The sequence below is a fragment of the Crassostrea angulata genome, chromosome 8 (assembly GCF_025612915.1).
Source record: "Crassostrea angulata isolate pt1a10 chromosome 8, ASM2561291v2, whole genome shotgun sequence".
In the NCBI taxonomy this organism is placed as follows: Eukaryota; Metazoa; Mollusca; class Bivalvia; order Ostreida; family Ostreidae; genus Magallana; species Magallana angulata.
In genome coordinates, this window is record NC_069118.1 from 15,445,251 (window position 1) to 15,517,339 (window position 72,089).

General features: G+C 33.5%; 4 protein-coding genes across 21 annotated transcripts; 2 read left to right on the plus strand and 2 right to left on the minus strand.

Moving 5' to 3' along the window:
* Nucleotides 1–5,568: 5,568 nt before the first annotated feature.
* LOC128157947 (uncharacterized) lies at nt 5,569–7,542 on the minus strand. Its single transcript, XM_052820624.1, has one exon. The coding sequence runs from the start codon at nt 7,540–7,542 to the stop codon at nt 5,569–5,571; it is 1,974 nt and encodes a 657-aa protein (XP_052676584.1).
* Nucleotides 7,543–12,134: 4,592 nt separating this feature from the next.
* Nucleotides 12,135–16,625, minus strand: LOC128159620 (uncharacterized). The gene is made up of 2 exons (XM_052822768.1): nt 16,301–16,625; nt 12,135–14,757 (listed from the first exon to the last, which is right to left on the minus strand). Exons 1-2 carry the CDS (start codon nt 16,312–16,314, stop codon nt 12,783–12,785), a joined length of 1,989 nt encoding a protein of 662 aa, XP_052678728.1. The 5' UTR covers nt 16,315–16,625; the 3' UTR covers nt 12,135–12,782.
* A 1,414-nt stretch (nt 16,626–18,039) lies between these two features.
* Nucleotides 18,040–22,287, plus strand: LOC128161411 (heme-binding protein 2-like). Of its 2 annotated transcripts, none has more exons than XM_052824693.1 (4): nt 18,040–18,248; nt 18,563–18,751; nt 19,247–19,376; nt 20,936–22,287. In XM_052824693.1, exons 2-4 carry the CDS (start codon nt 18,665–18,667, stop codon nt 21,289–21,291), a joined length of 573 nt encoding a protein of 190 aa, XP_052680653.1. In that variant the 5' UTR covers nt 18,040–18,248; nt 18,563–18,664; the 3' UTR covers nt 21,292–22,287. The 2 variants fall into 2 exon arrangements, with proteins under 2 accessions (XP_052680653.1, XP_052680652.1); XM_052824692.1 differs by lacking the exon at nt 19,247–19,376 and adding an exon at nt 19,066–19,195 and having other exon boundaries at nt 18,043–18,248.
* A 1,205-nt stretch (nt 22,288–23,492) lies between these two features.
* LOC128158574 (uncharacterized) lies at nt 23,493–59,013 on the plus strand. 17 transcript variants are annotated; one of them, XM_052821453.1, is made up of 43 exons: nt 23,493–23,613; nt 24,466–24,947; nt 25,170–25,265; nt 25,450–25,559; nt 25,891–26,010; nt 26,399–26,475; nt 26,696–26,833; nt 27,122–27,201; nt 27,418–27,583; nt 27,964–28,170; nt 28,667–28,828; nt 29,195–29,299; nt 29,610–29,796; nt 30,251–30,325; nt 30,720–30,872; nt 31,085–31,175; nt 31,385–31,490; nt 31,863–32,140; nt 32,476–32,523; nt 33,084–33,166; nt 33,308–33,388; nt 33,688–33,856; nt 34,697–34,786; nt 39,902–40,098; nt 40,517–40,580; nt 40,847–41,194; nt 42,232–42,438; nt 43,259–43,503; nt 43,702–43,887; nt 44,576–44,917; nt 46,138–46,186; nt 46,730–46,960; nt 47,682–47,891; nt 48,184–48,201; nt 48,420–48,452; nt 48,913–48,965; nt 49,276–49,311; nt 51,932–51,984; nt 52,164–52,250; nt 53,898–54,025; nt 54,368–54,569; nt 57,452–57,604; nt 58,054–59,013. In XM_052821453.1, exons 2-43 carry the CDS (start codon nt 24,482–24,484, stop codon nt 58,247–58,249), a joined length of 6,126 nt encoding a protein of 2,041 aa, XP_052677413.1. In that variant the 5' UTR covers nt 23,493–23,613; nt 24,466–24,481; the 3' UTR covers nt 58,250–59,013. The 17 variants fall into 17 exon arrangements, with proteins under 17 accessions (XP_052677413.1, XP_052677414.1, XP_052677415.1 ...); XM_052821454.1 differs by lacking the exon at nt 49,276–49,311 and adding an exon at nt 51,244–51,279; XM_052821455.1 differs by having other exon boundaries at nt 34,697–34,777.
* Nucleotides 59,014–72,089: the final 13,076 nt, after the last annotated feature.

The following is a 72,089-nucleotide window of genomic DNA, read 5'->3' on the forward strand; positions in this document are numbered from 1 at the left end:
TTTGCAAAAATGCACAAAATCTTCCGACCTAAACATGATTTGATTTCTGTGAAAGTGTTTTCAACGATCTACCTATCAAATCGGAAATAGACATCCGCAAACTCTTATTTCTAAGCCGACTCTGTCTCACGGATCACCAGTCTCTTTCATAGAAGATATTCTCAACAAACTTATTTTCATTCCTGGAGTACATTTCCAATAAACAGCGAGGATTTATTCAGGATGTAATCAATATTTTGTCCACTTATAGTCTTACTGCATACCTTATATATATAAGGATATATTCTTCTTCCTTCTAGGTGGGAAATATTTCACATGGTTGTCAGAAAAACACCTACGTGCAGTTCGTATATTTAACTTTCGTTACATCTGCAACACTGCTGCACGCTACAATCGGACCCTTAAAGCTAAACCTAACCAAATGTTAGCAGCATAACCTCTGTATGTGTTTGCCCCTCCCCCATTAAGGACCCCTCCCTTTTTTTGTATATATGTAAATGCTTACTGTTATCAATACGTACTAATACGTACTGTTATCAATTATGTATAGAGCACCCGAACACTTGTAATTGTTTTATAAGTTCATAGTTTTTAGTTTTAACAAGCACAATTGCACATCGAATTAATTGAGAACGGGTATAAATATCACATAGAATCAACCAGAAGGAACTTCATTCAGTAGACATGATCATGTAAAATTACGATGGAATGAAGAGTTAGTTAATGAATATAGTCATTACAAAAACAATGGTTTTAACCTAGAGGAATGTTTACTTTTTAATTTTGAAAGGGGGTCCATGTCATAGGCAGAGAGAAATGATATTATAATAGATGAACAGCTCGGGTTTGGATCATATTCGTAGTACTGTAGGTGACATTTTTACAAACAATTGTGAACAAATATCTTATGGAATTAGAGGTTAACCTCTGAAGATTTTACGATTACTTTTTAATGTTTAAGTCTTGTGTAGTATTATAGGGTAAATTATCAGATTTATTGGTAAATAATCTTGGAGTTGTACAAAAAGAGATAGTTTCCCCTCTATGGCAATGATTGCAAAACGGAATTTTTAAATAATGGAGATAAACCAACTGAATTACAAGAGCTCTCCTTATATTTTAACTGATGTTCGCAGACATGTTTTTTTTAAATCTCAATCTGCTTCTGACTTACAGTCATTTGAATACTTTAGAAAATTATACATAGAAATGGTTGTTAACAGTTATCGTGAAAAAAACCCATCAAAAATACTGGTTTCAAGAAATGTAGGAAATTTAAAAAAAAAACAGACGATGTGTGATTTTATAACTGTGAACAAATTGAAGAAGTGAACAGTTATTGTTATCTTGGACTTCTGTTGAATTTCAATGGCAAATTTCATGTTACACAAAAACAATTTTCATTATATTCTCCCTCATTACGATCGTCAGAATATATAACAATAAGTGCTCAATGAATAAAAAAATACATGTACATGCATTTCACAAGAACGCTGCTCGCTAGCGTTTATTTTGTATAAAAACACATATTTTCAAGCAAATGTCAGCCTAAAATCACCAAATTTCATTTCATCTGCCATTTTACCTTACATGTAAACGTGAAACACATTAAACCATAGCGAGCGAGCTTAGGTTGCCACGCCACCGCATGGTCCTACTATTTATATAACCTGATCACGTGACCCGAAACTTATTCAAGTACCTTTAAAAACCCATCACGCACATAATTTTAATTACAATGTATGTAAGTACTTTTTATACTGAGAAGGAAATGTTTTAATATTAGTCTTAACAATGCTTAATGTTACTATGCCCTTGTCCCTTTTTGATACTTATGTAGGATGCACCGTTTACTACGGTTCTCAGGTCTTGGCTTTCATTCAGCCCCTGATAAAGAAAAAAAATAATTTTAGTTCCTGTGAAAACGTACTGAATGTAAAAGGTCCACAGCAAAGCAATGTGTTAGAAAACTGCGAAACTGAATAAAACTTTTATCATGAAATGTATTTTGAACACTGTGCCAGATAACTATGCCAGTGCCAAGGTGACATTTTAGCACCCGCTTAAGCTGCATGCATCGAAAAATTTGAATATGCCATATGATTGATCATTCCTAAACGAGTTGATAACTTTTTTGTCATTAATGTATTTCACATGTCAGGTAAGATATTAAGCTTTAGAATTTAATTTCAACAGGAAAACAAATTTTCCCACAGGAAAAACAGCTTTCCGACAGGATGTTTGGAATTTTCTACCGGAATAAAATAAGTTGATATGGGATTTTAAATTCCGATAGGATTTGATCAACACTCCAATAGGATTTAAAAATCCAATAGGAAATCTTAATTTTCTATAGGAAAACTACCTGGCTGAATCAAATTCTTGCAGGAAATACTTTTTTTCTTACAAGGAGTATACAAGGAGTATACATGTAATTCCTGTAGAATTTTTAGAAAATACTATAGGAATTTCAATATTTCTTGCATTACATGTATTTCTACAATGGGATTAATTTTTACCTTTATTATTTTCCTTTTGGATATTAATTTTGAAAGATAAATGTCTCACCTGACAGGTGAGTCACACTAAAAGAAAAGTATTGATATACTCTCTAGTCAATGGTCTATCGTGTGGTATATAAGGAATATTACAAAACAGCAAGTGAAGCAGGTGCAAAAATGTCACCTTGGCACTGGCATAATTTTCCGGCACAGAGTTTTTGAATTCATTTACATGTGTATCGATTTGTTTCTTTAATGAATCTTTCAGATTCATAAAAAATCTGACAACTAAAAACATCTCCCATTATAAATCTCCGAAAGAAATTTGTTTTCGTTCCTGTGAACTTTTATGAGTGAAAATGATAATTGTTCAATGAAGATATCTTAAATATATTTCCTTTTATTGATTTCAACTGTATTTCTTTCACAGGTATGTGTATTTTTATTAAAAATCATCAAAAAGCGATGAAAGCAATAAATTGTGACAGACTATAGTATCTGCTTTTGAATTTAAAACATGTACCTGGTAAAAGTACAGAATAGTTAATTAAGTGTCATGAAAATCTTCAACTTTATGCATTTAAATGTTCATATATCTTTATGCACAATCAAACACTTTCATATGCAGACATACATAACATGAGGTAATCCTACTTAATCATAATTTTCCTGTGATTCTTCCGTATCAACTTTGAACCTTAATCCTGTCTGTCATGTCTTATGTCAGTGTTTTATCCAAACCATCGAAAGGTAGAATATTTATCTAAAACTAGTATTCCTTTTCACACTTCATTAAACAAATATTGAGATACTTATGAAAAGATTTTTTTTTAAAAATGTTAAGTGTATACTTTATTTCTTAAAACTACATTATTCATTTCCAATGCAGAAAATAAGAATTGTCTGTTTGAACTTATTATATCCTCTCACTAATCAAACACATGTATATATTGTACCACAATCAAGGTTTACAGATCTTATTCAGCTTTGGAGAAAAGCTTTGTTAATGAAATCTGATCCAATAAAAGATTGATAAAGGCATGTTGGTATAGGAAACGATCACTATTAAACATACATGGCTGCACACGAAGGATCATCGGCGAGGGTGCATACTGAAAATAGATGAATAGTCTTGTTTCCTTTATAGAACAAAGATCTTGCAGAATAAGTGACAACACGGTATATGATAGTCGAGACTTATTAATAAACTGGTTGGTTAAGTGACCACAGCAATTTTTTTTATGTTTGAAAAAGTGCATTGCTTTCTAATGGTTAAAGCAAAACACAAGGGTCGTATTGGCTTTGAACTTCCCCAAACGTCGATTGAAGACAATAGGTGTGCATGAAATACCGTATAACGGGTATTTTTTACGTGCTGCTAATTTTTACGAGTTTTATAAATCCGTAAAAATTATACGCGTAAATGTTTACAGAAGTAAAAAAAACACCGCACATAAATTATCTAAATTGTACGTATGAGAGTCATGTCCATGACCTTCAGCTCAGACCCTGACGGCTGTACATGTAGGTATATTTGAGCATTTTTGGTAACTATGGCAGGGATACGAAGCTAGTTTAAACCAGTATCTACAATGCCAAATCCAAATGGATCGCTAAGTGAAATGAATCCAAAGGAAGTTATAAATGCTTTAAATAAATCGGTTGCCACAACTAATTCTCCATCAAGAACACCGAAAAGGCGAAAATATACGAAATACACCGATTGCGATCGTGCCGCTAGTGGCAGATATCCAAGTGAAAACGGGACCCCAAAATGGAGTTGTCTTTCTTTTTTCCCCGGGTAAATCGAACTGATACGAGCACATGGTGTACATCAATGATGATACCCAGATTAATAGGAATAAGAAAAGTGTATATCACATATGAAATAAAGGTAAATGAATAAACACAATCAGAATAATTAAGATTAATAACTCGTTTACAGAAAAACAATTTTCTGATTTGTATGTGTGTTAACTGTAACAAAGTCACGGTGAAATGTCCCCCCTTTTACCACAGATGATTTTAATTTTTACGGTCATTTCCAATTCGTAAAAAATTACGCGTAAAAATTCAAATCGCCTTATTTTAAGACAAATTCGTAAAAAATCACAGCAGTAAAAATTACCCGTTATACGGTATATAATCAAACAGTGTAAGTCAAGGCAGTCTAAATAGACTGGTATGATAAATAATGATTTATTATGTACCCGTCGAAGAAGCCGAACATGATTTCCCTAGAGCAAGATACATTCTTTTGCTTCAGCTCTTCCCATTGCCTAAAGAAACAGAGTTCTATGATTAACTGTTTTTTGTTTATTTTTGAATGCTTTATTTCTTCCACACATATGTAATGGCATTTTGGTTGTATTCATAGTCCAAGTACAACATAATACATATCTAAAGGTAAAATGAAAAAAGTCCTTTTTAGTCATCATGAAAGGTTTTCTCTAAATTTAACTTCTTACAAAGTTAGAAAATGTATATTCAAACACATCCTTTGATCACAAATAACGTAAATCATGAATTAAATTACACGTAAACAATTCCTTTTTTTAACATATTTAAATGTAAACTAAATAAAACAAACCCCATAAAATTGGATATACGTTTTTACAACCCCGATCAGCAACCTTTTCCACTTATATATTAATGTTTAAAAAGGTGGACAAAGCTTTGTGATACATACAATGCAACAATTCAGTGTAAACCGACATCTAAATTGAAACATTTTTTTATTCCTTAATCTTTATCACCAACGACCCATGGTTCATAAGTTTAACTTTAATACATGATTAATTTGCATATATTTGATACATTTGAATATATTTTTAAAATTTTAGAAAACTCCTTTAATTTCACACCATTATTGAGGTTTTCTAAATTGTAAAAATATTACAAATAATTAAACTCCATTAAAAAGATATACAGTTTATGATTAGCAGTGGCACAATATGTATACAAAGCATTCATTTTCAACAACAATTTTTAACCATGATTTTCTGCCATCGAGCTGGTAAACATGTTACAGTTTTTCACGAAAGTTATCCAATTTACATACATGAAGTCATGATTTACAGAAGCAAAATTTCCTCAGGTTGTAGTCATCAACACAATCAGACTGGTGGCCATATTCGTTGATTCTACTAATATCGCTGACCATCTTGTACGAGTCGTCACTCTCATCAAATTGCATGGTAGCCTCAAACAGCGCGTTACCGGGAACAGTGCTAAACGTCAGCTGATAATTCACCTGTGCGTTGACGCGGTCTCCATATTTTACAAATCTGTTGATGACGTCATTCTCACTTTCTTCAAACCTTAGAACCTTTTCAGATGGAAGAAGTTTAATGGCATTTTTAATTTTTCCTAATCTTAGAAACGCGCATCTTTTAAACACTTTATTGAGTTGGATGTTGATTTCCTTTATCATGTTGTTGGCTACGTTTTGTACAATTTCGTTAGTCGGTGACAGCGTTTGAAATTCGGCGCATGTGCACCAGTGCGGAAGTATTCCTGCTTCCTCGCATCCTCTGTCCTCCGGAATTTCTCGGAAAAGACTGATGCCTCTGTTTTTAAACCCCATCCTTATTGGTACTGATTTGTTAAAATAAAGAATATCAGAAAGAGTTTCATAAATATCAAATGGTGTTGTTAACCGATGAGTATTCGTTTTCAGATTATTTGCATAATCCTTGTATTTCGAGAGAAACCATTGTGGAAAAACAATAAAGAAAAAAGGTAAGCGTTCCTCCATTTTCCCAACGTATGATTCACGTATTTCTCCAAAGCGCACTCCATGATCACTGTACAAGATCAACACTGTATTATTGAGTTGTCTGTTTTCCTGTAGTTTCTTCAGAAATTCTAAATATGGAACATCTGCATATTTAGCATCGTTAAGGTCATCATGAGTTAAACCAGATATAAAAGAAAAAGCAAAATATGGAGTGTATCTGTACATGTTCATGAAGTGGTAAGTGTAGCTTAGAATAATGTCGGTTTCTAGTCTATCTGTTACGCAATTATGGTTGTCATACCAAACACTCTTGTCCACCGTCATAGCCAATAAAAAGTGTCGGTTAAAGTAATCCGCTGGAGACCGGTGAAATCCAGATTTCGAATAATCAAACATAGCAATTCCCGGAGCGTCCTCTGCGTAAAGAGTCCGATATCCTTTTGAAGCAAATTGTTTCCAAATGAAATCGTAATCATCAAATGGAATTTTACTCATGCTTTCATTCCACGGCACTTCCTCCAAGAATTTTCCCATGGTCATAGGAACAATATTCACAAAGGTATTATCCGCTACTTTGTTATAACCGGTCATCTCAAATGCACCTAGTTCTTTCAATAGATAATTACGCATGCGTTTCATGTACCTTTGCGAATTCAGTCTTGACACGGAATCCACCCCAATCATGACAACACTGAGAGTCTCCTCAATGTTAGAACTGGTTCTATGCTCATTAAAAGCAAGTGAACACCTATCGTCGACATCGGATTTCGGTAAAATAAATTGATGGAAATTTTTGTGAATTTTCCTATGATTGCGGTCAAAACATATTACTCTGGCGAATTCATGCCTCATTTCAATGGTAGCGTTAAATTTTTCACTCGGCAAGTATGTAAAATAGTTGTGGTCATGGTTATTCGGCGGTCTATATATAGGTTGGATTTTACAGTAACCAAACTGGCCATTCCATTTTATTTGATTAACTGCTGTCCAATTAATGTGCAACTTGGTCCCGTTTTCATATGTTAGTGACGGTCGTCGGTTACACAAAAGTGGTTCGCGTTGAGATTTGATGAATTTGGCAATTGACGGGTCAAAAGGGTCAATTTTTGGAATTTTACAAGCAGAGGTGTCAACCAGATACGGAGATTTTTCGGTCCATTGTCTGACTGGTTGTTTACTACTTTTCGGACGTTTGTAAAAGTCTGTGTTGAAAAAATCTTTTAGAAAAAAAAGAACAATGATAAAGAAAACGATCGCTCCCAATTTAAGGTAAAACAGAAAGAACCGGTATCGACGGTACATTTTAGAAAAAGTTTGTTACTTAAAGCCGTAATATCTCACATACTGTACGATACAGCATCGACCAGAGTAAGTCACGGAACTGAATATGTTTTATAGATTGCTATTAATAACCAAATCATGATTATGAATTCTGAACATCTTTCCTAAGGCGTTTGGACGGATGCAATGCACTCTATCGCTTAAGCGCCATCCATCAACTAAAGAAAATACTGTGGGTAATAGATTGATAATATAGAGTGTCTAGTTGGTCGACCAAGTTCACAGATGATATAGGTTACATTATTTATAATAAACTGTTCTTATGGCGTAATACAGGGTGGTCCATAAAATCTGATATTGTTTTAAATGCTCATTACAGTTTCAAAGAGCAAATTAAAAGTCAGTGAGACATATCATATATTACATGGAATTCAGTTTTATATACAATGTAGATTACGTGCCGTTTGAATGTCTTACATACCAGAGCAGAGAAACTAGTAGATACTGAGTGTTAAATGATTAATATGGATGTGACAGGGTGCACGATCGAATCTTTGAGTTTATAACACCTACTTTTAATTACACAGAGGACAATATATTAAGTGACCGTGTGTGTCCATACAAAGCAGTGAATTCCTACGGGCTAATGTTATTTCAAATGTGTCTTGAAACAGATTAACAAATTTTAAATGACAGAGACGGAGAATATATAGCTAACGATTTGACATATTGTGGTGCAACGGACGTACTGTTATCGATTATGTATAGAGCACCCCGAACACTTGTAATTGTTTTAAAAGTTCATAGTTTGTAGTTTTAACACGCACAATTGCACATCGAATTAATTGAGAATGGGTATAAATATCACATTGAATCAATCAGAAAGAACTTCATTCAGTAGACATGATCATGTGAAATATCGATGGAATAAAGAGTTAGTAAATGGATATAGTCATTGCCAAAAAAAATGGTTTTAACCTAGAGGAATGTTTACTTTTTACTTCAGTTTTGAATAAGAGGTGCATGTCATAGGCCGAGAGAATTGTTATTATCATAGATGTACAGCTCGGGTTTGGATCATATTCGTAGTACTGTCGGTGCATTTTTTCTCTTACAAACAATTGTGAACAAATATCTTTTGGAATTAGAGGTTAACCTCTGAAGATTTTACGTTTACTTTATAATGTTTAAGTCTTGTGTAGAATTACATGTACAGGGTAAATTATCAGATTTTTGGTAAATAATCTTGGAGTTGTACAAGAGGAGATAGTTTCCCCCTCTATGGCAATGATTGCAAAACGGAATTTTTCAATAATGGAGATAAACCAATTGAATTACAAGAGCTCTCCTTATATTTTAACTGATGTACACAGACAACATGGTTTTTTTTTTAAATCTCCATCTGCTTCTGACTTACAGTCATTTAAATACTTTAGAAAATTATACATAGAAATGATTGTTAACAGTTATCGTGAAAAAAACAACATGAAAAATAATGGTTTCCAGAAATGGGGGAAATTAAAAGAACAGAGGATTTATAACTGTGAACAAATCGAAGAAGTGAACAGTTATTGTTAATTTGGACTTCTGTTGATTTTCAATGGCAAATTTCATGTTACACAAAAACAATTGTCATTATATTCTCCCTCATTACGATCGTCAGAATATATAACAATATATAACAATAAGTGCTCAATGAATAACAAAAGTACATGTACATGTATTTCACAAGAACGCTGCTCGCTAGCGTTTATTTGGTATAAAAACACACATTTTCAACCAAATGTCAGCCCAAAATCACCAGGTTTCATTTCATCTGCCATTTTACCTTACATGTAATACGTGAAACACATTCAACTATAGCGAGCGATCTTAGGGTGCCACGCCATCGCATGGTCCTACTAATTATATAACCTGATCACGTGACCCGAAACTTATTCAAGTACCTTTGAAAACCCATCACGCACATAATTTTAATTACAATGTACTTTTTGCACTGAGAAGGAAATGTTTTAATATTAGTCTTAACAATGCTTAATGCTACTATGCCCTTGTCCCTTTTTGATACTTATGTAGGATGCATCGTTTACTACGGTTCTCAAGTCTTGGCTTTCATTCAGCCCCAGATAAAAAAAATAATTTTAGTTCCTGTGAAAACGTACTGAATGTTAAAGGTCCACAGCAGAGCAATGTGTTAGAAAACTGCGATACTGAATAAAACTTTTATCATTTAATGTATTTTAAACACTGTGCCACATAACTATGCCAGTACCAAGGTGACATTTTAGCACCCGCTTAAGCTGCATGCATCGAAAAATTTGATTATGCCATATGATTGATCATTTCTAAAAGAGTTGATAACTTCTTTTGTCATTAATGTATTTCACATGTCAGGTAAGATATTAACCTTTAAAATTTAATTCCAACAGGAAAACAAATTTTCCCATAGGAAGAACAGTTTTCCGACAGCATGTTTGGAATTTTCTACCGGAATAAAAGAAGTTCATATGGGAGTTTTAATTCCGATAGGATTTGATCAAAACACCAATAGGATTTAAAAATCCAATAGGAAATCTTAATTTCCTATAGGAAAACTACCTGGCTGAATCAAATTCTTGCAGGAAATAGTTTTCTCTTACAAGGAGTATAATTCCTATAGGATTTTTAGAAAATCCCATAGGAATTTCAATATTTCTTGCATTATTTCTCAAATGCGAATTATTATTTTCCTTTTGGATATTAATTTTTAAAGATAAATATCTTACCTGACAAGTGAGTCACACTAAAAACAAAAGTGGTGATATACTCTCTAGTCAATGGTCTATTGTGTTGTATATAAGGAATATTACAAAACAGGAATTGAAGGAGGTGCAAAAATGTCACCTTGGCACTGGCATAATTTTCCGGCACAGTGTTTTTTTAATTCATTTACATGTATATTGATATATTTCTTTAATGAATCTTTCAGATTCATAAAAAACAGACAACTAAAATTTCACATATTTGGAAGAATTTGGTTGTTCATTTTATGTGACGTTCTGATCGACAGTAGTGTCAATTCACTCACTCTAAATAATAATGAGAGAGGGAGAGAGAGAGAGAGAGAGAGAGAGAGAGAGAGAGAGAGAGAGAGAGAGAGAGAGAGAGAGAGAACAATTATTTATATTAATATGAAATAAACCATTCGCTTCGGTGTTTTAATTAAACATAAACAAATTTCGTTACAAGTTGAAACCATGTGTAATATAAGAAATTGGAGATATTGTGCAAAACTCAAATGTAGCCAATGCATGAAAAAAGTATATTATTTATTTTTGACTACTCGATATTTTCATTAGATGTCGAATGGTTTTAGTATAAATATCCGAATAATTATTAACAAATGACTAAAGATGATAATATTTCTGTTGTGAATTCATAAGAAATACCACATCGCTCACCCTACCAGACATACATTTATATCTCAATGTGTGACTCAGCAGTTACTGTGGAATCATTTTTTTTTTTCGAACCATTGTATACTGCTTATATCGCCATGCACAAAGTTGTTCACATACTCGTCTATCGGGCACGTAGCATCAGGCAGCTCCCCCCCCCCCCACTTTTTCTTGCAGCAACTTATTTTTTTAAATTTACATATAATAAATTGAATTATCATGGAGTCCCCCCCCCCACTATTTTTTGGAGGATGTAAAAAATTAATATGAAAATAAGGAAATAAAGATTGAAATTGAAATTATATACTACGCCAGCCCCTCCCCCCTCCCCCCATGGATTATGATTTTGAAGATTTTGGGGAAGTCTTAATTTCCGTTTCTTTCTTTTTTTTTTTTTTTTGCTTGTCAAGATATTTTGGATGAGTCTGCCCCCCCCCCCCCCCCATCCCCCACTTTCAAAAACGATGTTACGTGCCTGTCTATGTACATGAGAGTTGCGTACCCATAAATAGTTTTCCTACCAAAATGTTTTCCATATAAAATCATATACACATAAGATTTGCAATCACTGTGAACAAAATGTAATGTTGACTTTATTGGACTTACATTTTATATTGTAAAATTTTATTCTATTTTACATATTTATATTATATTATACTATATTATTGTATGAATTGTACTTGTTGTAATTCTTGCCAAGTGCATTACTAGTGATGTGCATTTGGGTATACGTCTAGGTCACTTATACACGAAAATGTGTTTAATACTTAAAATGTAACAAACCTCCTTACACATTGATAACAGTTGAAAACAAATTGACTACGAGTTTATATAAAAAGTAAAAGTTGGGAAGGGGTAAAATCAACCGACTAAAGACTCCTCTCTATTATATAAGGAATAAGGAATCATTCTTGGAGTATTATGAGGTGATAATTTCGGTCGGGGCGTGATCAAATCCAATAAAGCCCGAAGGGCTTTATGTAGATTTGATCACGCCCCGACCGAAATCATCACCTCATAATATTCAAAGATTGATTCCTTATTACTTATATTTATATAATTTTAAACCATCTTACGATTTAATATTTAAATATAAATGAGCAAACCCGCTGGCGCCTCATGTATATAGATAAAAATCTCACAAAGAAAATGTAATATGTCTATTTTATTCTTACCTCTTTTCTCTAGCGAAGCCAGTACAGCATTAGATTTTAAACAGAATGACATTCATCCTACTATATTGCAATAAGTTGTGGTATTGATAACTAATTTCTTGATTTATGTTGTTGAGCGGATCCATGAAATCGAATGTTCATCAAAGATATAATGGCAAATTATTGCCTACGAATACATGCATACGTTTTCAAAAACTCTGCTTTACAAAATATATAAAATTTGTAAATGTTTGCCAACAATCTATAATCAAGCAATACAGAGATTCCTTCCATTTTTTATTAATTAGGAGTAGGTCAAATATAAAGATATAAAAAATAAAATTCGGTCAAAAAGTGAAAATTGGTTGTGTACCAGTCAGTATTGTTGAACGTTTGCCACGTTCCCTCTTCCTATACTTTTTATTGGATATTGATGTAGAAATCAATGGCATATAAACAAAAATGCATACTCTTTTCACATCTCTCTACAACAAAGTTTTGTTTGGTCAATCAACATAATTTTGCCTTTTAATCCGTTTCAATTTCGTCCACTGATCTTGAATCGAACTCATCACAAACCAAGAGAGGCAACTGTTAACATACCAATTAAATGTACGTCTTCAAAATGGGAGAAAAATAAATGTGTTTACATTTATTCAATATCAGCACATCACGATTTACAGTAGCAGAATTTTCTCAGTTTGTGGACGTCTATGCAATCACCCTGATGGCCATATTCGTTGATTCTACTAATATCGCTGACCATCTTGTACGAGTCGTCTCTCTCATCAAATTGCATGGTAGCCTCAAACAGCGCGTTACCGGGAACAGTGCTCAACGTCAGCTGATAATTCACCTGTGCTTTGGAGCGGTCTCCATATTTTACAAATCTGTTGATGACGTCATTCTTACTTTCTTCAAATCTTAAAACCTTTTCAGATGGAAGAAGTTTAATGGCATTTTTAATTTTTCCTAATCTTAGAAATGCGCATCTTTTAGACACTTCATTTAGTTGGATGTTGATTTCCTTTATCATGTTGTTGGCTACTTTTTGTACGATTTCGTTAGTCGGTGACAGCGTTTGAAATTCGGCGCATGTGCACCAGTGCGGAAGTATTCCAGCTTCCTCGCATCCTCTGTCCTCAGGAATTTCTCGGAAAAGACTGATGCCTCTGTTTTTAAGCCCCCTTCTAACTGGTATGAATTCGTTAAAATAAAGAATATCGGAAAGAGTTTCATAAATGTCAAAAGGTGTCGTTAGCCTCCGAGTATTCGTTTGAAGATTTTCTGCATAATCCGGGTATTTAGCAAGAAACCATTGCGGAAAAACAAAGAAAAGAAAAGGTAAGCGCTCCTCCATCTTACCAATGTAGGATTCGCGCATTTTGCCAAAACGCATTCCGTGGTCACTATACAAGATCAACACTGTATTATTTAGCTGTTCGTTTTCTCTTAATTTCTTCAGAAATTCTAAATATGGAACATCTGCATATCCAGCACTGCTCAGAAAATCATGTGTTAAACCTGTGATAAATGAGAATGCGAAATATGGAGAGTATTTGTACATGTCAATGAAGTTGTAAATGTAGCTGAGAATAATGTCGGTTTCCAGTCTGTCTGTTACGCAGTTATGATTGTCATACCAAACACTCTTGTCCGTCGTCATAGCCAATGAAAAATGTCGGTTAAAGTAATCCGCTGGGGGCCGGTGAAATCCGGATTTTAAATAATCAAAGATGGCGATTTCTGGCGCGTCCTCTGCGTAAAGAGTCCGATATCCTTTTGAAGCAAATTGTTTCCAAATGAAATCGTAATCGTCAAATGGAATTTTACTCATGCTTTCATTCCAGGGCACTTCCTCCAAGAATTTTCCCATGGTCATAGGTACAATGTTCACAAAAGTATTGTCTGCTACTTTGTTGTATCCGGTCATCTCAAATGCACCTAGTTCTTTCAATAGATAATTACGCATGTGTTTCAGGTACCTTTGCGAATTCAGTCTTGAAATGGAATCCACCCCAATCATGACAACATTTAGAGTTTCTCTAACGTTAGGGCTGTCTTTGTGTTTCACAAATGCGAGTGAACACCTTTCGTCTACATCGGGTTTTGGTAAAATAAACTGATGAAAGTTTGTGTGAATTTTCCCATGATTACTGTTGTAACATAAAACTCTGACGAACTCGTGTTTCATTTCAATGGTATCATTGAACTCATCACTGATCTCCAAATATGTAAAATAATTGTTGTCATGGTTATTCGGCGGTCTATAAATAGGTTGAATTTTACAGTAACCAAACTGACCGTTCCATTTTGATTGGCTGACTGCTGTCCAGTTAATTTGCAACTTGGTCCCGTTTTCAAATGTAAATGGCGGTCTTTTATTGCACATGACAGGTTTGCGTTGAGGTTTGATGAAGTGTGCGATGGACGGGTCGAATGGGTCGATGTTTGGAATCTTACAAGCAGACGTGTCCACAAGATACGGGGTCCTGGCGTGCCACGACCTGGCTATTACAGAACTTATCGAACGCTGGCGGAACGTCGTGTTGATGAAATCTATGGTGGATATAAGCACAATTGTGGAGAGAGCAATCACCGCAAACTTCAGGTAGCATACGAAGGACCCATGGCGGGGGCACATTCTGCAAAAGGAAGGGTTTATTAATGCAATGCAATCCTACTAACCACACTAAATACAACAATTCAATTCATTTTTTTTCTTTTGCCAAGTACAAGTGTCCTCAAGGGGCAATAAGATGATCGTACTATTATGTTGGTAAGAAATATGCACAATATACATGTATACATATCATTTTAATTTTTTTTCGTGTCTTTCTCTGTGATAGCACTAGGAATCAATTTTGTAAGTGAACGTTTAATTCAATACAATTCATTAATGACGCACTGTTGGGGCGCAAGCAGGGTCACGAAACAAAAATATGTAAAAATTTAGTATTTTAAATATTCATATAAATTGTATAAATAGAAGTAATAAGGAATCATTCTTTGAATTATTATTCCTTTTTTTTCAGAAAGATCAATATTTATATAATAAAAGGAGACATACATAATCATTTAAATTGCACATGATGCATACATGTTCCATTATCTGTAATTATGCATATAAACATGCATTCATATATATAACAATTTTTTACGATTTATCCCAATGGTGGGAAACTGTAGTGTTTGAGTCTCAAAGATACAAATTAAGACAACGTCATTTGTAAAAATTTACCACGATAATTTTATTAACATATCTAATTCTAAGTACAAAATCGGACAGTAGAAGTAAATTCGGCCACAGTGATGCATATTTATAAACTCATAGGACTCATTACTCAAGTCCAAGCCAAGGTCATAATGATTAAGGCCATATGGCCATTTATAATCCAATTACTAACGATTTATGAAACGAAGATGGCGTTGTTTCACACGTCCCGTCTCTGAACAAACCGTCTATACATGTACAAGTACATAACACTATGACACCCTGATGATATTCAGTGTTCTTACCATACTTATAATGGATTAACTTTTGTACATCTATTGAACAAACTATAAAATGTACAAAATATGATAGATCTGTTACTGAATCTGTAAGGAAAAAGAAAAAAAAATTCCTTCGATACATAGATTATGCATACCCTGCATGCATGCATGGATTCAGAGTTGTGTCTGGGATTACTACCCCCCTCCCCCACCCGCTGGGGATTTACGGTCTGTCGGGGTAACCCTTACAGGAAGCAGAAATATGAGATGCCTTTATCTTTAACATGTCTAACGAATGTATGTTATTTTTCTGAAACTAAACATATAGCTGAAGAGAGTACATGTAATTTACTAAGTCTGACCATTCGGATTTTAAATGCATATTAATTATACTTCACCATCAAGTATTATTAATATGATATTCAAAAATGATACTCTTCCGGCACTTGTTTATATTGTTCACTCAAATTAAGAAGTCAGATTGAACATGCTGGGTCGATATTGCTTAACTTGAGGTGAATTTTTAAAACTTTTCGAATAACTATATGTTGTTATTGTTTACATCTCGCATGACGTAAAACGCTCTGATTGAGTGACCAGCTATACGTTGACTATAGATACAAAACTATATAAAGTAGTTCCATATTTTGTATGGATGATAATGTAACTATCGATATTTTCTGAAATTCTTACCTTTTGCAGGGCATGGAATTGAAATATGTTGAGCAACTTTTAACGATGGCAAACTTAAGGAATCTGTTTCTGATACAAAGTTTTTGATTGGTTCCGTTCTTATCTACAGGCTCAGTTCCTGTGTAGCATCTGGCTGACTCAGCGGGGGCGGATCTAAATCTTCTTTGCGCTGTCTAATGGGGGAATCTGCATCATTTTGTATCTGATTAAATTGTCAAGTGTGCACGTTTTTTCTTCTTCTTCTTTCTTTTGTTCTTGGACAGCTTCCGCGTATATAGTATACTTATGTTGAGCATGGATCTAAGAGTTGTATTATAGTGAAGTGGGAAGCCAAAGCCTGAAAGTTCCGGATCACCTTCCTCATGCTTTTGTTGTCAAACGTTTTTGCTTAAGTGAAATAAAGAGGATACTTGTTAAGACGGGGTAGGGAAGATATATTAAGACGTCACATTCTCAATGTGCTTTTAAGAAAAATGTTGGTTTCCAGAAGAATGATATCGATGGAGTGTAACCCTCCCCTCCCCCTTTTGCTAGTATGTATGTATATATCAATCAAAATCAATTTTAAGAGGCTGCGTATATTGAAGAGATCTAGATATATTATTTGCATATTATAGACATATTCATATATGTATCAAAGGCACTGGCGGACATGGAGTCTCCTACTTCTTTTGGGATCAAATTTCTTATAACAATGCAGACAAATAAGAAAATCATCAAATCAAATTTCATTCAAATAGGGCCAATAAAAGTTCCTAAAAATCCTCATTTAACTCAGGAGGTGGCTCCCGACCAGCACTTTGCCTTGGACCCACTGAGGGCCTCAAGCCGCCCCATACCCCCAAGCACGAAGCATCAGGGGGGGGGGGCAGGGGGTCCTGCCCCCCCCCCCCCACTTTTTCTCGCAGCAACTAATTTTTTTAAATTTACATATATAACATTGAATTATTATGGAGTCCCCCCCCCCCACTTTTATGGGAGCATGTAAAATTTTGATATGAAAGAAAAGGAAATTAAGAGTGAAATTGAAGTTATAGATATACTAACCTCACTAAGAGTGAAACTGAAGCCGCCCCATACCCCCCAGGCACGTAGCAACGGGGGGGGGGGGGGCAGGGGGGTTCTGCCGCCCCCCCCCCCCACTTTTTCTCACAGCAACTAATTTTTTTAAATTTACATATAAAAAATTGAATTATTATGGAGTTGCCCCCCCCCCCCACTTTTATGGGAGCATGTAAAAAATTTATATGAAAGAAAAGGAAATATGAGAGGCCTGACAAAAATTGGAAGGGCAAATTGGCGCGCGTACACGATTATGTTGCCATCCAGATAAAATGGGTATATTTGTTTAACAGTATAGAAGAGTCAGCCCCAAAACCCCAGACCAGCAATACCCCAACCACTTACTTATTGCTGCGTTAAATAAAGCAACGTTATAGATATACTAACCTCACTAAGAGCGAAACTGAAGCCGCCCCATACCCCCCAGGCACGTAGCATCAGGGGGGGGGGGGGCAGGACTTTTATGGGAGCATGTAAAATTTTGATATGAAAGAAAAGGAAATTAAGAGTGAAATTGAAGTTAAAGATATACTAACAGCTGATAAGAATAATCCCCCCTTCCATCTGCAATAAACCCGGTACAATTAGGTGAACTATTTATGTCGTCTATGCAGAGTTGTTGTTCGTGAGTTCTCTGGTACAAGATACGTCAAGAGAGGTTCCGATGTTTATGTTTACAATCTGAAACACGTGTCAGGAGTTGTGACCGGAATTTACCTTTCATAACTCGGCCTATTTGGGACATTGCATCAAATATTGACTCTATGCTACGAGTCACAAGTTATAGTTGTGTAACCGATGATTTTTAATATATAAATGCACAGAATTTTCTGCTATTAAAGTCAAATTCTCTGGACGTGCTTGCACCTCGTCTAAGAAACCTCACGTAAGTATTGTCACGAATCTTACATAGTTATATCACAGGCACCTGAATTTTTATCAATCAGTCGCTTAATAAGTCATATATCGAAAATTCTACCCCTACTATATATAAATTCAATATATGACTTATTAAGCGACTGATTGATAAAAATTCAGTTGCCTGTGGTAATATATGATTTTTTTAATGTATTAAATTATCTGATTATACTGTATAGTTTAATTACTGATCAATTATATAGACTTATTTTGAATGTGTTTATATAATATGTTGTTTTAACTGTTACCGTTGGGTACATCGATCTCTGTGTTAATTTTCAGATCCATTAAGAATATTAACAACCTCTACATTTGATACCTATACAATCAACAACCATTTTCCGTGAACATAGACTCCTGTTAACTCCATCACCTTCATTAAGGATGACCAGTATACTGAAAACCATTGGCTCTGTTGTGTCTTCCAAGGGTCTGGACAAGCCTGCATATGAAGTGCTTAGCTCAGAAAAGGTATGGTGTCATCTCGTCAAAATCACAAAAATGAGCAAAACTTACTGATTATGTTGATAAACTGTAGGTGTTTTTTATTGTACATGTAAATGACAGTGAATTTTTTATAGAAAAGATATTTTCTTATAAACAGCTAAAAAAGAAAGTTTCAAATTAATATATTTCCTACTACCTTAATCATTCCTAATACTATTATAGATGAGAAATACAGAGCTTTTTGATGATCAGCAAAGTATGTTTTACAAACATTTGTGTGTATACATGCAAATAAATTGATATTACGTCTTCATGCACATGAAAATGAATTATTTTAGAACTATGAAACTCGCAAATACCACCCAGCTAAATGGGTCAGTACTGCGGTACAGAGTATGGAACATGAGAAAGCCCGGAGCGCAGGCTTCCAGAGGTTGTTCCAGTATATCACAGGAGAGAACAAGTCAGGTATGCTTCATGGGAAACGCCCACTATTGTGCAATCTTCTTTTTTCTTCAGAATTATGAACTGAGACGATATAGTCCAGCTAAGTGGGTTAGTTACACTGTCAAATCGATGAAGAAGAAGGAAGCCCAGACTGAAGGCTTCTGGAAATTGTTTAATTATATTCAAGGGGAAAATGAGAAAGGTGACCTCATTATGTCTTCAGCATGCATGGTACTTATGTAGACTGGTTGGGGATAGCACATTTACTGTACTAACAACATGTATACAAACCCGTGTTACATGTAAAATTGAACAGATGGAGGTAACAGGGTTTTTACTAACTTACTAACCTATTAGTGGACATTTTACCCCAAAGTTTGTTATAACCAGTGTACAAAAAGTGCAATCATATTTGAATGTAGAAACAAGAGCTTGTGATTTAAATATTAATATTGCTACAGTTCAGTTATATGTAAATATTTGCCTATCAATGACCCTTTCAATGTTCATGTACAGTAATGTTCATGTGCCAGTAATCATGTACTACACATTTAGATAGCTTTAAGTTTATCAATGAGACGTTTGAAAAATTAAAATTTCATCCAATCAATTCGAATAAGAAGTCATGAGACGCAGAATTGCAAACGCAACTTTCATATCATGTTTTAAAATCAGTCTTAGGTCATTTTAACATAGTGCTAAAGGACTAAGTGCGGTTTTATGCAATGTTTGCCCCCCAAAATCAAAGTTTTAGAAATAGCTTTATAATAAGGTGAAAGATAGTTAAAATCATATTGAAAATAAAGGTGTAAAAGGTTATCACCACAGTGACGTCATAATGTAGAAATGACGTCATGAATATTGCATTATTTTGATAAATTGATGTTTTGTAGTAAAATATGGGTGTTTTCCGATGGTTTTTCGACTGGGAAACATCGAGCGCAGGCTTGCTCAAGTACCATTTTTTAGTATAATATGTATAACTATCTGAAGAAAAACATATGTTAAAATCGCACTTGAGCAGACCTGCGCTCTATACTTCCGAATGCAAAATATAGAGCAAAAATGAGAATATCTTCATTTGTTTGCAAATTTGCGGGAATTAGGTCATTTAAGTGACGTCATAGATAAACAGCGAGTGAGCAATGATGACTAAAATCAAGATTAAAGTTATAGGCATCCTCTTTACAATGATTTGTGAAGATTTCATTTTCATACGATACTATTTAAAAATTGGTTGAAATCGGGGGCAGATATTTGACCATACCGCACATAGTCCTTTAGTGCTTAATCAAGTAATGACAGCCCCTTCTCTCTCTCTCTCTCTCTCTCTCTCTCTCTCTCTCTCTCATAAAATTATAGTTTTACACATGTAGCAAACTTGAATCTTAGAGTTGATTTACCTCAAAATGAATTAGATACTTGAAGGATAATTGATGCAGTAGAATAATAGCAGTGATAGGAAGGGATTTTTTCAAGGGGGTAAAGTGGGAGGGGCTTTATGTTTGTAATAATATTAAGTAGAATATATGTATGTATCTGAATTCTATCATAAAAAGGGAGGTCTAACACCTTTTCTCATTTATTTACTAACTTTTAAAAGTTATGGCAAGAGGTCAGATGAGTTTCAGATGCCCACTCTCTCACCTATCTTGATTCATACATAAATGTATTCATCACACGATAACATGTGAATTATACTGATTTATTAACATCATTCTAAACATGTTTTTAAAGATTTCTATTTTATTTACTCTTCAGAAATGAAGGTAGAAATGACAGCCCCAGTGTCAACCAGGGTAGAACCAGGAGCCGGGCCAAATTGTGAGAGCACCTTCACCGTGTCCTTCTTCATACCGCCGGAGCACCAGGAAAATCCGCCTCAACCCAAAAACCCTAATGTCTTCATTGAGGAGCGACCAGGTTTTGAGGCTTACGTAAGGAGTTTCGGAGGATTTGCTAATGAGGACTCATGGGTAACGGAGGCGAAGAAACTTTCCGAGGACTTGAAAGAGAAGACCAGTGAAATCCGCCAGGACTTTTGGTACACTGCAGGGTATAACAGTCCGTTCCAGTTGTTTGGTAGAACCAATGAGATTTGGTTTGTTAAAAAGTGAACATGCAATGATCAAAATAATATGGATGAGAAATTAGTGACTCATGATTTATGATGGTGATTTTGTTTTTTTATTCTTGCAATCAATTAACTGTATAATATGGTGCTAGTGGTGGTTGAATTTTTCTTCTTAATCATTTGTGAGTGTATGAATTTTTGTGTCATTTTCTGAATTTCTATGTGCCTTGTTTAAAACTTTTTTCAAAACATGTATTAATGTCTTGTTAATCATGCTCATGTCCACATAATTCATCATGAACAACTTGTATGCACAAGCAAACTATTTTTATTTTTTTATATATTTTTATACAGATAACTAAATATTTGTTGTATTTTGATGATTTGTCATTTATATAAAGTTATGAATTCAGAAAAAAAAGAATTACATAAATCTAGAAATTTTAAGTTTCATCATTAATTTCTTTTGTTGAATATTTATAAAACTTAAGATCAAGATCTAGTAAATGATTCCAGAGTGTCTATTTGGTGCTAGAATCATTTTGACATCATAATTGATGTGAAGAATCATTTCTCTTACTTAAAAGCTTTAAAGGAATTATGTAGAAAATGAAACATTTTCTTGACATTTTATGTTAAATCATTGGAAAAGTAATCCCGAAACCTTTATTCAATTTAACATCATTTTAAAGAAGAGGTTGAGAGCTTGTTTAAGTACGTTTTCGGAGAGACTGTAGGCATTCTAAATATACTTTATTAATCAAAAATAGACAAAATTCCGAAATGTGTTCCTTATATATTTTCTTCCTATTTTCATTGAAAATGACAGTTTAAAACATCTTTTTTCATTGTGTTTACCAAATATTTTAGCCCTGGTACACCCTATCAAAACTCGTACTAGTATATACGTCCCTGTTGTTATTAAGCATCATTAGAAGAATTTATAACTTAATAGATCTTGAACTTAATATGATATTATTGATTTTAATCTCATTCTTCAGGGTACAGAAACTGAATAAAATTAAATTGAAACATTGGATGTGCATTTGGTCAATATGCTCTCAAATATAGCATTATCTCTGTTTTCCGATAAATACATTACCGGTACCTGCATATAATGTTGACTGGAGAGGAATTCAATGAGTCAGTTTACAAGTATCTCTCTGGCGATGAATAGGCCCCAGACATTAACCAAGCAGGTATCATGATGATGATTGAAATCGAATGAGCTCGGGACGAATTTTTATATGAAAAATAGAGATTAGCTTATAAATCCTTGATAATACCCAGAACGAAGGATTGAGCTTGGAAAAATATAAATTGACGCATGAAAATGAAGTTCTTCTGGAAACTCCTATGTTTTTTATTAATACCACAAGATCTACAAATCTATATACAACAGGGCTGCGTTCAAGATCGTAGCAGCTAGCCTAGCCGCTAGGTCGTAGATAATATCTAGGTCTATTGAACGGACCGCGAAGTTAGCCGCTACACTGTAGGTCTCAGATTTTAAGTTGGAAATATTCAACTAAGGAATAATTACATCGACATAATTTGTTAATATCAAGCGGAAATATGCATGTTAAAATTCATTATAACTTAAAGGCCCGATGAACAAAATATCACTATAAGTACATGTAAGTAAATTTCATGTTTGTTTACAAAATGGTAACTAAGGTGACCATCTTGAATTTGATGATTAGCATAAACTATTTAGGCTACGAATATCTACGTAGCGGCTAGGCTAGCCTACCGTTCAACTTCGTAGCCCTACGTAGCAGCTACGATCTTGAACGCAGCCCTGGGACCTTATTCACAAAGCCTCCGTAAATATTCCGCAGTCGCGCTGAGTTTACGGGAGGCTTGCGTAATTACGGGTGGTTTAAACGGCTTATTCACGAAGCTCCCGCAAACAAAGCGAAATTTACGGAAATTTTGCGGAAGTTTTGCGCACATAACAGGCACCTGCATTGAAAACTTGTGAAAAGCCTTCACTAGATATATAACTTCAATTTCACTCTTAATTTCTTACTTTCAATTTAATTTTTCACATACTCCCAGAGACATAAATAATAGTAAAGTGGGGGGGGGGGACTCCTACTTTGGCTCACTGTTTTAAATTCGACTAACACAGGTACATGATGTACATGCACAAATCTATCAATACAGGGCGAGCCCCCCCCCCCCCCCCCCACCCCCCATACCGACTTTCGTATTTCGCGCTCTTTCATTTTGTACAGATGGCGCTCCAAGACGTTGCTATCTGTAAACAACATGGACGACTGGAGCGGACACTTGCTCATGCATTAATCCTAGCCTCCGTCTCTTTCTTGATCCTGGACTTTATTTTCAGCATGGGTTAAAGGTAGGGCAGATTGAGGATCAAATATGTACTGCGTAGAAATCCAGGAAGTGGATGCAGCATAATTTAAACCAAAGACACGGAAAAGTCACGTACTTTCCCTTGATCCAACTCGAATTTTCTCGACTTGGTCATGATAAATGTCCAGATATCTGAATTATTTGGTGAACAAGTTGTAAGTCTATTTATAAAACGCCAAAACGTAAATCAGTTTTACTATTGTATAGACAATGCTGCACGTGCTCTGTTTGTATATTGCCACTTATTTTGATTAATTAAATTAAACATTTTGTTAAAATTGACAAATTTATAATCAGTACTGGCATACGACCAATTCTCGCCAAGGACCATTTCTCACCAGTACATTGTAAATACAACATTTTATCAGCACAAATTTATATACGAAAAATGGCATAACAATTAATGCACTGGCGAGAAGTGGTACTCAGCGAGAATCGGTCTAACGCCAGTTACTGCTCTAGAACCAGTTCTTGCTAAGTACAGTTGTCAGGTTGGGCAATAGTATATCACAGTTTATTAGGTAAAACTTTGTGGTGGCGAAAAACTAATTAAGGTAAGGTAGTTGGTGAGATTCACATTGTCATGTGCAAGTAGGTATCATATATCTTATTCTTATTGACCCAAATTAGGGAAGGTTGATGGTCAGACAGCTAGTATACATAACAACTTGTTATTTTAGCATCTCCAATTTGTTCTTGGGGAGATCAGTGGATCGAAAAACACTTTGACTATCAATGATAGTTGCTAAAATACTGTAATGCCTATTCCACTTTGCTTAAGATTATATCGGTAAATAATAATATTTAAAAAAAATAAAATGTTTCAATCTTGTAGATTTACTGTAGCAAAAATGCCAGGAGTACCAGATAGAGTTCACTTTGAGGATGAGGTGATACTGCGGAATATAAAGCTTGACTCCATTCAAGAGGAAGAAAGCGCATTCAAACAGCGAGTAGATGACATTCTGAACCCCAATAGCACTTATCTCACAGATTTCCTTGGACCAGATGAACTGGGGGAAGACTTTGGCCTGGAGCCTGAAGATGCATACTATGTGCTTCCCAGCGAGACGGACACTGAATACATCAGTGGTCTGGACGACCCAATGTTGGAGAAGATCAAAGGCCAGATAGCAAAGAATCTGAGGAAAGAAGAGTCGGATACCAGCTCAGAGATTTCATCCAGGACGGATGAGTCCGCAGAACAAGAGGCTGAGCTCAATATCCATTACTCGGAGCATTTCACTTCCGTTCCTTATGGAGTCTTGCCAAAGGCTACCTACACACATGGTCGCAAAAATGCAGACATTATGGGCAGTAAGTGCAAATCTTTTTGACAAAACTATTTCATAAACAAAGATTTGATATTGAAGATTGAAATCTGGATTTTGATTGGAACTTTAAAACTCTTGTTTCTATGTTCTAACACAATGTACTGGCCATCCTCTTGTATGTATTTAAGAGTGCATTCCTTTTACTATGAAGCTAATTAATATCCTCAGGTTTTATCCTCACTTGAAATAATTTGCATGTTTTCAGTTGTTTACAATGGAAGAATGCGCCAGTTTGTCATTTTGGATGGAAAAGGAATTACTACCTGGAAGCGAGACTCTGGGCTTAATGGAGAGAGTCGCAGTAAGTGTATCTTAAAAGTCTCCAACTTTTTAGTCAATAAAACATTCAAACAGATCAAGACTAGATGATTGATTAATATTAATGAAATCCGAGATCAACGCATGTAACAGTTAACACATGTAACAATAAAACAGCATTGAGGTATTTAAAAATGAATAATATGATGGTTCTTTTTTTAAAACAGTTCAAAGAGCACTAATGTACCCAAAGTATGAATACCGACTGATTTCTTATCTTGTGTATGCCAAGAAGTTCAACTGTTACTTTGCTCTTGGGAAGGATTTCTCCTTGAAGGTTTGCAAATTGCTAATAAGAAATACAATATCTCCTAAAAATCGGATTAATATTGACATCATGTATTATGAAGTATTTCCATGTACCGGTATTAAGTGATGTAAAAGTGTAGAACACAATGATAAACTTCAAGTTTTTTTTAATCAATTTTCTTGCATTATATACTGAAGGTATGAGGCAAGTATCACGGAGACTGAGTTTATTTTTTAACCCACATTCTTCCATATAAAATCAACAACACAGAGAAATGACACTAAAAGCTTTTAGAATTAGATATTGTTATGCCAATGTGATGTCATGTCAATAATTAAAATCTCTTCCTCTTTTATAGGTGTTGAATAGAGACTTTATTGAGACTTGTTCTGTCAGCGCCAACCTGAGATCTGTTCTGTTTATGTTGTTCAATCCTGTGGGTGACGAGTTGATTACGGGGGGAGTGGATGGAACTACGGTAAGTCGATCGTCTGATCAGAGATGTATATACCGTATGGCCAGGAAATTATCGTCCCTATTTTTATTTTGCTAATTTTGCCCTTGTTGTCAATGGGTAAATTTAAGACTGGGTGAATTCAAAACAATTTTTAAATTAATGTTTTAATAAATATAAAGAGTATTAATCATATATTCATTTGTCTGGGCAAATTTAAGATGGGGTGAAACCAATTGCAAATGTAGAAGTGTCCAATAAAACACCAGGCAAATATAACTCTGTATACAAAAAATTAAAAAAAATTGGTGAGTCAATAATAGCTGATTTTGAGCTTTGAGTGGGTAAATAGATGAGATGTAACAGGAATTCCATATTTCAGAAAGATTCTTCTATAAATTTGTTATTTCAGGTTTGGAAATTTGAACAAGATGCCACCAAACAACTCACAGAAATCAAACCTCTTGCTAATTACAGACTTCGAAGAGTGTATGTGTTCATTTGCTATTGCAAATATAAAGCAATATGTATTGTGTTCATAATGTAATTTATATTTTTCCAATGTTAAACTGTTACAGATTGAAATTAAATGGATCCGCAAAAACCTGTTCATTACAAAATTGTTTTAGTGCATTCATAATTTTTTTCAACAGAAATTAACCAATGATGGAATTAAAATGATTTTTCAGTGAATATGTTTTAATTTCAGCCGTGACTTGAAGGATGTTGGAGGTAGCTGGGTGAAGCGAGTGGATTTAGATTTCACACTACAACATCTGTACTGTTGTTCAGACACAGATCTGTATGCATATGACCTCAAAGGGCAGCTACTCTTCAAATTTTTGAAGTAAGCATTTTCTCTGTACGAGTTATCATTACATTTATATATATAGAAAAATTGTAATTAAAGTTTGACATTGATGTACAGAGGGTTTGCAACAATGAATTCCTGTGATTTCATGGATGTGTGATTTGATTTTTAAATGAATTAACAGTGTGTCCATGATCATGGAAAGGTAAATTTGGTGCAAAAGTTTATGAAAAAAATCCACCAATTATGCCCCCCCCCCCCATTTTCACTGAGGAGTATGTTTTTCCTTTTTATAATGAGTTTACTTTAATTGTTTGTTGACAGAGCTCACACTATGTCCATCACTGGTTGTATCTACTCCCAGTTCTCAAAGACTCTCCTGACTTGTTCCATTGACACAGAAGGTATGTGTTAGGCCTGTAAGATCACTCTATCCATAGCAAAGTTCATTTCGATCTGATAATGAATTACATAGTTCAATGAAACCTCTTCACTTGATAGAACTATAACGTTCAAACCTTTTGCATGTATGCATTCTGTATTATACATGTATATCAAATGAAACAAAATATGTTCAAACCACATGTATGATAAGTTTTTATACTATGTTGTTATTACAGTGAAGATGTGGAGTCTTCGCGGTGGCCTGGTCCACACGTTTCGTGGTCACTCCCGTGCGGTCACCAGTATTGTGGTGCACCCTGTCAAGCCATCCATCATTGTGACCGCCTCCCTAGACGGGTCAGTTAGAATGTGGTCACTTAACACAATGGAGATTCTCTACAGGTGAGGGAGAGTATGTTTAATGTACAAATACCGTTTAATTGTAGGTAAAAATGAAATTGGTTTATATTAAGGATTTATACCTGCTCAGTTCTTAATTTGGATAACATGATGTAATTTCTCTGAAATTCTGAGCTTTGCAGTATAATTGGCTTCAAAAATAAATTGAATTTAAAGAACACTAATTAATATGAAAATACGAACAAATGCCATGTATGGTACATGGCAACAAAAGAACTAGGGAATAGGTTACTTGCTTTATTTCTGCAGGGAGGAATAGTTCTGCTTAGCTCAATTACTTTATTTCTGTGATTAAGGGAAGTTAACTTGGTCATACCAATATAGTTTAAATTTTATCACATGCTTGCACTCTCCTATTGTAGTGTGGTGATCTCTACGGATGGGTTGATGTGGATGGGAATGACAGACGACTGTCTGATGTACTGTGCCACAGTCAGGAACATCACTCTCTGGAATCTCAATCAGTTCTACGATTTCTTTGCTGTCGCCAGAAGCCGAATTTGCCGCCTTTCTCTTGCCACTTGTGAAAACAAAACCACGCGTGTGGTTGCTGAGGGCCAAGATAGCAGGTGGTGGTTCTATACAGTTAGAGATTTAATTGAGATAAGTAGTAGTGCTACAAATGGTTTTTTTGGTACTAAAGGTTCTTTGGAAATTTTTTTTCAGTAACTACTGTTTATTCATTTTTTTTTTTCATGTGTAATAAAATTTAAGAAAATGAGGAAAACATGTTGCATATTTAATTTGCGTCAGTCATTTTTTGCAATTTTAAAAGTGTTGCATAGAAAATAATACAGGATATAATTTCTGCGTATTCAAAATTTTGCAATTTGTAAGAGATCCAAAAAAAAGCTAAAATTAGATCATTGCGAAAATTACCAGATATACGATATTTCATTGAATACAAACCTAAATTGTTAGCATATTGACTTATTGGAATAATTTGTTTGCATAGTGTACACAGTTTTCACATGATATTTTAGAGACTGATGTACATTGTACAAAAATTTTCTACATGTACCAGCAATAAATTTGGACCATATAGAAGTTTACTTTTTCTTTCAGTATGCGCTTGTTTTCCCGTAAAAGCCAGAAGAATCTGACGACTGTGTTACCTCCCCCTGATATTTCTCCCCTCCAGAGGGTGCTGAGTGCGTGCTACAGCAGGGAGTACAACATGGTGTTTGTCCTCATCACGACCATGGAGATCTGGGTCTACACAACCAAGTAAGAACACAACTATTAGTTAATTATCTAATGAAGTCTTGCAGAACTGTTGATTTTAAATTGGGGCTGTGTACAGTGTAAGCACATGGACTTGTGTTACAGTAATGATCCTCAACACACATACTTAGTAGAAAAGCATTTATTCCTGAAAAATGTTCACTCTCTTTAAGTCTTTTTTACTGGATTTAAGTTAGCATTTGGTATTGATGGATGTTAGCTTTTATTAATGGGTCTTATACAATAAGTTAAAGTAGCCTTGTCACATTTTCTACTACAAATGTAGTACATTTTTATATAAATTTCATTAACTAATACATGTAGCATATGACTATAATGATGTTTTCACACTCTCTGCATTATTTATAGAACTGATCCAAGCTGCCGTGTAATGACTTGGAATGTCCATGACCTACAGATGTCTTACCTGTCCAACAAAGGCAAAAAGGACTCGGACAACCCACTAGGGGGCTGGTAAGGGGCAGACTGTTCAGTCACAACTTATCAATTTTAAGTGAATCTTTATTTATCTATTGAGCAGAGTTTTATCTCTCTTGAAAACAGATGGCTAGTATAGTCTAATTTATTAGTTGCATTGAAAATTTATAGTTCTAGAGTTTAAAAAGAAATTAGTTTATGTATATTTAAAAGCACATAGTAAAAAGATATAGATCAGATATTTGGTGAATCCTGAATAGAATTAATCTTTAGTACATGCATATGATCAAATATGTTAAACATGTAAAAGCAAAACCTGAACTTTCTCTAAAATCCTTTATTATAGGTCTTCCTCCCTACAAGGTGGCCCCTCCCACAGGGCCACAGAGAACGGGATGGGTAACGAGAGCCTGGCCACCTGTCACTCCCTCTGTATCCTGACCTCCACTGCCACCATGTGGACAGAGGAGGGGTTCTGCTCCCCCATCCAAAACATGGACCTGGAAGAGACCTATCTCCTCATGGGGATGGAGGTTAGAAAATTAGACAGAGCTATGTTTTCTATTGTATGCACCCCAAGATCAAACATTAGAAAATATTGTTTTACTATGTCATTCTCATTGTCTTTATAAAAGCAACTTTAAACTTACAAGGTTATACTGTTTAAACTCTGTAAATAAAATAGAGGCTCATGTGGAGAGAAGTGTAAGTTCATGGTCATATTATGTCAATGTCAGTAAAAGTTCAAGGTCATAAATGCCAATAGATTAAAATGTGACTGATTACCAAGGTTATGGATGCAGTGTTTCATATGCACATAATTTATTTTCTGATTTTCAAGATGTATACCGGTAACTTGCTACAAAATGTAAAGTTTGGTTAGATATTCAATCATAGCGAACTATTTGTTGCAAGAACATTGAGCATAAAATATCCACAAATACAAAGACTTCTTATGATTAATGTTTGAATTTTAATTGACACTAGGATGGGAGGATTTTGTTCATGGATCCAGTCACCAAAGGAAAGAAATACATGGAGTTTAAAGCTTCCAAGGATGCTGTGAGTTGAAATTTTATTCCAAGTGCAGTTTCCTTCAATTCCATCAACGTTAATGCAAAGAAAATCTTGTTTCAACATAATTCTGCTGTTCAGTTTTTTTTAATGTGGAAAAAATTACTTTAGTATACATGTATGCATTTGAATTTGTAGTATCAAATTCTTGTAAAAATATCTGTATATACCAGTATGTGAACTGTGAAGGAATTTTTTGCTCCCAATGGATTCCAGAGATCAGAATTTAGGACTACAATCTGGTAAATAGTCTTAATTCCTGGACTATGATGGACTTTTTGCCTTCCATTAGAAACAGGAGATCACAAATTAGAATGAGTAAGAATCTAGTAAAAAAAATTTTTTCTGGATGTGAACTATGATGGAATTTTCCCTCTCTTAGATTCAGGAGATGAGACACGACATTGCCCACAGCGCCCTGATCACTATGTGTCACCTGAAGGAGCTAGCCATGGTACAGATATGGAGCCTGCCCCAGCTTCAGCTTCTCCACGAATTGTACTGCTCGCTTGACATCGCCTGCTACTCCAGAATGGTAGGTGATGAAAACCATTGTTGGAGTTGATTAAGCACATTGTCATTTTTTATGTGATGTGGTATGTAAGGCCCAGCAAAAATGTTAATTGTCATTTGATTTTTAATACAAATTATCACAGAATGGTTTTTTTTTTTTAATTTTTGAAATTGTTTATGATGAATTTTATAGTTGATTCAGCACTCTAAAAGTTTTGTTTCTTTTAACATCAGGGTCATTTGTTCATGTCAGGCCATTTAGATGGCTGTGTGAACTTCTTCACACTGGAACCAGCAGAGGATTGGGGATTGTTCAGAGCAAAAGGTTTGTATGTTAAACAGTAATGCATGTATTTTATGGCCTTTTTATCAGTCTTTTGACAATTAAAATTTTCTATCTCAGAGAAAAATACTTGATTTAAATTTCTTCAGAAGTTATTTAAATTTTTTCAATGTTTGTGAACATGTCTTATTTGCAATTATGCTTGCAGCACACTGCTAAGCTTTCAATTAATGATCATTTCTTTTATACAGTTGAGCCAAATAAAGATTCAGTTGTGAAGAAGAAGAGGCCTGAACATAATGCTGAAGTAGTAGCAATTGACTCCTCAAAGTCCATGAAAATTTTCTGCTCTGCAAGGTTTTTATACATCCTAATATTAAAAAAAATTAATTGTTTAAATAATGTGCATTCACAGGCACCTGTCATTATAAATTTAAGTCAGAATGAAAATAGATACCCTATACCTAATATTATTAGGTATAGGGTATTTATTTTTATTTTGACAAACATTTTTAACGTCAGGTGCCTGTGTGTGATTTATCACCAGAAGTTTGTAGTGTTAATGAACAAACATTTATGATTACAGCCAGTATTGAAAATGATTAATAGTATTTTAGACTATGATAATGATAAGAGATTGGTCATTTTCATTATATTTCATGAATCTTAAATATGTAGTTCCAAGTTCAATCATTTATGAATAGACATTGACCATGCATTAACTTTCAGTTTAAATGGAGTAATAAGAATCTGGGATGAAAACAAGCACCTGGTCACTGAAATCTTTATGGACAAGTTGGAAATAGATGAGAATATTTTACAAGAGGAGCCAGGAAGGAAGAAGATCAAGGTGGATGAGCAAGGAAGAAAGACGGTGGAAGATGAGGGGGAAGACAGCAGCAGTGACCTCCAGGACAGGTCACTGTCTGCAGCCTGCTTCCTTAACAACACAGGGGACCTGATCATTGGCTTCAAGAACCACATCTTTTTCATTGACCATACCAAAGGTAGATGCATTCTAGATTCCATTGGTGTCTGTAAGTCAACTACTGTTTACTGGGTTATTAAAATATTTTGCCTGTCTTCACTTGCGAATGGTTTCTCCCTGTCTTGAATTCGTCCAGACAAAGTAACTGTTGTGTTTCAAGAGAGATAATTGGAGACATTCGAATTCGCCCAGACTTAAATTTGCCTGCTGACAATGAAGGCGAAAGGGCAAAAATTGTTCAATATTTCCCTGTATACAGTATAATATATTGAAGTGTTCTGAATCAAAAGTTTGGAATATTTTGTGTCTTTGAACTTTTCTTTATAATTTTGAGTTTTCATTTTGAATTTTCAGTGTGTCCACACCTGACAGTCACAGAGGAAGAGGAAGAAGTTGATAAAGGTGTGTACCATGTATTTAGGATTTTGTTAAAAAATTTATATGAAACATGAATGTTTCTACATGTACTTGCATATATACCGGTAAGTCAATTTTGTTTTTTATTGTAAATTTAATTTCATGAAATAAACATTGTAACAGTTGTAAAAGTAAGCTCTGTTATTTGAGATAAGATCTGTTTTGATTTACACGAGTAATTAACCTTATTTAGCCATATAATCTAAGATACAAAGTTGTTTTTATTTTGTAAACAAATACTTTAATGATTGAATTTCTTAGGTGTTCAATTTTTTGAAACTTTTAAAAATTCATTTTATAAATTAAACTTTAGCGCATTTAATCTAATCATAAGGTGTCAGAACTCAACATACTAGTCTGCGATTTGTGTCGAGATTTTATGACTCTTAATTCTTGTACACCGTAATATACCTTCAAAGCTTTATTGAATTGATACAATTTTAAACATAAATGAACACATGATTGATAGATGTTTTGTTCAGAAACCAGAATCAAAGCTTAATTTTTAAATGTCTCAGCATTGGGCTATTTTTTGTGCATTACAGAGTCGGCCATTATTGAGGACCCCTCAGTTATCTATGAAGGAGGAGTATATCTCCCTGAGCCTGTCACCCTAGAAAACTACCTGGTATACCTTTCTAAATGTTATAATATATATGTTGAGTTTTGCAATTTTAAAAGGTGTTTTGTTCTGCCTTATTGTGTGGATGGAAAACCTATGTCTCTAGAGATGAAGCATGTTGTTAGTTACTTATCTTTTATGTTGCAGGTTCCCTTTGATTTCATTGACTTTTCTAAGGACTTTTTGGAGGGAAAAATTGACCTTGAAGAAAATTCTGATAAAGATGAGGTATATACCAACATTTTTGTAACATTTTTGAAAATGAAATCATCAAACATGTTGGTGTCAATCTTTGTTAATTGTCACTTCTCCACAGGTTCAAAAGGATATACTGATAGTATCATGGTGGATAATGAATTGTGTTTTATGATAAATGGAGGACATTTATCATAAATGTGGGGGGGGGGGGGGGGACACACAATATCAATTAAAAATGAGCAATCCCAAATTTCACATTATATTTGCTGGTATTAAAAGAAAATGTAACTGAGACTGAGTCCCTGATGATTTGGCTTGTTATATTACAGGAGAGTGAGACAGATTCTTCCCTTTCTTTGGCACCAACTGAAATCTACCAGTCCCCCCTTGATAGCCCCTGGAGCCGCTCTATGATTGACCTGACGTTGGACTCAGAAATAGACAAGTTTGAACTGCGACAACGAATGAATCTCACACTGGATGAAATCAACAAGAGAGGTAAAATATCATATATGTGCATGTTTTCCTACATATGCCTGTTTCTTGTAAGAAAATACATTCACCGGTACATTTTATTTTCAATCAAAGTCAAAGAAATCCAATATTTTACAATGTAGTTTCATATTCATTGTGTATCTTTACTTCCTTCAGAATATGTCTGAAATGTTTGGAATGCATACAATATTTGGTGGTAATGATTGCAGAAATGTTTTCTCAAACATCTTAAGTTATGTAATGCCTCTATTAATTTTTATGGAATCATTTTAGACAGAAAAACAGTCAAACATATGAAACATCATCTTAGCATATTGTATACATGTTTATTTTTCTTGCAGTAATATCATTTTTTTAAGACTAAACTGATTTAAAAAACATTTCAGTTAACTGCCAGGTACATTGTATTTCTATGATATATTTAACAAATCAAAATGCAAATTGCAAATTTTCAGAAAACTTTCAGGAGTTATTTTTCTTTGGCTTATTTCTAGGTAGTTCCACAATTTTTGTACAATTGAACAGGAAATTAAAATTTCTTAATGTAAATAGTTACGTTTAAAATCAATGTACATGATTTTATTGAAAGTTTCAACTTGCGTTGATACAATGAATAAGTTTACTGTCAAAATGTATTTAACCACTTAATACTTAATGAAGTTGATCATATATATCACTTAGTACCAGTTTATTTTTTGCTGGTTATGAGCATGTTATTTACACAGATTGATGATATATTAAATATAAATATGCAGTAGCCAAGTACACATAGTCAGAGATAGATTAAAAATTGCATGTCTTGCATGATTGAAATCTCTTGTCTTATGTATGCACACCTTGTAGCTTTGGAGAATCGGCGAGAATCAAAAACATCCACTGATCGATATTTGCGAAGAAAGTTGACATACCTTGCTCAACTGAGGAGTAAGAAACGTAATTTCCTCTATGCAGTGTTTCATGCTGCATTCCTATTGACTTGTGGCACAAAACCTAGCAAATTGGGCACCAAATAATGTTATAGCTTTCACTTTATTATCTTTTTTTTGTAATATATCACCCTATTGTCTTTCTCCTGTCTTCAAATCAGCATATCTTCTTGGTGTAATTTCTCTCACTCCCATTATTCCATTTATAGCTGCACTTCTATACCTGCACCATTCTATTATTATCATTATTATAATAACATGCACTTTTCAGATTTATTTATTGTAAATTTGAATATCGAGCATAATGGTTTTTAGCTCACCTGAGCTGAAAGCTCAAGTGAGCTATTCTGATCACTTTTTGTCCGTCGTCCGTCTGTCCGTCCGTCCGTCCGTCCGTCCGTCTGTCCGTCTGTCTGTCCGTCTGTAAACTTTTTACATTTTGAACTTCTTCTCTAAAACCGCTTATCCAATTTCAACCAAATTTGGCACAAAGCATCCTTATGGGAGGGCGAATATAAATTGCAGAAATAAAAGTCCGATCTGTATTCAAAGCGGAGAAAACCTTGAAACTGTAGAAAAAGGGGGGTGCATTTTTAAAAATCTTCTCCTCAAGAACTACTGATTCCAATTCAACGTAGTTTAGCATAAATTATCCTTATGGGAAGGAAAATATAAATTGCAAAAATTAAGGTCTAATACTGTTTCAAATCTGAGTTATTACGAAAATAATAATAAAGGAAAGGCGTGTTTCAATCAGTTTAATAGCCTTGGATTCGGCATCCGGTAAAATGGGTAGACAAGACTTGGCCTGGGCAAAACATAAGATGAGCAGTTATTAATCTGCCAATCTCATTAAAATTTCAGGATATTTGATGGACCAGTATATTTGTATTTGCTGTAAATATTACTGCAAAATAATGCGTATTTGGAATTGACGATTGCCGATCTGCCCCGGCTTTTATTTTGCCACGGCCCGGTTTTGCTTACCCATTTTACCAAGACTCGTATTCCATACTTCTAAAACGAGGTTCTTTGTTTAAAGCAGCCATGACATTATACGAAAAAGGGTCGATCTGACTATGATGAATTTGCTTGTTGTGCAACAGTTCGCGTATGAAGGGGAATTTTTGAAAGATGAAAAATATATTGGTGCCGATTTTGTGAAGTAAATTGAGGCTAAATATTTCAATGCGTTGACAGTTTTCACACATGACGTTGATGTTAGCTTGTTCTGATTTTCGTTTCGTTTTCATTATTTATGCTTTGTAACCTGGAAACTGTCGTCTGTATTTCGTGATTTTTACGTATCAAATCAAACAGAGACTTCGGTAAATCAAACAGTTACGTTAACTGTTTACCTGCGCAAATTAAGCAAAATCTGATGTAGGAGTACTGAAATACAATTCATTCTATCGGTAATTCGGCATTATTTTTTGCGTAATGGTAGATTAATGCAATAGGTTTTTGTTAAGATGCTCGGCATTTTCTCTAGTTTATTCAGTTTAAATAGAGTTTGATATCGCTTACGGAAATATGTAGGTATATACATGTATATATATGATTCATTTCGAAAAAATAAATTGTGTTCTTTATTTGTTATACATGTAGTGCATGTTTCTTGTGTTTAATTGTTAACAATTTCTATTTACTAACCATTTTTGAGTGTTTGCTTCGAATTATAAGCAAGATACAGAGAATTGCTAGCAATTCTATATGTTTGTACACAGATCTTAAAAGCTAAAGATTAAATCAAAGTACTGATAGTACTGAAAAGCGCTAACCCAGCTTCTGTATGTATATAACAGATATATGTATATAGCATTTCAGCTTCTGTATACGCACTATATTTCCTCATCACTGCATGACAGTCCCTGCAATGATGTATGTAAGCCCCGTACATTAATTTCACAATAACCCGTAAATTAGATTCACAATAGCCCGTGCAGTTATGTGCATAAACCTCTGAAACTGGTTCCCTAACCAGTTTAAATGATGTATACTTTTGCTTAGAGGGGGCGGTTATTCGATGCACCGGAAGTTGAAGTCTAACGACAATAAAGGGCTGAGCTATGCTTAGCGCTTTAAAAAGTAAAATAATTGTCAATATTTATTACGAAAATTTTCAAAATCTGTTCTTCCAGAAACCAACTTATTGAATTGTAAACTTAACCTTTTTAGCTCACCTGAGAATGGGGCCACAATGGGGGGTCGAAGTTTAACAAATTAATATATAGAGTAAATCTTTAGAAATCCTCTTCTCAGAAACTAATCGGCCAGGAAAGCTGAAACTTGTGTGGAAGCATCCTCAGGTAGTGTAGATTCAAAGATGTGAAAATCATGACCCCTGGGGATAGGGTGGGGCCACAATGGAGGGTCGAAGTTTAACATATGAATATAAAAAGTAAATTTTTAAAAATCTTCTTCTCAGAAACTAATTGGCCAGGAAAGCTGACACTTGTGTGGATGCATCCTTATGTAATGAAGATTAAAATTTGTGAAAATCATGACCCCCGGGGTTAGGTTTGGGCCACAATGGGAGATCGACGTTTTACATAGGAATATACACAGTTAATCTTTAAAAATCTTCTTCTCAGAAACTAATCAGCCAGGAAAGCTGACACTTGTGTGGATGCATCCTCAGGTAGTGTAAATTCAAAGTTGTAAAAATCATGACCCCCGGGGGTAGGGTTGGGCCACAATGGGGGATCGAAGTTTAACATAGGAATATATACAGTAAATCTTTAAAAATCTTCTTCTCAGTAACTAATTCGAAGGCAAAGCTGGAACTTGTGTGGAAGCATCCTCAGGTAGTGAAGATTCAAAGTTGTGAAAACCATGACCCCTGGGGGTAGGTTGGGGCCACAATGGGGGATTGAAGTTAAACATATGATTATATACAGTAAATCTTTAAAAATCTTCTTCTCAGAAACTAATTAGCCAGGAAAGCTAAAACTTGTGTGGAAGCATCCTAAGTTAGTGTAGATTCAAATTTGTGAAAAGCATGACCCCTGGGGGTAGGTTTGGGCCACGATGGGAGGTCGATGTTTTACATAGGAATAAACAGAGTCATCTTTAAAAATCTTCTTCTTAGAAACTAATCAGCCAGGAAAGCTGGAACTTGTGTGAAAGCATCCTCAGGTAGTGTAGATTCAAAGTTGTGAAAATAATGATCCCCAGGGGTAGGGTGGGGCCACAATGGGGGGGGGGGGGTCAAAGTTTAACAAAGGAATTTATAGGGTAAATCTTTAAAAATCTTCTCAGAAACTAATCAGCCAGATGATTCTTTATAATTGTTAAGACTTTGGCCTCAGGACAATTCTTTGGCCTCACGAGAAGGTTGAGAGTTTACTGTACGTTTATATCCCATATATAAACTATTGTTAGGGATCTTTTTGAGAACTGCAATACTCAACACATGATATGACTATAAAATCATCCTGTTAGAAAAGGGACTAATGATTATAAACATTAGAATATCCAGGGGAAAATGGATTTTATTTATACAGGATTTACATGAATTATTGTATATTGTCCAGATAGTTTGTATTATGACTCCATTGAGCTGATTTGATCATACCTATTGTTCCTCAGGTGAGCTATGTGGCCCATGGGCCTCTTGTTAAAATTGGAGCTCATTCTCTTGCAATTGATCAGTATATATGATATTGTTAAACGGAAATAACTATATATTTCACAATTTATTGATTTCATGTAACATGTTTGAAAAAATAGTGAACTTAAAAAGTTCACTATTTTTTCAAACATGTTACAGTACTGTGTCATAGGAGTCTGAAGTTTTATCATTAATAGATCTAAAATAAGACAAACACACTCTATATGTACTTAAATTCATTATAGTAGAGAATGTATTTGTTTGTTTGTTTTTATTAGTTCTAGCTCAGACTCCTGTGATTTTTTTGGGGGTATACTTCTGTTGTATTGTATACAGGCCCTTATTCTCATTTCTTTCTAATACAAGCTTAAAAAATTATGTAACATCACAGTTTGCATTTGCAAATCACATGACTTCACATAATTAACGAGGCCGAGTACAGAACGAGTACGCAAGCTTTCGCGCAGCGTTTCAGTTGTATTGTGACGTCATCTTTTTGCTTGTGTGACGCCATGGCGTGATAGTTTCAACTGCAGATATTCAGCGAAAATTGTTGAAAATATCTCGTTTGATGCGTAAAAATAATGTTATATTGTGGAATAAACATAAATGTCTCGAAGTATAAGCTATATTTGGGCTCGGGTCGAAACGTGAAGAGGGTTCAGCAAGCCTAGCCTTCTGTCACGTTTTCTTAACCCGCCTAAATACAGCTAAATTCATATATTTCAGACAATAATCATGTATTTTATATCAATGACCCTTAATATGTGATGTTATATATTTTTTTATTACTTAAATATGTCTGAATGTTTTAATAATACAATTTAGATCACCTTTTCCGCTTTTGTCAAATAAAAAATAGCCTTTATCTGACGAATCTGGGAAATTGGGCATATAAAAATCAACTTTGATAAGACCCCTGGAACAAACCAGGAGGTAAAAGGTTTTTTTTATTTGACCATTTGATGCCTTTTAGCAATAACTTTAATATGTAGAACAGAAAAAGAAATCCCTAGGGCAGAAGTTTTGAAAAAATGTAAAAAATATGCAAAATTGATACATTTCAAGCAAAATCCCATAGGGTCCTATGTTGAAGATTAACACACTTTGAGATGACCCCCTAAACAAACGGTGTGGTAAATGTCTTATTTTTTAATCTTAAAATAATAATTATATCAGTAGAAATTCATGTAAAAAGTTTCATCCAAAAATCTAGGGCAGAACAAATTAGACCCGGCCTCGTTAAGTGTATACAAATAAAATATCATATGGAATCAGTCACCAGTGTAATTCATTGTATGATTTAATGAAGAGTTCATGTACAACTACATATTAGTTAGTAGTTACAATCATTTTTAACAAAGAAGGACAATCTCTTTCCATGTTTTAATGTGTTTCAGCATGTGCATGTACTACTTCCATTTATTACAGATTTATTTTTATATAATACAGATTGATTGCACAAAATATTGAAATATCTGTTTTACATAACATTCTTGTCTTAATCAGATGGTAAGAGAAGGAAAAGAAGGAAGGCAGTGAACATTGTGGATGATGATGACACACCACATGCCTCTGATAAAGAGTCCGAGGGAGAGGGCCTACCAAAGTTTGACTTTCCTATGTTTGGATCCTCCCCTGGACCCTCCCCAATCCCCACACCCTCCTCCCACCCAGCTACCCCAGAGCCAGAAGAATTTGTAGAGGTCAGTATTTGTATTTTCTACATGCGGTATTGTAGCTTTTCACTAATGTAGGATGATTTTGATGACAGATTTACATCACAAGTAAGTATTACTTATTATTAAGTAAAATATAAGAACTTGAGAAATTATTGGTTTGTAAATTATTTAAGAGCTACTATATGCAGGGTTATTTTTCCCCATGTTATTTGCACCCTTCTACACTTGTAAACAGTTTCTCCCCATCTTGAATTTTCCCAGACACAGTTGTGTTGAAGGAGAGATAATTTGAGACATTGGAATTTGCCCAGTCCTAAAATCTGTCTGCTGACAACGAGGGCCAAAGAGGTGAAATTCATGGGGGCAAATATTTCCCTGTATGTAGTATCTCAAATTTATCATCAATAGTATTAATTTTTTTGTGCTGCATTAATTTATTAAGGAACCTGAAGTACAGCCACAAAAACCATTGGATGACAATTTTGTTCTGAAAGAAGTTCCACAAGGTGAGATATTTCTATTTTTACAATTAAACACTATCACTTATAATAAAATCTATAAAGTTTTGTTTCTGTTTGAAGCATTATATTCTTCATATTTCTATAAATCATCTTTTTCAATTTCAATCATTTTTTATCAAACGAAAAATATTGAAATCAAGTTGTTCAATAAATATTGTTTGTTTATATTTGTACATTCAATTATTTCATACAATTTATCTCCAGAATTTTTGCATTAACAATGACTTTGCTTATTTTTTCTCTAACATTAGAGGACACAATTGGACATCTTCCCTCAGATGAAATAGACTATGTAATAAAACATCCCCCTGTCCCATCCCTTACACCAGCAAAAGAGTTAGAGTCCCTTGATTACCCGGATCAGAGATCCAAATTACAAAAATTACAAGAGAAATTGTCCCCAGAATCTCCTGTTTCTTCCCCTTCTCTCACTTTACAAGAGCGTACTTCGATATCCCCTGATACCAAGAGTATGTCCTTTGTTTTTGAGAGTTCCCCCACCCCCGATACCATGACCTCAGAATGGTCTTCTCAGTGGAGTGAAGATGTCCAAATGCCCAGGTCTTGTAGCAATTCTACAATAAATATTCCATCAAGAGGTAAAAATAAAACTTAGTACTTGTGGAGGTATTCGGCTATGTCATAGAATTAGGGTGTACACGTACTATATATATATATGTTTGTATGTTGGATGGACACAATCTCTTATGCAAGGGGAAGGAGGTTAAATCATTTTCTCTTGTAGCACAACTTTATTAAATTATTTTTAATGCATATACATGTACATTGTACTCGGTTTATTCAAATAACGCTAATGACTGTTTCAATTTTTCAATGATTTTAAGCAAATTAATTCAGTGAATTTTTTAACAAAATACATGTAACTTAATCTAGGTATGAAATATTTAATACCTGTACATTTACATTACTCAGATAATTCAAAATGAAGCAACTGACTGTTTCATTTTATCAATGATTTTAAACAAATTATTACATTCAGTAAAGTTGGATTGAACATAATAACTTTCTCGGTACGAGTTGCACACTATAATGTTACTATCTATGCTCTTCGGGTCATACTCATATAAACCAAACACAAAAAGTGTTTAACATTATTTGGAGATCAGCACAAGTTTGTTGAGGTGAAGGTAGCAATTGTTCTGTTGGCACAGTTCTAAGGTTTACACTATCTGGGCTCTCAAAAATATACAGTGTTTTTGTATTAAATGTATTTACTGAGATCTGTTTGACTTTTTTTATACATGTGGAGGCCTTCCAAACATTTTTAGATTCATTGAAGTTTAGAAACATTTTTCATTAAAATTTTATACAGTTTTATATCTTAGCAAGTGTAGAGCTAGACTTTTGTCAAATAGTCTGTATGAAGTATAATGCAGATGGATGAAAAGCAAGTTATATAAATGTATCAAAACTTGTAGATTTTGAGTGTTTTTTCTTGAGTTATTCATGCAAGTTGTAATTCATAAAAAATGCTTCAATTATTTAAACTGCCTTAGATGTTATTTTATAATACATGATTTTTTTGTATATATTTCGTTTTAATTGATTTTTTATATTTACATTATAATCAATATCGTATGTTCAGAATAATAATTGGCAAGCATCATTACTTCAGAAATGACACCCTTGGAGCTCAACAATATCATTAATGCACAAGATTCACCAGACAATGTTGATGGAACTGCGCAAAGCGTAAATAATGAAGTCATATCAGAAATGCAATCTGATCAAATGTCTAGTGCGAGAAAGGGTACAAAATCCAAAAAGGAAACCCCCAGGAAAATTAAAGCTGTCAAGCAGAGAGAAAAGGAAAATGCAACACGTAAAAGATCACAAATATACCCTCTTTTGATCTTCCTTTGTTTAAACTGTACCCATTACAGTAATTTCTCTTGATACTAACAAATCTGGTGAAAGATCTACAGTTTCACTGTATCCCTCTTAGATAAAATATGTTGTGGCATATATCTGCCCTTTACATGTAAGATAGATTAATTAGGTCAACATGCAGGAAATGTATGTCAACATGTACGATAATTATGTCTATATGCAAAATAATTATATTGACATGAAGGTTATCAAACTTTTTTAGAATATATGAATAATATGAGTAAGTTTTGAAATATTATATCTTGAATGTATAGAGCAGAAATATGCCAACATAACAATCGTATTGTATGGTTTATGTTCTGAGCATTTCTTAAAAAAAGGACTATTTCTATTTTTTTTTCTTCTCTATCTCTCCAAATCATACCATCAGCGATATTTATTCACGGTAAAGGATACTTTGTAGAAAGAGTACTTATAACGGTCCACTAACTGTCAGCGTTCGTCACCACACAATGTCCATCAAATCTGAGTTCACAAAGGGTTGTCCCTGCACTTTGTACACCAAACAAAATAGTGTCTGTTTTATGTCTCTGTACTTGCTTGCATCTGCTTTACATTCGTCTTTGTCTTTGATAGATAAAAACTTTATAGCGAAATTTACAGGATTTTTTAAATTGTTAACTTATCTGAGTGTTTGAAGTGAAGATTTTTCCATCATGAAATATTTTTTATAAACGAAATCAGTAATTTAAAGACAAAAGGATATCTTTTCCACGGAACACTGACAGAATTGTTTTTGCTCCTCTGTACAGCTGACGTAAAGGATGCAAACGCACAACAACAAGTGGAAACAAAGACAGACTCCTCTGAGGAAGAGGAAGTCATCCCAGATCGCCGGAATAAGTACAGACTGGACAACATCAAACTGGACGTTAAAGGTCTGATGAAGGGGGCCGCTAAACACACGGTGAAGAAACAACCCACCAGGAAAACGGACCCCTCACCGGCGAGGTCCGACCACACCCACGCCAAGCCAGAGGAACAGATTCTGACTCCCGTAAGTAGGATATAATGGGGAGCACAGTGAATTTTGAGATGGCTTTAGAACAAACTTAATCAGATCAGAACAAATATAAATGTTCTTGTGACATCTTTAAAATTCTAAAACCTGGGTTGTTATTGATATTTTGGTAGAAGAGAATCAAATAAAAATTCCCCTACTTTTCTTATAAGTTAGACCCCTTTTCGTTAATAGGAAGAATTAGCAAAGAAGCAAGTAGAAGAAGAAAGACGTTTGGAAAGGGCAAAAAAGCAAATGCTCAAGGAGAGAAAATTTCCCAAACGTGGAAACAAACCAACGCGTGCAGAGCTTATTGCAGAACAAAGACGATTGGAAGAACTGAAGAAACAGCATCCCTATGGTGTAGCCCCACAGCTCTCGGTATGATCGACTTAAAAAGAGTAATTTTTTTTTTATCCATGTTAAAAGTTTAAACATACTTCACAATTCACATGTAAAACAAATAATTTACAATTGGTTAAAATGGCTCTAAAACATCCCCAAAACAAGAGTAAATGTTTATGACGACTGTTTTTTGTTTCAGTAAATTGTTCATATAAATGTGTTTGTTTTCACATACAGGTTTAATCAATAACAAGGGTTTGTGGTAAATTATTAAGAACTTTAGACTTGTATAGACATATAGTGTCATAAATCTGCTTCTACCTAATCACCTAACTTTATCAACTTGTCAAGTAAAATGATACATGTGAACTATGTCAAGCATTATCCCTGCAAAACTTCTTACTATTCAACTCTTTACGAAATATTTCAGCGATACTATGATAATCTCTGATCTTTTATAGTACATATCTGTTTCATGATTAATACCTCCGTTTTTGAATGAATTATTTGAAATTCTCGACTTTGTAGTATTTCAAAGTAGAAGTGACTCTAATTTGATTTGGTAACAAAAGTAGAATATACTAATAATTCCATTGAACAATTTGCAAATAAACCGTTGTTTAATGTCGAAGCCGCACTCATATGTGGTTGACACCTGAAAATATTTTGAGTACTGATATATTTTAAGTTTCATTTTGAAAGCGCTTTAATTTGAAATTTACAGCAACAACTTAACAAACCAAAAGAGGAAGAGAAAAAAGAGGAAATGAAAGATGAAATAAAAGATGAGTATCCTTTGGTACAACTTGAGCCTCCTGATCTGGACAGCTTTCAAGATGAGCTCTGGAATCCACGAGAAACCGGCGTCAGTGGAACCAGTTTAATGGGAACCAAACTAGATCTGCCACAAATTAAGAGGGGTGCCGCTGGTACTCCCGGTCCTAGAATAATCAAACCACCACCAACACCTACCCCCATGTCAAGGGGAGCAACCCCTCTTCCGCCCGAAAATAACGGGTTTTTACAAGTTCCCTCGACCCCAACTCCTGGAAGCAGACAGGAAGAGGTGTGTAAAATTCGTAAAGTTGCAGGTTATGGGTTTAAAGTTATTATTGAAATGTGATAAATAGAATAGGAGTTCCTGTTTTGGAGTTTGCAAAGGTTTGTATCTTAATTGATATGAAAAAGATATCAAAATGGTTTTGTCTAAAGTTTATTCATGTAGATGTTACCCTTTCTTTGAACTAAAACAATGCAGATTTAATCATAATTTTTTGCTATGAATTTAGAAAAGAAAATGTTAAAACTACCCAAATTGTGTGACATCTAGAGACATGGTTATAATCTGTCAATTTTCCACACAGCCAAAAATATTAAAACATGTTACCGATTTTTTTTGTTTTTCATAATACCACAATACAAACAAATTACATCTAAAGAGTGGAAATTTTATGGTTTATGCACCTTGATCGCACATTTATTACTTGACCATATTTTCTTAACATACGAATCAGCAGAATGCTTCTTTTTCAAAGCTAACCCCGCTAACCCACTAAATGTATGTCAGTACAACTCAGAATTATTTAACAAATAGCTACTCCCTCTGTAATTAATTATAAAGATTGCAATTACATACCTCGGAAAGGGCATAATGGAGAGGGCTGATAAGATGTCTTGTAGAGGGAACAAATGACTTTTGACAAGTGGTGATTTAAATAGACTGAGTAAGCACGACAGCAAACACTAAACTCCAAAGACCACGTTTATGAAAGGACTCTGTCATTCCTTTTAAATTACGGGTTTTCTTCCAGATTTCTAATTATTTAAATATTGGTGGACCGGATTAAGCGGAGGTTTCTGTGGGTAGTTTACCATGGGGCCAGTTAGATTGCTTCACTTCAATGTTGTGTCTGTAGGTTCTTGTGAAATGTGTGCGTGATTCAATGTTGGTTTTAAAGTTTCTCTTGGTCTGTTTTGATGTTCTATGGGATATACATGTACCATGCCGAAAATATGTTTCCGAGTTACTGTAAGTTATGATGTCTGCAAATAGCAATATACTCACTGGATAGGGGCGATCAATTGAAAGCGAGAACAATGTGTCAAATGAAAACCACTTTTGTGGAATTTGCCTAAGTATATATGGTAACTTTAGATTTTCGGCATAAAAATGTCATTATATTTTATAAACTCTTATTGCCCGCGTCTTGTTTTGATAATTGTAATGTAATGCAATATACCATGTCTCCTTACAAGCATATAGATACTTGGTTCTCTCTATTTCAGATTGACAAACTTCCAGATGAAGTAAGGAGGGAGCTTCAATCCAGACAAGGTACTGAATCGTTCGTTTTAACTTATTTTTTTAAATTTTGAATATATACATGTAGAAGACAATCAGAATTAGGTATAAGAGTTGACGTAGAAAGAGCTAAACAATTTGTGTTCCGATAATTAAACAGATTAAAAATTATGATGATAATTTCTTGCAAGATACTCAAAACAGCTAACGCAAATGATAATAAAACAAACCTGTCACCAGGAAGTACATGTTAAACATAATTTTCAAATTCTTTGTTTGGATCTGTTTTGGTAAAAAGACCGATCATCGACAAGATATAGTATTTGTTCCAATGTCATAACAGATGCAATTTTAATGGTTGATGATGTAAATTCTGTTCCTTTTTCTGAGTTATAAGTTTTATATTTAAAATACTTTGATTGAATTACTGCATGTATATATGTAATATATTTTCACCGCACAGAGGTGTTTGTATAGAAGCATGATTCATTGCATGGGATTTATGTAGTAATGTACTAGTAGATCTTAGTATCAAAGAATGTTTGCATGCAATATGAATGCTTACCAATTTGGCAGGCCGCATCTCTCCGTTAAAAGGACGTGATGAGGAAGAGATTGATCGGGAAAACCTTACTCCCGACATTGAGACAGCTGTCCAAAAGCAGTGGACTGCTCAAAACGATATACCGGAAAGGCCCCGTTCAGAGACTCCTACCGCGGCTCTTAAGAAACTCTCAGACTCACGAAAAAAGCCCCCAAAACTGATCAGGGTTGACCTTCCGAAAGAAAGTGAAGGATTGGAGACATGTAATTCTATGCTTATCAGCATTGTCTTTTTTCGTCCTTCGTTGTTCCTTGATTTCGTTCCTTGTTTGCTTTCTACTTTTTTTAACAATGGATTAACATTGTGATGAAATGTAACTACAGCTGTGCATCCACTCATTTTTTGTTGTCTAACAATCAAACGTTCAGTTACCATTCCTTTTATTTTTTCTTAAATATAGAAATAACATGACTGTACTAAAATACCCGTACTAATATAAATACTATGAAGAATTAGTGCCTTTTGTATATACATGTACATGTTTATCTCACCTATGCTTTCCTCGTCCTGTGTCATTCCTCGCAAATAACAACACTGACCACTATTTCTACCTTGCATTTGTATTTTAGATGTTTAACAAATTCAACGTTTACAGCTTTGTGTATATGCATTTTACTTATTCGTTTGCATACATTCTATATAACCTTGATGCTTTCTATCACATAAATTATTTTTATACATTTCCTTTGTAACAATTATCTTTTGTAAAATGTAAAACATCATGTATTTACACTATTTCAACTATTATGTTATTGAATTTGCATGGTAAGAAGTTTCACAATTTTGTTTGCATAATTAAATGATTCACATAACACTAAAAAAGCATGTATTTTTACGCCGTAAAGATGAAGAATTACTTATCCTTGTAGATGATGCGATACATTCAAATAGTTAGTCATTACTCCACGTATTATTTCCAATCAGATCGCACGAGAGTTGCTTCTCCAATTTCCGAGATGACCGAAGACCGGTCACACTTGAGTGGCCACGAAGCAGACGATGAAATGATAGATCACCATGGACACAGGAAACACTACAGAACCCGAAAAGAAAGGTCGTTATTGACAAAAGAAGAAATCAAATGCATTCAGCAGAGGCCAAATTCTTCTTTTCACAGATCCAAGCCTGCAGAAAGTAAGAATTTGTTTTTACCAAGTCGCTAATTTTTTTTGGAATTACAATGCATAAATTCTTAACTCTTGATTTTCCATACCTTGCTAAATTTGCAAATTATGCCCATTGCAATTGAGTAAATGCAATGCATTAAAGAAATACCAATTTTATGACTCTTTTGTTCGTTTTTGAACTTTTGCTTATCAGTCTTGGAGATGGTGATACCTTTAATAATGTAGATCAAATTGTTGTCCTTTAGAACGCCTCTCTTTCTTTATCATCTCTTTTTCTCTCTTCACTTTTGTTGTGATAGAATACGTAGACATTCTTGGTAAGATATCTTCTTTCACCGTCTTTTTATTTTGATGTTAACAATCACGTTTGACCATCTCAAGGGAAAGAATCAAATGTCGCTCTTAAATGAAATTATTTTACAGTTTCCCCTCAATGTTTTAAATGTCATCTGCCAAAATTATAACGGGGCTTTTTCGATGTTAATGACGAAACAGCAAAAGGATAAATGCTTTTATTGTTTAAATTGATTGACAGGAAAAGTGCATTTTCTGGACTATATTGAGTATTGTGAGTTAATTGTCGAGGTTATGGGTTATTGCGCAAGAGGTTATGGTTTATGGAAACTTAAAGAATATGTACACGAAAGACACTTGATAATTCACCGTTCACAAATGCATGTAATTTGTCCAAATGTGTAGAACAAATTTCACGAAATGATTAGAATCACTTTATGTAAGAAAAGCACGCTTTGACTTAGAATCCAAAAAAACACATGTTAAAAATCTAGAACTGCTGCATTTAAAATTCAATGGTAACTCAAAATATTATCGAATCATGCAAGAATGAAAATCATGGGAAAAACACTTTTTATTTGTTTTGTTTTTTTAAATATTTATATCATTCTTAAATGTTCAATTTTATAAGAACTGTGAATTTAACGTATGAAATGAATACTTTTGTAATATTTCTTTCGTCAAATAATTAGTTGTTACATGTACATTTTAATTTTACTGAAATATTTCAACAGCTCAAGATGACCTCACACGGCCAAAGACAGCACATGTTCGTTTCCAAGCAGAGGTACGTTAAAGATTATGTTATGATTAAAAAATAAGTAAATTAATTTACTTGTACTCCAAATTTCGACAAAATTTATTTAAACCATTTTACCATTTTGATGTGATCTTACCTACGTTTTGCACATTAAATATACATAAATAACATTTTAAGAAGAAAGTACACAATAAAAGTATAAAGCAATCGCGCTATCGTTTCATTTTAGTTTATTTTGTTTAATTTAGTCAATTTTAAAATACTGTATTTGATGTTTTGTTCACACATTGTCACGTATGACACATTTACAATGTTAACACATGTGTTGACTTATTAGTCCCCGGCCTCAGAGACAGAGAAGATCAACGTGGCGGTATGTGATTCAGGAAACCCTTTAGAATAGTAACACTAGTATACTATCAGTAGTTTTCCTTTGATTACCTATACATACCCTATAGTATCACTCGTACTATCAGTAGTTCTATCGACCTTATGTCTTCCAGAAAGAAACATGATATTGATATGTTGGAAGTTTGAAATTTGAAAATATTCTCAATATACATTAGCTAATTTTATTTTTATAAAATAAACTTTGGAATATATTATTCTTTATATGGAAAGTTTCTTTCTAGGATAGAAAAGACAATGATTAATACCATCTTATCTGTAAACACTCGAGCTATGTTTTAAATTATTTATCTGTAAACTTAGATTATTAGTTGTAGAATTTCTGTTTTGCTTTATTGTTACATGTAAACAGTGTCATATGGACATCACTTAGGCAAATGATCTTTGAAACAATTACCCCAATTTCTTTTGAACCAAACAAAATGTTTGATATGGCGACGCGTTGTCTAAATATTATAAGCATACAGCGTCGAAGTTGACCTGTTTTTTTGTATGCTGTATACTTTTCATTAACTTAATTTTAAAGAATGAAGACTTCTAGGATAAGATTTTTAATTCTTGTAGGGTTTTCTAACAACAAGTGCAATAAGGACATATACACAAGACGATTTCAGTCAGTCTGTAATCTCGGGTTTAATAATCAAATTAAAATTTCATTGACCTGTGAAATAATGCACAGCTGTTGAAGTTTGATTTTAAAACTACACAAAGTCTTTGTGATGGTTTACTTTTAATAACATCCCGAGTACAGCACAAGATATTTTATTTCAGTTTAAATTGGTTCCATTGTAATCAAAACTTGCATTTTGTAAATTGAAAAAAAATAAAAAACGAAGAAAAAAATTAATTGCATGTAATGGATGAAAATTAAAAGACTGCGCATAGAAACTTAAAGTTTAATTTTAAATGAGTAAACTTCAGAATATAAGTAAAACTCTTACATTTTCTGCCGAGTTTAATTTCACCCTAACGGTTCTTGGTGGTTTATTATTCGTGAGAAGGTCTATTCGTCCGTCGGTTGTTGTCAACTTTGCAGAGTATTGATAAAAGGATTAACAAGATTAATTTATGTTTAATAAGTCGTTTGATTTAAGAACTTAATGCATGTTTTCAATGCATAAATTACTTAAATTGATAGCCAGTAGACACATATGGAGGCAGTTAAAAGATTCCTTTTGAGAAAAAAAGTGTTTCTCCATTGAATGGCAATTTAAATTGCCAATTGGTGAAAGGTATTTAAGCGGGTCGGAGGTCTTTCGGTTTGAATTTTAAAAAAAGTATGATCTACAGACTCCAATTTTAGCCGTGATAAACTGGATATTAGATTCTGACTGGCATTGTGAAAGGGGGCTTTGAAGTGTTTTGTGTCCTTTGGATCCAGTTTTCACCCATAGAAAATCTCACGGACGGCCGATTTCATTTATAGCGTGGGGCATGTGAATTCTTAAATATTCTTATCATCTGACAAATAATGGTTATGAAATATAACAATAGTTCTGGATGTATTGATTCAAAAGTGAAAAACTACCACTTTATTTGCAAAGATATCGATCGAATTTATTTAAAAGTAAATTTCAAACACAGCGTGGTGTTCCATCGCCTGTGATCGATGATCGCATAGTGAGGGTTTAAATGTTTGGGACTTTCCAAACAGTAGGATTAGTGTATGGGAGATAGTGCGACTGACAACGCTTTATGATATGGAAAAACTGTCAAAATTGATTCATCGTCCAAAAAGCTTTATCGACAGAAATTGTCGTGGTTTTTATATTCTTCGATAACCGTTTTGAAAATCGGCTTATAAGAAGTGCAGTCTGTGTCCGTCACAATGGGGATGTGAGAATGTAGTGTTTCTATATTCATTTGCACTTAACTTATTGTGATGCCTAATTTACAGTTAGAACTTATTTTGGAGCTTCCAGACAAGTTAGAAGTAAGTAAGCACGGGGAACAAACGGCTTTAGCCTCTGTTTTCTGTATGGTTGTGTGTGGTGCTCTGAAATATTTACATGGGAATGATGCGGAGCAAATTGGAATTATAACATGCTTAAGGTTTGAACATGTATAAACAACAGTGTCGTGGTGTATCATATTCCATTATATTTTCAACTTTTTGTATGGTTTTGACATGATTATGTATTTGCGGATGTATGTGGTTTGAAAATCTGTGACAGCAGTGTAATTATTACGATGCGTAAATAATCTGAATGAAGTTATTTGAGTTGTATTTCAGCAGCATAACTATATATAATGCTTGATACATTTATATGCATGGCTAGACAAAACAAATTTATATCCAGTACTATTAATCAAATAACAATTGAATAAAATTATGGATTGTGAATACACTAACAGCTATTAATTGTTCAGTATTTCTTTCAATATGAAATGTGTTTTGCAACTGCTACTACTCATTTTTAGTAGTCGATTGATCATGGTTCTATTTATCAGACAAAGCTTTTGTTTTCATGATAAAAAAGTTAAAAGAATTCTTATTAAATATTGTTCTTTGTTACAAATTTGTTCAATGCGACAGTTTAGTTCAAAATCATTACATACCGAACACTCCGTTATTATTGTTACAGGATTTACAGAATGCGTTTGAGGATGCTTTGGAGCGGTACAACAACATTCACGGGTAAAGTATTAAACGTTGTTTATAAAAGCTTTTTTGAATCATCTTTGTAACACCATATTGCATCTGTTCGATTTTTTAAAGAAATAATGCATGCTCAACCTTTTGCTTAATTATTTCTTTACATTATCTAGATGCAGTTTTCACAAAGATTTACGTTGTGTTTTTGTTCTTTGTTTAAGGGAATCACCCACAGATAAAAGTAAACTACTCTACAAAAATGATGGAAACGCTTTTGAAGAGAATTGGCAGGAAAGAGAGATAGAGAGGTAACGAGAGAGAGAGAGAGAGAGAGAAAGAGAGAGATAGAGATAGAGAGTGTGTGTGTGTGTGTATAAATCTATGTGTTTTTTTAAATCTAGGATACCATTTTATCTTCAGGTATTTTGTTTTTCCTTTGCGGAAAGATAGTAATTGCACCTGACAAGAATTTGTCTAAACCTTTCAAATAACCTCTCAAGATTAGGTAATTAATGATAAAAAGACACGAAATTAAATTCTTATGAAGTGAGTTTGGAATGAGTGTACATATTGGCCGATATGCAGTATTTTGCCACAGATGTTCATAGCATGTTGTTGTGGTTTTTTTTTTAGATAATAAATAGTATGTCTCTTCAAATAGTGTGGCCAATGTTAAACCTGCAGAGATTATAAAACTTTTATAAATTCGATGTATATTTGAAAAATCATGAGCACGTTCCTTCTATATAATCTGATAGTTTTCCTCTTAAAGAAGTCTTTTGAAAAGGGCACTTAAGAAAAGCCATTTCCAATATAAAACGCCACTTATTGAAAAATGCCTTTCTTGACAACTTGAGTATCTGACTTGGCTTTACGTCGATACAAGGAGATAGGAATCTCTGGAAGGATTAGTTTTTAGGAAGACTTTTTGAGAACGAATCAATTTCAGCCGATTTTTGCCATTGACTTTGTCGGTTTAGCACAATTGATAGTCTGTGTGGGTCTGTTATTGACCTTGTTGGTTTGTTGCAACAACCTTGCAGGTTTTTCAACAGATTATGTCTAGAGGAGGTGTCTAGAAGAGGATAAATGCAGAAAGTTTGCAAAGCGATCAGAACATTAAAACGAAAACGCTCTGTGTTGTGCAATATGTTACGTATCCGACTAAATATGTTGAATTTATTCATGGTTAACTATTTATTTCAAATAACGGTACAAGTTTTATACCGCCCAATAATTTCTATAGTTACATTGTATTACACTGATAAAAGAATTACGCAATTTCAAAATTTAGATAATTAGGGATATTGTCGATTTTAAACCTTCAAAACTGAATAGAGTTTTTCATATATGTACATGTATCAATCATTTCGATGTGAACTCAGATTCGTTGAAATTCAAAACTGATACATGTATGACCAATTATTTTGAATTCTCTTTATGATTTGACATTGAAGTACATTATCCACGATGCATTTGTGATACACTGTTTTAGTAAAAAAAATCTTTTTCTTGTAATCATTAATACTTAATGTAATTATATGTTCAAAACTTTTTTCCTGAACAGATACGCATACAGTTTGAAGAGTTTTTTTAATGATGCTCTAAAATATGCAATATCTTTAGTATCTACTAATGCATGCTTTTTTTAAAGTCAGATCTGATATATTCGTATTGTTAATGTATTGCATGACGTATACGCAGCATCAGAATTCGAACCTACCTTTATAATAAAAGAATGACAGTTGCATTGTACAAGTAACATGTGCTCTGTTACATTGTTGAGTACTAGAGGTTGTCTTTGAAGTTGCTGATGGAAATTTCAGACACATGCTATTTAGAATACACACAACACATTTTAGATGAGATCTCCTTATAAATAAAGTCCCGTTGAATTAACATGTACTGTACAGTACACATGAAGTTGGTTTTGACTTTGCGGTTGTAATCTTCAGACACATGCTATTGAGAATGCAGAAAGCGCTGAGATCAAAGAGTGCCGCGCAGAAGAGACAGGTGTGGGAGGAACAACTGGAAGAGAAGAGACAGAAGCTTCAACAGAGGGACCGAGATACACAGTCTGGTATGTATTCAGGAGATTTAACTTTTTTTTTCTCTGATTCCGTGTAATGATATCAATATGCAAATAAAAGCAAATTTTCGGATGTGTTACGACAATCATGCATACTATCTGAATAATTTTACTGTTCGATACGATAAATAAGTTAACGTTTATAGCCATTATATTGTTTTCAAAGAAGTAATAAGTTCCCTTACCTTTCCTACAATTATTTATTTTAAATTGATTCACGTTGATTTAACCATTCTTTAACCGTCAATAATTTATTGTGTCACCGTACATTTAAAGAAAGCTTCGTAACCTTTTATTGCTACCTATGGGTTTTATTTGTGTTTAATTTTGTAGCGCTGGGCTTTCATCCGCGGTCTGAAAACTCGTTCTTTGCATTAACGCAAGTGGAAAGGGCCAACACTTCGATGTCCTATATGCCTCTACTAAATACCGCAAAACCCACGGTGCAGCTTCCTAAACGTCCCAAAACAGCAGCAGCCAACCTACAGAAGCAACAGATAGAGAAAACCGCACTCAAAGTGGAGAAACCATTCCGGTAAAATTAAACTCTCTACATAAATCCACGATAAACAAGTAAATAAAAAAAAGTTTAATTAAAATTCTCTTTAATAAGTGTGATTAGATCACCATGTTTTTTCTTTTTAGCTAACCTGAGCTGAAAGCTCAAGTGAGCTATTCTGATCACATTTTGTCCGTCGTCCGTCTGTCCGTCTGTCTGTCCGTCCGTCCGTCTGTAAACTTTTTACATTTTGAACTTCTTCTCTAAAACCGCTTATCCAATTTCAACCAAATTTGACACAAAGCATCCTTATGGGATGGCGAATATAAATTGCAGAAATAAAAGTACGATCTGTATTCAAAGCGGAGAAAACCTTGAAACTGTAGAAAAAGGGGGGTGCATTTTTAAAAATCTTCTTCTCAAAAACTACCGAGGCAAATTCAACGTAGTTTAGCATAAATTATCCTTATGGGAAGGAAAATATAAATTGCAAAAATTAAGGTCTAATTCAGTTTCAAATCTGAGTTATTACGAAAATAATGATAAAGGAAAGGCGTGTTTCAGCTTCGGTTCGGTTCGGCATCCGGTAAAATGGGTAGGCAAGACTTGGCCTGGTCAAAACAAAAGATTGGCAGTTATTAATCTGCCAATCTCATTAAAATTTCAGGATATTTGATGGACCAGTTATATTTGTATTCGCTGTAAATATTGCCGCAAAATAATGCGTATTTGGAATTGACGATTGCCGATCTACCCCGGCTTTTATTTTGCCACGGCCCGGGTTTGCATACCCATTTTACCAAGACTCGTATTCCATACTTCTAAAACGAGGTTCTTTGTTTAAAGCAGCCATGACATTATACGAAAAAGGGTCGATCTGACTATGATGAATTTGCTTGTTTATGCAACAGTTCGTGTATGAAGGGAAATTTTTGAAACATGCAAAATATATTGGTGCCGATTTTGTGAAGTAAATTGAGGCTAAATATTTCAATGCGTTGACAGATTTCACACATGACGTTGGTGTTAGCTAGGACTGATTTTCGTTTCGTATTCATTATTTATGCTTTGTAATTTCACCTGGGAACTCTCGTATTTCGTGATTTTTACGGATCAATTCAAACAGAGACTTCGGTAGATCAAACAGTTAACTCTTTACCTGCGCAAATTAAGCAAAATCTGATGTATCAAAAAAGTACTGAAATACAATTCATTCTATCGGTAATTCGGCATTATCTTTTGCGTAATGGTAGATTAATGCAATAGGTTTTGTTGAGATCGATGCTCGGCATTTTCTCGAGTTTATTCAGTTTAAATAGAGTTTGATATCGCTGAAGGAAATATGTAGGTATATAAACATGTGTATATATGATTCATTTCGAAAAAATAAATTGTGTTCTTTATTTGTTATAGTGCATGCATGTTTCTTGTGTTTAATTGTTTACAATTTCTATTTACTAACCATATTTGAGTGTTAAGCTTCGAATTATAAGCAATTAAGATACAGAGATTTGCTCACAATTCTATGTTTGTACACAGATCTTAAAAACTAAAGATTAAAAAAGTAAAAAATTTGTCAATATTTATTAAGAAAATTTTCAAAGTCTGTTCTTCCAGAAACCAATTTTAACAACTTATTGTATTGTAAACTTAACCTTTTTTCGTCATTATTACTCCTACTGTACATGTGATCCTTGACTGTGTTTGTGTACATTTGTATAAACTGATTTTGAACCTTAAATACCAATGAACTGGTCTTGAGTGAATAAAAGAATTGAAAATCTTAGGCCATTCTTTTTTTCCATTTTAAATGCTGAATAGGAAATACCAAGTTAAAAATCTTAAGCTGAATGTAATAAAGTCATGTCAACAAAATATGACTCAAACCTAGGGAAACTGTGAGCTCTGTATCTTGCTTATAATTCTACGATTGACGCTGAAATTTTGGTTGAACATTAGAAATTCTATATGAATTAGAGTATGTTAAATACTTGTACAAAAAAATAAAAGAATGATATTCTGTATATACCTACTCTCTGGGGTCCCTTCATTATACAATAAATAATGTGAAATCTACATCAATTTTGATAGTTTTTCAGACACGAGTAAATAAAAACGACATCTTTAAAACAGTTTCCATAGTTTTGACACATTTCTGTTATGGGGATAAAATAATTATCGCTATTCCTAAGAAAATATCACAGCGGAAAATTATCCTGGTTTGTACGCGAGGTAAATAACAGTCATTTAATTATAATGGAAAACAAATTAAATTTTTGAATGTTTTAATTTGAGGAATTGAGCACATTGAGGTACAATTTTCTTCTTCACATCTATACATGAAGGATTTTTTAAATAAAATACAATAACTATTTATATTTTTTTTAAATACAATAACAAGTAAGTAGTTGATGAAACAAATGTACCTATATGCTCTCATATATTTTGATCGCTTTACAAAGTGTGTGTGTGTGGGGGGGGGGGGGGGGGCAGAACGAAAATATAGGAAATTGGAAGTTAACAACTTAACAGTGTACCCCTACCAAATGTTTAGTTTTATATCTTGCGTAGGATTTTCTTATTCTGGTAAAAAATAGTATTTCATGAAGGTACAATGTCAAAGATTACGTGTATGCAAAAATAATTGTAAAATTCGAATACTTGACAATATTTATTTTTTGTTATTCTACCGAGGGACCATATGGCACAATATCTTTTGAACGCCAATTGTTGCTCAGGTGAGCGATGTGGCCCCATGGGCCTCTTGTTTCATTTCCATGATATCAGTGTATATTTAGTTTACTTCTTTTTATTTTTAAATGTAGCTCTGGAAATGCTTAAGTATATATATTTATGTACGAATTTTCAGAAGATGCCAGGTGCGTCAAGAAAACTCAAAGTAAACTTATTTTTTTCAGCTATAAGATACGACAAGGTGGTTCAGAAACACAACTTTCTAGACCTCCAAGTCGGCAGCAGTCCGAACCTAGTATATCACCACGCATGATTGACCCCAGGAACCCGAATTCTCTCCGTCCTCCCTCAACCAAGTCCATTCCCAGCAAGTGCACGTAAGTATTATATATATAAGATATATGTGTGTAACATTTTAGTACAATTAAAATATACATATGTGCTATGATTAGTTGAATTTATGAAAGGAATGTTTGGGTTTTTTTTCATCAAGCTATATTAACTATAAAAAATTGTTGCGAAAAATACCATTTAGCTCAATCACATTTAAAATTAATTAAGATATTTAATTTTAAATGAAGTAAATCGTTTTCAAGAAGTAATGAACACGCTTATATCGGTATCTTGAAAAAATCCTTTGAAACAAATGTTTTCTTTGAGAAAAGAACATGTTTATTTTCTTATGTCAATATGTTTGGATAAATATTAACGTCGTTATGCAATAAGTCATATTTGTTCTTTGAAATAAGCCAAACTCAAACAACGAAATAAAACAGGTGCAATAATAAAAATCAATCAAATCAATCTCATTTGTTTACCTTTAAAGGCGATACATTCTCGTAAGTAAACAGAAACAGAGGACGGCTTTGCCGTTACCCACCCCCTTGGAGGAACAGCTGCTGGCGGAGAGATTTCCTATGATGGGAGAACGAGTGTACAGACAGCACTCAGACCTAGCACTCCGCTCCAAGAAAATGACCTATTGTTTGGAGTACACGCCGTTCGTGAATCAGTGGGCGTAGACCAGAATTGAACTTTACGATTTCATTCAATCAAATTAATATGTTAGTACTGCATGCTTCAAATGTTTCGATAGGTAATATGTCCCGTGAACATATTTGTTTTGAAAACATTTGATGATCGACTATGATTTAATCCGAGCATATTTTAACGTTTCAATAGACATAATTGGATTAGGCAACAGGCATTGCCTATATGTAAGCCTTCTCCATAATTCTTCTTTTTAAGTTTTCTAAATTCATTTGTGTGAGATTGAAATTTATGAACATTGTTTATAATAGTGAACTAGAAATTCATTATAGTCTCCTATATGATTGAGCCTTTTTACATACATGTGTTAAAGTAGGCTATGCAGATTTTTGTTTTGAAAAGTTTTGAAAAGTCGTCGAAATAAGGTGCATAAAATATAACAATATCAAAATGAATTTATGGTGTTCAAAAAAGTAAATTATTTACATATATTTACAACACGTTATTAATGTTTAATGTCGTATTGTGTATATGTACCAATTAATTAAAGAATTTGTTTAAATTGTTTTGTCAAATTATTTTCTACGCAAAAAGGGTTCCGTTATTCTGAGGTAGATTTTTGGCTTTACATGTACAATGTAGTTCTTTTTAATGTCTTTTCTGTGATTCATGTACCTGTAAAAAGGGACTAATTTTTACTGTTAAAATACTCTTTGAGAAAAGGATGTCTAAATCATGAGATTTAGTTTATTGTCTGTGATATATAATTAATTAAAATGACGCACATTTTTATGATTGTATGTTTTATTTTCAACTTACCTAAACCAAACTTTTTTGATCGAAATTTGTCGTAAATCATTGTCGTCGTCATTGTCTTAAACTTTTCATATATGAAGCCCACCTAGACGAAGTCAGGTGGATTTTATGCTTAACCCTCAACGTTTGCGTCTAGTCAAAGCTTTTAGAGCAGGTCCCATATCTAAATTATTACTGATCATATCTTCACCAAACTTGCATGTTATGATATTTATTACGTACTCGACAGATTGAGCCATATTCTGGGATGCTGGAGGAGGTTAAGGCTTTTGGAACGGTTAAGTATAAAGTTTTAGTGCTTTCGTAATACATTTCCTCCGCATGGTCTTACAATTAATAAATAAGGTATAATATTAATAACCAAATTTATTTACCTTTGAAATTAAATAGAATATTATATTATACGATATTTCATAAATAAGAGAAGTGTATTTCACATGTATTCTCTCTTCAGAGGAAACAATGAACTCGTACATTCATTCTTAAACAAAGCACTTATAGTTTTGAAAGGCCGATAATATGTGTATATAATATGAGATATATGTTAGCAAAAGAATAAAAAAACAAGTCAAACAGAAATCGCACCATGAATACCTGATTTGAAAAGGTTGGAGGGTAAGCGTGTAGTACAGCACAAACTATCTTCTAATAAAGATTAAGAGGCAGTTTGTTATAAATAATCACAGAGGAGAAGTTGAATAAGATTTTCTTTTAAATATATCTCTAACTAATTTTTGTTTTGATTTCATGAAAAAGTACATGTTGAATGAAAAGTATATGTTCTACCGAAATCGTGTATTAAATACTGAGAAATCTTAGAGTGAACGGTTTTCTACAAAAGCACTCTTAAATATTTCCCTTTGGGAAATGGAATAAAGTCTGAGTCGTAGTACCTTTATATCACCCAATATAGAGGGAAAATCATATTAAAAACTTTACTGGCCTATTAATTGTATCAAGAACCTTAAACAGGTTATTCAAAAATTATCTTCCTCAATTACCTATTATAAATTTTCTTGGTGTAATACAAATGTGTTGTATATTTGCCAACGCAATGAAAAAATGTTGGCTTAACTATCGAAAAATAAACATATATATAGTAACATAATGATAAACACAGACATAACAGGAAATTTGAAATGTGATGACCTCAATTTTGTAAGTAAGCTTTTATAATTTCTCAAATCAAGTTTGATTATCAATTGATAGATAATTGAACAATATATATTTTTTCAAAAGTCTTCCAATATCGTAGAATTCTATACAATGTATGATGTCCATATAAGTAAGTAATCACATATTCTGATATTTAATTGAAAAACTTGTATTTTGAGTACGAGTTGTCATATCATAGAATGTCAACTACTTTTTCTACTAAAAAGGGCGGAGACAAGTCTTTAAAATATGCATTTTATAAGAAGAATATGATGATGAGGAAATCTACTATTAAAATTTTTGTTACAACATCGACGAATAAATCCGAGTCATGTGGTTCAAAGTCTTAGTAATTATATATGCATGGAATACATAACATGGGTAAATTGTGATGGGGGGGGGGGGGGGGGGGGCTTCCGAGAAACTATTCATTTGATTAATCAATTTCAAAGCATGTTTCTTAATCATCTAAAATTTTCTTGAATAAAAATGCGTCGATATGAACTTATTATGTATATAAATACACATAAAAATGTTAGTTTATATCTTATTTCCGTCCTTGTTATCACAGGTTTTCCAAAGGGTAAATGTTGATGATCAGGGCTCATTTAAAAATAAATCGTAAGATACAAGTAAACGTAAGATTCTTTTCGTACAAGTTAAATTAAAAATTATTTTTAGGAATTGTCAAAGATGTTTCTCGAATCGTTCAGGTCATAACATCTTCAAAGATATAATTGTATTGTTATATACTTTAAACGGATTATTGATATTTATAAATATTTTAGTCCTATATTTGATTATTCTTTTTCTCATTTGGTATTTCATCTTTTAACAATGACAAACCACACGAAACACTTTCTGTTAGTGTTTCGCACACAAAGGCTGTACCATATCTAACATATTTAATACCGTACGGAATGGTCTATATTAACAAACCAGGAACAGTCCTAAGAACAAGACATTAACTCCCCAGTCCCTTTTCGCATTTAGAAAATTAATGCTTCGCTTTTCAATCCAGTTCGTAATAACCTCATCCACTGTCCTATTTATTTTTGTTGGTTTCTGCTTCATCCTGAGACACTATTACACCAAAATTGTATGTCGATTCCGTCTTTCATATAAGTACTTATTTCTATGGGTGTATAGTCGCACATCACATACGTCTCACTTTCTGTGATATTTGAATGCATTGTTGAGTCTGTCATCTGCATGTCTATTACATTGAACATTCTATCCGTGATTAATAATACTACTTTTCTTGAAATATATTTAACTGCATGTGGACATTGGAAAAATCATGTTGCAACATGGCTGCAATATTTTATCTAAATTAATTTCAATGTTATTTTTCTAAGAAAAATTAAATCCAAGAAAAACGAAACTGTTGGGATAAATCTGAAATAGGTTAAAACTATGTGTATATTATAACTAATGTTTGTTGCTGAATTTTGTGGGTGATTTTCCAGTCGCTGGTCTATCCTATTATAATCAAACTAAGTATCCTTATGAACGGGTTAACAATGATTAACGCAACTGCTCGGATCTTAATGTGGGCCTTGCTAATTAAAAACGGTATGTAAATATTTGATGGTGTTTTAATGCAAATCATGATTGTTTAATTACCTTTTATCTTTTTTAATTTAAAGTAAAGGCAAACGTAACATACAAGAATATGGATTGTCACAGTCATCAGTTACAATTGAAGTTAGTGTTACATATATATTATTACTCAAAGCGAAGTAGTTATAAATACGCTGATAATGATACATGTTGTATATGTACATTCATTCATGAGTCTGGAATTAAAATCTTTTTTTTTCAGGACTTGGTTCCATATCTATAGATGTTGAACCCCTTGTTGTGAAGATTGATAATTCAGATATAGACATCAGGTGTATCGTTGATGGCACCACCCTATCTAGCATTATCAGTATTCACCTGATTAGATTAAATATAACAGTTGTGACTGTATGGGAAAAGGGAGTCGTCTGGAGAGATGCAGCGTTGGAAACTAAAACCGGGGTAACAGTCAATGCGTCAGTTAGCAATGTCATGTCATCGTATCTACATTTGAAGATTTCAAAGACAGTAGTCAGATATCCAGAGGACTTTGGGTCGTATCAATGCTCTCTGGTCGCTATAGACTCACTCGGCGGATTGGTAAGAGATCACTCTCTGATTGTGAATATAACAGGTCAGTACAAACTTTACTCCCATGTATGTACGAAAAATCGGGAATATCAGATTATATTTACATTTTCCTGTGACTTTGCCTGTGATAACACTACGTATCGATTTTGTACTATATAACTCATAAAGCCAAATTGAGGCGCCAGCGGGGTTTATCTATCTATATTTAAATATTGAATCGTAAGATGGTTTAAAATTATATAAATATAAGTAATAAGAAATCATTCTTTGAATATTATGAGGTGATAATTTCGGTTGGGGCGTGATCAAATCTATCATCAAGCCCTTCGGTCTTTATTGGATTTGATCACGCCCGACCAAAATTATCACCTCATAATAATCAAAGAATGATTTCGTGAATCAGTGGGCGTAGACTAGAGTTTAATCTCTACGACTTCATTCAATCAAATTAATATACTAGTACTGCATGCGCCAAATGTTTCGATTACTGATATGATAAACATATTTGTTTTAAAAGCATTTGATGATTGACTATAATTTAATTCGAGCATATTTTAACGTTTTAATAAACATAATTGGATTAGGCAACAGGCATTGTCTATATGTAAGCCTTCTCCATAATTCTTCTTTTTAAATTTTCTAAATTCATTTGTGTGAGGTTGAACTTTATGAATATTGTTTATAATAATGAACTAGAAATCGATTATAGTCTCCAATATGATGGAGCCTTTTTACATTTCAAACATAAAAGTAGGCTATACTGATTTTTGTTTTTGAATAGTCGTGGAAATAAGGTGCATAAAATATAACAATTTCAAAATGAATTTATGGTGTTCAGAAAAGTAAATTATTTACATATATTAACAACATGTTATTAATGTTTAATGTCGTATTGTGTAAATGTACCAATTAATTAAAAAAAAATTAAATTGTTTGTCAAATTATTTTCTACGCAAAGATAGTTCCATTGTTTTGATGTGGATTTTTGAATTAACATAAACAATGTAGTTCAATTTACTGTCTTAAACATTTGATACATTTTTTCCTGTGATTCATATACCTGTAAAAAAGGACAATTTTTTACTGTTATAATACTCTTTTAAGAAAGAATGTATAAATCATGAGATTTAATTAGTGTCTGTGATACATAATATTTTTAAATGATACACTTTTTAATGATTGTTTGCGTTGTTTTAAACTACCCAAACTTTTTGGATCGAAATTTGTGAGTAGTAATTCATTATCGTCGCCATTGTCTTAAACTTTTCATATTTGTAGCCCACCTCGACGAAGTCAGGTGAATGTTATGCTTTACCCTCGACGTTTGCGTCCAGTCAAAGCTTTTGCTTTTGGAGCAGGTCTCATATCTAAGTTATGACTGGTCATATCTTCACCAAACTTGCATTGCTTGATTTTGGTGCATGTTATGATACTCAATATGGACTCGACAGGATGAGCCATATGTTCGAATGCTGGAGGATGTTTAGGCTTTTGAAGCAGCTAGGTCTAACGTTTTGGGAGAAGATGCCGTTTGATGACCTTATCAAAGTTACATGTATTTTACCAGTTGTACCTCTATACCAAAATTGCAAGAGTGAAACCTTTGCATCTTTTGACACTGATGACTTCGGCAGGTTTGTAAATATTGGCCATAGGATCGGATGCTGGAGAAGATGAACGTTTTATACCCCAAAGGAAGTTTAAGAATATGATTCTTTTTCAAAATTATATGTCGATTTCACCTCTTTTTTCCAGTTAAAAGGATTTATATTTCCTTAACTGTTGATTTCGGATAAATAAGTGCGGATGTTCCTGGGACTTTCCTAATACATTTGCTCTACGTGGTCTTGCATTTAATAAAATAAAGTATGATGTTAATTACCAATTTTATTTACCTTTGAATTAAATAAAAATGTATATTATACGATATTTTATTTAAAAAAAAGAAAGAGGGAAATGTATTTCACATGTCTTCTTTCTTCAGAGGAAACAGTGAACTCGTTCATTCATTCTTAAACAAAGCGCTTATGGTTTTGAAAGGCAAATAATATGTGTATAATATAAAATATTTGTTAGCAAAAACGTACAAAACAAATCTAACAAAAATCACAGCATTATTACTTGATTTAAAAAAGACGATTTCATCGTTAAAACTTTTCCAGTTTTGAAGGATTATTGCAAAGCGTATAGTACAGCACAAACTATCTTTTAATAAATATTAAGAGGACGGCGCAGTTTGCTATATTTAATCACAGAGGAGATGTTGATTAAGAATTGTTAATTTTAAAATATATCTTTGACTATTTTTTTTTATTTTAACTACGACAACATAAAACAGTACATGCTGAATGAAATTTAATGTTCTACCGAAATTATATTAAACATACTGAGAAATCTTAGACTGAACGTGTGTCTCCAAAAGCACTCCTCATTATTTCCCTTTGGTAAATGGACAAAACACTGAGTCGTTATATCTTTATATACCTAATATAGTGGGAAAATCATATTAAATCCTAGTTACTGGCCTATTATTGGTATCAAGAACCTTAAAAAGGTTATTCAAAAATTATCTTCCTCAATTAACTATTATAAATTATCTTGGTGTAATACAAATGTGTTGTATATTTGCCAACGCAATTAAAAAATGTTGGTTTAACTATCGAAAAATAAACATATATAGTAACATAATGATAAACACAGACATAACAGGAAATTTGAAATGTGATGACCTCAATTTTGTAAGTAAGCTTTCATATTTTCTCAAATCAATCTTGATTATCAATTGATAGATAATTGAACAATTTATATTTTTTCAAAAGTTTTCCTATATCGTAGAGTTATATACAATGTGTGATGTCCATATAAGTAAGTAAACATATATTCTGATATTTAATTGTATTTTGTGTACGAGTATTCCTATCATAGAATGTCGACTACTTTTTCTACTAAAAAGGGCGGACACAAGTCTATAAAATATACGTTTTATAAGAAGAACATGATGATGAGATATCTACTATTAAAATTTTACGTTACAACATCGATGAATAAATTCGAGTCATGTGGTTCAAAGTCTTAGTAATTATATATTCTTGGAATACATAACATGGGTAAATTGTGAGGGGGGGGGGGCTTCTGAGAAACTACTCGATTGATCAATTTTAAAGCATGTTGCTATAGCATCTAATTTTTTTTAAAAATAAAAATACTTCAACATGAACATATTATTTATTTAAATACATATAAAAATGTTAGCTAATATTTTATTTCCGTCCTTGTTATTACAGCTTTTTCCAATATGTAAATGTTGATGATCAGGGCTCATTAAAAAAATTGTAAAATACAAGTAAACGTAAGATTCTGTTCTTAAAAGTTAAATTGAGAATTATCTTTAGGAATTTCCAAAGCTTTTTCAGGAATCGTTCATATCATAACATCTTCAAAAATATATTGCTATATAATTTAAACGGATTATTAATATTTTCAAATATTTTAGTCCTATTTTAGTCCTATATTTGATTATTCTCTTTCTCATTCGATATTTCATCTTTTGAACAATGACTAGCCACACGAAACACTCTCTGTTAGCGTTTCGCACAAAAAAGCAAAACTGTACCATATCTAACATATTAAATATCGTACAGAATGGTCTATCTTATAATAAGCTAGGGTGGACATCTCTTACATTTAAAAAAATTAACACAAAACCAAACAAACAAACCAGGAATGGTCCCAAGAATAAGTAATTACTTAGTAAATCCCCATTCCCCTTTTGCATTTAGAAAATTAATGTTTCCTTTTTTTTAAAATCCAGTATGTAATGATCTCCTCCACTGTCCTATTTATTTTTATTGTTCCGTTTTCGTCCTTAGAAACTATTACACCAAAAATCTATGTCGATGCTGTATTTCCTCTAAGTACTTATTTCTGTAGATGTATAGTCGCACATCACATACGTCACACGTTCTGTGATATTTGAAGGTATTGTTAAGTCTGTTATCCGCATGTCTATTGCAGTGAACATTCTAGCCGTGATTGAAAATACTACTTTTATTGCAACACATTTAAGTGCATGGAGACATTGGAAAAATCATGTCATGTTACAATATTTTATCTAAATTAATTTCAATGTTATTTTACTTCTAACAAAAATAAAATCCATGAAAAACAAAATGATTAGGATCAATCTGAAATAGTTTAAAACTTTGTGTATATTATAACTATTGTTTGTTGTTGAATTTTGTGGGTGATTTTTCAGTCGCTTGTCCATCATATTATCATCAAACTGAATATCCTTATGAGCTGGTTACCAATGATTAACGCAACTACTCGGATCTTAATGTTGGCCTTGCTAATTAAAAACGGTAAGTAAATATTTGATGGTGTTTTAATGTAAATCATGATTGTTTAGTTCCCTATTATCTTTTAATTTAAGTAAAAGCAAACATAACATACAAGAATATGGTTTATCTCAGTCATTAGTTACAATTGACAGTTAAAGTTACATAATATGTATTATTACTCAAAGGAAAGTCATTATAAATGCGCTAATAATGATACATGTTGTATGTGTACACCCATTTATGAGTCTTGAATTAATTTGTTAGGGTTTGGTTTCATATCTATAGCCGTTGAACCCTTACTGGTGGAGATTGGTAAATCAGATATAGACATTAGGTGTATCGTTGATGGCACCACCCTTACTCGCATTCTCAGAGTTCAACTGATTAGATCAGACACAACAGTTGTGACTGTAACGCAAAACGGATTAGCCTTGCAAGATGTAGCGTTGAAAAATTCATCCGGGGTGACAGTCAACGCGTCGGTTAGCAATGCCATGTCATCGTATCTACATTTGAAGATTTCAAAGACAGTGGTCAGATATCCAGAGGACATGGGGTCGTATCAGTGCTCTCTATTGGCTGTAGACTCACTCGTCGGATTGGTAAAATATCACTCTCTGATTGAGAATATAACAGGTCAGTAAAAACTTTAGTCCCATGCATGTACGAAAAATCGGGAATATCAGATTAAAAAATAAGAAATTAATGTGACTTTTATGTAAAAGTTCTTCACTGTATTAAGAAATTTGTATGTTTATATTGCGACAATGTAATCAGTCTCGCCAAATAAAATTCACTGTGGGTGTTCATTAATTTGGATTGGATCGTAAATAGAACTTCGGGCTAAATTAGATAAACTCTGGTTATACTGTCAACTGGATTCTTGTATTATTGCATAAATAGTAATACTAGTAAGTTAATACCTTAAGTTAATTCTTATTATCTACATGTACACTACAGCCAACGCGGATCCCGTATTTTCCCGCGACACCGTGATGGTGTTTTAATCCTTTCCGCGATACACCGTCGCGGTATTGTCATCGCGGTGATCGCGGGGCCACGATTTTACCGCGATGGTGTAAGACACCGTAACAGGTGTGTTATCTGTATCATTGATTAAACCGAGAAGAAGAAAAATGGCGCTGTTTTAACTATTGTTAGAATTTAGATAAAAATATTATTAGAAGAACAATTCATTATTTTCTTTGAATTGTTTTGAACACAAACTTCCAGAAAACTATTGCTGCATGTATTTTGTTAATATTGTATAAGAGTCCCAAACATTAGCAATGTATTACGCAAATTATGCATATATGTATATGCCTGTACTTGAAAATTAGTAAATATATTTTAAAATATTATTTGTTGCATATGATGAGTTGAAAATATGCCACAGATTTATAGAAGACAAATATTCTGCAATGTACTATTATTAGGTCGCTACGGTAGGCATCAACTCAACTTGTATGTTTCCCCTTAATCTTACTCATATTTATTACTCATACTCATAATTAAGGCGGTCGGTGTTAATAATAGTTAAGACAACGGTATGGTCAATCATGGAACAATTATCACCTTGCAGGACAAGTGTCACCTGAAGAAACATCCCGTTACACGGGTCGCGCGTCTAACGCCTTGGGCCATTTAAATGATCAAGTAGGTGTTAAAATTAGGTAATGCTTGCATATACCGGCCACTTCGGGGTAGAGAATAAAAAAACCCAATAGATAATGGATAACGGGACTGAAGTTTGACTTCGAGGGATCAAGGGTTTTGAGAGATCAAGAGAGTAGATTTGCTTAGTAATATTGGGGGAAATTTGGACCGTAGACTCATTTCGAGCGATCGAAGTTCGAGCCATCAAGAGTTACATGTAACGTATTTATGCATGTAGCCGTTCTCAGAATTTATATATGAAGGCGTACGCGCTTTAGGTAGACCGCCTATATTCGAAAACAACATAATGCATACATGTAATTCAAACAGGCACATTGAAAATCAGACGTCCCTGTGTTTACGGGTGTGTAACTATTACTGAACACTTCCTGTCTGTGACAGCAACCGTGCTCTGACCACGTGCCGTGAGAAATCAAATGTTGAGACCCCCTCTCCCTCTCTCATTTCAAATAACTAATATTTTATGTTAACTGCTAAAGTAGTACATGTAGCCATAACGGCATCCTTATTAAAATGCACATAAGAACAAATGGTTTTCAGAAATATATATCATACCAGGGACGTATATATAAAGGTCCATGATCATACGCGCTTTCTTTCTTTACTGCATGAAGAGAAAATAATGCATGATTCAGACAGGTTTATAGAAAATCACAAGTACAGCACAATTAATAGAAAAGCTATCCCTGTGTTTACGGGTGTGTATAACTATTACATAACACTTCCTGTCTGTAACAGCACCCGTGCTCTGACTACGTGCCATGAGAGATCTTATCGAATGTTGAGACCTACGTCTCTCTCTCTCTCTCTCTCTCTCTCTCTCTCTCTCCAAAATCAAAATATAATTATAAGATTCTAAGAAATTTGTAAAATAAAACTTTTTTAATTTTAACATGGCTAAAGGAATCTATAACATAACACATATCGCGTAAAGAAGTTTTTTTTTACTTATTCACACAAACACACATCGTATGTTCATATGATTCCTATAATGATTAAAAATTTACATTGATTCAAACAATTACATTTTTACCATTTTAAAAATTACAAATACTAGATGTGTATATAAAATTTACTTTAGCTGTGTTCTCAATTACTCTCTCCATTCCTGATTAGCCCTGATTATAGTCTGTTTGTTAATTGTATTTCAATCGAGTGTAAAGCATATCAGTAAAAGGTAATTTTATTAATGTATTTTGTAAACATTGTGTTATGAATACGGAGAATAATTTCTTTGAATTTAAATTGAAAAACAATTTTCATTTGTTTGAAATTAAATTATTCTATCAAGAAAGTTTCGCTGTTTGTAAGAACAGACTATACACTTCTATTTAGCGGACCCCAAGCCCCTAATTGCTGTAGGTCACCCTACCCGACGGCAACCACCCAAATTCTGTATACACATACTGTATACGTAATGTTACGCAATTCACCTTTCTCTGATGGTGTACTGACACTGCGAAATTTTAACGTGTGATGGATACTCCAGAATAAATGAATATTCATTCATATTCTTAAATCCCGGGCTTTGAACAACCAACATAAATATTGGGCGACCCACAAAACATCATACTTTTGCTAGATCGGGTAGGAAAGTCAGTTTTTAAATACACACGATTTTAAGATTAGCTTTTTCTTAAACTGATTGAACCTTTTTTTTTATTTCAAAACGATTGATAAACAAGTTATACAACTTATATTAATATCTTTCGTTGGCACGGATGTCAGCGCGAGGGGGTCATCGATGTGGGAGAAAGCCAAAGTGCCCGGAGAAAACCCACGTGTCCAAGCGGGCAATCAGCATATCCATTCAACCAATGTCGATCACGGGGATTGAACTCGGGATGCAGCGGCGATAAGCTAGTGCACTTTAAAACATTTTATATTTACATGTACTTTGTTATTCATTAAACGAATTCTTTAAACGTATTAAGAGAAATGACCAGGTGTAAGGTATGTTTTATAGGTAAAAATTAATTATGAAAAATTGTAAATGAAACTCTGATTAGTATCCCCTTTATCGAGGCCAAATACGATATTTTGATAAAATTTTAATTATATAATTAATCATATTAATTGATAACCAAGAATTGTCAGCGATGAATGTGCCAAAATTAATTTGTATGTGACGCTATCGGGTATACAAAATTCTGTGTTAGCATATTTACACGTTCCTTTTATTTCTCCAACTTAAAAAAAAATAAATAAATAAATTGTAACAATCAACTCCATTTATAAAATAAAAGAATATGAATTATTATTCATTAATTCCCTCAATTATATTTCCTGTATGAGAGGAAATTGGGGGAGGTAACTCGCGTTAAAAACAAGAACAGTTTTCACCTCGGACTGGTTTCACAGTACCGCGACGGTGTGGACAAGGTGAGAAGCTGTACCGCGAGGATGCGCGGTTTTACCTGAGTTACCTGTGCTAAACCGCGATCAATTTCACACCACGAGGACTCGCGGTAAATACGCAAACCGCGTTGGCCGTAGTGTACGTTGATATATTTAATTATTAGTTGTAAATAATTTCATAGATTAAGACAATTTTGACAAGTATAATAGTTAAACAAATAAAAATAAATAAAAGGTGCATGTAGAATTCCATAAATATTCAAACTACATAAGTAAAAACATATTTGTACATATCATAATTATTATCATACTTATTTAATGAAATTGATGAAATTTCATAACCTTCCATGAAAATTGTTTATGCTTTAATTATATTATCAGTTTCATCATACATGTCTCAGCATATATACGCCAATTATTGATATTCGTGTGATTTGATTTTATAGGTTTTTCTGCATCTATATTTCAAAGTACTTCAGAGAGGTACTTCTCTCAGACGAACCAAAAGAATACAAAGGAAATTTTGCCATGCACATGTAGCAATGGTAACACACTTACACTGTACATGCAATCATACCAAAAGAAAGACTGTATATTACGACATTAAAAGATCTGATCGTTTTACTCTTGCTCTAGTTAATGCTATTTGACGCAAGAAATCACCGTGCCATAGAGCATATTTTTTTTGAACATATAATTGCAATTGATATTTTTTTTTCTATTTAAGATTAAGAGAGATAACACTAGTCTTTAAAATAAAAAGAGATTACCACTTTCACTATGTCAACACGCTAAAACACCGAACTCGTGCCGAACAGTTTTAAAAAGCAGTTTCACGAATTTCCATCTTGCAATATAGTTGAACCCTCAAATATCTTGGAGTCTTGAAAGTTAATATTTAAATTTTGATTTACAATCTGATAAAAACCCGATCTTGGAATCGCTTCAACAATAATATGTAGTTGTACAAATATCTGAATACACCGTATATGGTCACGTCTGCGTCAAATTTGGTTTAACAAATCCATGCGTCGCTAGTAAAAAGTTTTCCATATATACATGTATATATTAACCAATACTTTAAACAGTTACAAATGGTCACTTCCAAAGAAAAAAAAATTGCGATTAAACATGGTATTTTAGAGTACCACCTAAATAGGTTAACGACTACATGTACATATACATGGAAACGTCTGTCATATACTTATGGGTCATTTTTTTACATCGTGGGTAAGTCTGTTGGTATGATTTTGCAGATAATTAATTGTAGAACAGAATGGTACAAAACACTTGTCCGCTTTTTCTCCCTTTAAAGCTAAAATATTTGCAGTTCACGGAATGCGTTGTTTTGATCCACGTAATTTGAGATTAA

Coding starts and splice junctions, on each gene's coding strand:
- LOC128157947 (XM_052820624.1), bottom strand. CDS start 7,542: ATGTACCGTCGATACCGGTTCTTTCTGTTTTACCTTAAATTGGGAGCG.
- LOC128161411 (XM_052824693.1), top strand. CDS start 18,665: ATGACCAGTATACTGAAAACCATTGGCTCTGTTGTGTCTTCCAAGGGT. Junction 18,752..19,246: donor AAGTGCTTAGCTCAGAAAAG/GTATGGTGTCAT, acceptor TTTTTTCTTCAG/AATTATGAACTGAGACGATA. Junction 19,377..20,935: donor TCAAGGGGAAAATGAGAAAG/GTGACCTCATTA, acceptor TTTACTCTTCAG/AAATGAAGGTAGAAATGACA.
- LOC128158574 (XM_052821453.1), top strand. CDS start 24,482: ATGCCAGGAGTACCAGATAGAGTTCACTTTGAGGATGAGGTGATACTG. Junction 29,300..29,609: donor GACAACCCACTAGGGGGCTG/GTAAGGGGCAGA, acceptor CCTTTATTATAG/GTCTTCCTCCCTACAAGGTG. Junction 29,797..30,250: donor ATCTCCTCATGGGGATGGAG/GTTAGAAAATTA, acceptor AATTGACACTAG/GATGGGAGGATTTTGTTCAT.